This window comes from Nicotiana sylvestris, chromosome 11 (assembly GCF_000393655.2).
Source record: "Nicotiana sylvestris chromosome 11, ASM39365v2, whole genome shotgun sequence".
NCBI classification, from domain to species: Eukaryota; Viridiplantae; Streptophyta; class Magnoliopsida; order Solanales; family Solanaceae; genus Nicotiana; species Nicotiana sylvestris.
This window is the reverse complement of record NC_091067.1, coordinates 78656264-78728352: the sequence shown is the minus strand read 5'-3', so window position 1 is coordinate 78728352 and position 72089 is coordinate 78656264. Positions and strand designations below refer to the sequence as shown.

The 72089-nt window shown below is 40.2% G+C and overlaps 4 protein-coding genes, 1 long non-coding RNA gene and 1 other non-coding gene across 8 annotated transcripts; all 6 read left to right on the top strand.

Annotated features, from left to right (window-relative positions):
* The first annotated feature begins 10379 nt into the window (after positions 1-10379).
* Positions 10380-23331, top strand: LOC138882360 (uncharacterized). The gene is made up of 2 exons (XR_011403950.1): positions 10380-10888; positions 23008-23331. It is a non-coding gene; the product is annotated as an uncharacterized lncRNA (long non-coding RNA).
* Positions 23332-31105: 7774 nt separating this feature from the next.
* Positions 31106-33853, top strand: LOC138881208 (uncharacterized). Its single transcript, XM_070161417.1, has 5 exons — positions 31106-31273; positions 31490-31786; positions 31958-32989; positions 33179-33328; positions 33449-33853. The coding sequence occupies exons 1-5, from the start codon at positions 31106-31108 to the stop codon at positions 33851-33853; spliced, it is 2052 nt and encodes a 683-aa protein (XP_070017518.1).
* A 2087-nt stretch (positions 33854-35940) lies between these two features.
* LOC138881207 (uncharacterized) lies at positions 35941-36276 on the top strand. Its single transcript, XM_070161416.1, has one exon. The coding sequence runs from the start codon at positions 35941-35943 to the stop codon at positions 36274-36276; it is 336 nt and encodes a 111-aa protein (XP_070017517.1).
* A 21242-nt stretch (positions 36277-57518) lies between these two features.
* LOC138881206 (uncharacterized) lies at positions 57519-57887 on the top strand. The gene has a single exon (XM_070161415.1). It carries the CDS (start codon positions 57519-57521, stop codon positions 57885-57887), a length of 369 nt encoding a protein of 122 aa, XP_070017516.1.
* Positions 57888-58082: 195 nt separating this feature from the next.
* Positions 58083-64035, top strand: LOC104222972 (telomere repeat-binding factor 1-like). Of its 3 annotated transcripts, none has more exons than XM_009774318.2 (7): positions 58083-58157; positions 60170-60354; positions 60524-60741; positions 61115-61199; positions 61896-61979; positions 62153-62503; positions 63569-64035. In XM_009774318.2, exons 1-7 carry the CDS (start codon positions 58148-58150, stop codon positions 63605-63607), a joined length of 972 nt encoding a protein of 323 aa, XP_009772620.1. In that variant the 5' UTR covers positions 58083-58147; the 3' UTR covers positions 63608-64035. The 3 variants fall into 3 exon arrangements, with proteins under 3 accessions (XP_009772620.1, XP_009772622.1, XP_009772621.1); XM_009774320.2 differs by having other exon boundaries at positions 58117-58363; XM_009774319.2 differs by having other exon boundaries at positions 58117-58449.
* A 1131-nt stretch (positions 64036-65166) lies between these two features.
* Positions 65167-65238, top strand: TRNAP-UGG (transfer RNA proline (anticodon UGG)). Its single transcript has one exon. It is a non-coding gene; the product is annotated as a tRNA-Pro (tRNA).
* Positions 65239-72089: the final 6851 nt, after the last annotated feature.

The window sequence follows — 72089 nt, the reverse complement described above, 5'->3', positions numbered from 1 at the left end:
CTAACATATTTCCTAGATCTCATTACTTCACTTATTGCTTATATTCATTGTGTGCTATTTATTGTTCTTCATTTTTTACTTATAAGTGGTCATAAAGAGCCGTCATTGATTTATTTATAACTGTTAGTCTCCATCGACCACCCTCGATAGCTCCCAGCCGATCTTTAGACTCTACCCTAAGGCCCTCGAATAGGCAAGCTCGAGGCCCTGATTAACAACCATTCGGTTTAGTTATCACCTTGCTCTCAAGCTCTTATTTCGCTTCTAAGTCTTAGCTCCATGGTGGGCACCAAACTATTTACCGTGAAAATTGTAATAATAATTAAATTTGATTTTGTGAGGTTCTAAAAATACGTGATCTATAGTAGTGATTATTTTCTTGCTGGTTTTACTACGTAACGCAAGTTATCTTTCACACTTTTTCTTGACCAAGATCTTTGATTTCAGGTCAAAATGTCTGATTCGGTGAACAACAATCTTGAGAATCATAGAGAAAATGGTATGGATGTTCCAGGTGTTGGTGTACCACCACGAAACCCTGAGAACGGACTAGAGCCAATTCCCGTGGATGCGGTCTCACGCGACGCCCAAAACGTCGATATAAGCTCCCACACTAACACGAGCATGCACCAAGGAGACCAACAAGATGCTTAGAAAACCCCAACTAGGGAAGAATAGGAGGTTAGCTTTCACGTTATATTTGAAATGTTACAGGAACAACAGCTAGCGATTGCCCAGCTACAAAGGCACCAGAAAATGCCTAGCACAATAGCACCAGGCACGACCCCACCAGCCGAGCAGGTACTAGAGAGGTTGAGAAACAATGGGTCGGCAGTCGACCCTGCCATCGTGAATATGCTCGAGGACCTCACAAAGAGGATCGAGTCGGGCGAGATGAAGATAGAGGCCAACGACAAGAAGGCCGAGACCTACAACTCCAGGGTCGACCAAATTCTAGGCGCACCCCCGATCCTAAAAGGTGTAGACTCGAAGAAGTTCGTGCAATAGCCATTCCCATAGGAAGCGGCGCCAAAATCCATTCCAAAAAAGTTCAGAATGCCCAAGCTTCCGAAATACAACGGAACCTCGGACCCTAGTGAGCACGTTACTACTTACACTTGTGTAGTGAAGGGCAACGATCTAAAGGACGACAAGATCGAGTCTGTCTTGCTAAAGAAGTTCGGGGAAACACTCTTGAAAGGGTCCATGATGTGGTATCACAACCTAGCTCCTAACTATATAGACTCATTTGCCATGCTGGTAGATTCTTTCATAAAGGCACATGTCGGTGCCATCAAAATGGCAACAAGGAAATCCGATGCCTTCAAGATCAAGTAGAGGGAGAATAAGATGTTGCGAGAGTTCGTATCCCGATTTCAAATGGAACGAATGGAATGACCACTAGTATCCAATGACTGGGCAGTGCAGACCTTCACTCAAGGTTTGAATGAACGAACCTCGGTGGCTTCGAAGCAGCTGAAATAGAACCTAGTCGAGTATCCCGTCGTGACCTGGTCGGGCGTCCACAGCCAATACCAGTCAAAGATAAGGGTCAAAGATGACTAGCTAGGAGCCCCCTCGGACTCGATATATCCCAACATGCTTCCGGCAAAGGATTTAAAGCCAAACAAGGAAAGATACCAACCCTACACCGAAGATAGAAGAAATGCCCAGAGGCGTAACATACCCCGCAATGATCGAAAAATGGACCGACGCCAGAATCCTCGGGGACTCGTCAACAGAGCTGGATTTGATATGCACATGGGGCCAACGGAGGCACCTCGCTTGTCGGAGTACAACTTCAACGTCGATATATCGGTCATCGTGTTCTCCATCAGTAAAATCAGAGACGCTAGGTGGCCCAGGCCTGTGCAATCAGATCCTTCGCAAAGAAATCATAACTTAGTGTGTGAATTTCATAACACGCATGGCCACAGGACTGAGGATTACCACCAGATCCTGGAAGAAGTAGCCAGACTACTCAGTAAAGGTCACCTCCGAGAATTCCTCAGCGACCGGGCCAAAAATTAGTTCTGGGAGAGAGAGGCGGCCAAGAAGAACGAAACGAATGAGCCACAACATGTTATCCATATGATCTTGGGAGGCATCGATGCCCCACAGGAGCCCATGATGAGAAGAACAAAAATATCCATCACAAAAAAAATGACTCGGGTTTACATACTCGAGGATGCTCTCACATTAAGCGACGATGACATCGAGACCTTGTCTCAGCCTCACAACGACATAGTGGTAACCTCTTTCCTTGTAAATACATTTCAAATTAAATGTATACTTGTGGATCCAGACAGCTCGGCCAACATTATCAAGTCGAGGGTGGTAGAGCAGCTCAGACTGCTTGACCTAATCTTATCCGCCTCTTGAGTCTTCAATGGATTCAACATGTCGAGCGAAACAATTAAAAGGGAAATGACCCTCCCAGTCAACGTGGCTGGCACAACCTAAAATGCCAAATTCCATGTCATCGAGGGAGACATGAGGAACAACGCCTTGCTCGAAAGGCCATGGATACACTACATGAGAGCACTACCATCCACCCTCCATCAAATGATGAAATTCCCGACAAAGGATGGGATTAAGACTGTCTACGGGGAACAGCATGCGGCGAGAGTAATGTTCGCAGTGCACGATGTGGCCCAGACACCGGTACCTCCACCTTCAAAGGCGCCAAAGGATAAGCAAACAGTAATATAGCGATAAAAAGATACACTCTCGGCTATCCCCGACTAAACAAAGAAGGGGACCATACCATGTCCTCATTACAAGCGATTGAAACATATCATGACTCGAAACATCGCCGACACATTCTACACTAAGGTATGACTGTCTCCTTTCTCTTTCAATTACATTCTACACTGTCTTGAGTGCAGGTATCCGATGAAAATGGCCAAATCACTCTCCAACTCGAAGGCCTTAGGTTTCAAAAGCATGCATTGCACTCTTTTCCTTTGATTGGTTTTTATTCCAAAAAGGGTTTTACTGGCAAGGTTTTTAACGAGGCAACAACCATATGCTACCTAAGGAAGACTCAATAAGTATTCAAGGCTTCTTTTACAATCAACCTCGAATACTGGGGGGTATGCCCCCGGAAGGTCACCTACTCAGAGAAGCCTAGATGCGCTAAGTGGGGTCTCGATAGGAAAATAATGTATATAGCCAAACGGTCAATCGAACCATGTCCGCATAGAACAACCAAGCCCCTAACAGCAAAGGCATGTATACTTGTACCAAGTAATCAAAGAATACTTTACAAAAGCATTTTGCGTTTCAAGGAAGCCCAACATTTTTTGCAAAGAAATGGCTTGAGAGCCAAAAAGCATCCCAAATACTCGGGGACTTGCGTCAAAAACTCGAAAGAGTATGACCCCCAGGTCGGAGCTTCAAACTCGTAAGCCTAAATGAGGCAACAACGAGATCACAAAACAACTCTAGAGCCAAAAATGTCCCGAACACTTGGGGAGTGGCGTCGAAAACTCATGGCCACATGACCTCCGGGTCGGAAACTCCGAAATCGTAAGCCCTCGATGAGGCAATACTAAGTTTACAAGTAATGGCTCCTGAGCCAAGAAATCTCAGATGATTTGGGGACTATCGTCAATCTCCATCTCCATCAACTTATCAAAGCCCGAAGGCATATGACCACATGCGGGCAGCCTCGGTCTCGTAAGACCTATATAAGGCAACATCAATATATGTAAGACCTCAAACAGGGCATGAACCACACTTATACCAACTGACAATATCTGTAACACATCGATCAAGGCATGAACCATACTTGTACCAAGTATCCAAAACTGTAAGACCTCAAAGGCATGTAAAACTTGTAAGACCTTACTAAAGGCATAAACCTGATCTCAAAGTTAAGGCTATATATCGAACTTGTAAGACCCTTAAAAGGCATACCGTCGATATAAACGCCGAAACTACTTCACTCAGGACTAAAAGGCTCCGGCCAAACACAAATGACTACGGTCACAAGGTTTTACCAGCCAAACTAACATGACTCGGGGATGCCCGACCGTCGGTATAAAATCACATGCCTTCAATTACGTCGAATATACTTCGAAAAGAACCAGTTAAACAGGCTACCCTCGACATAGGAAAAAGTGCTTCAACTATGTCAGCACCTAAACACAGGCTTCGAGGTACTCAGCCACCGAACCAAACCTCTCGAGGTAATCGATAATTGCCATATAACAACTCATAATCGAGGTTGTTATCAAACCGTCGAAGAGTCAGGCAAACATTATTTGAAAAGTCCTTAATGAGGGAAAAATAAAGCCTATAAAAGGTCGCACCCACCCAATGCATAAGAGCCATTGTCGCCAACACATACAAAAGGTCGTACCGACCCAATGCGTAAGAGCCACTGTCACCAGCACATACAAAAGGACGTACCGACCCAACGCGTAAAAGCCTAAGGGCCAGCTCTAAATTCAAAAATTTGAGGGTCGAATGAGCTCGAGTCGAAATCCGATTCGAAGACTGAACCCAAAACAGTTAACTAAATATGCCTAAGAGCAAAAGCATAAGAGCCACTGTCGCCAGCACATACAAAAGGTCGTACCGACCCAATGTGTAAGAGCCACTGTCGCCAGCACATACAAAAGGTCGTACAGACCCAACGTGTAAGAGCCTAAGGGCCAGCTCTAAATTCAAAAACTTGAGGGTCAAATGAGCTCGAGTCGATACCCGACTCGGAGGCTGAACCCGAAATAGTTGACCAAACACGCCTAAGAAGCACGAGCATAAGAGCTCGAATGCCGGCTTGTGCTAAAAGGTTGTATGACCAACCGCGTAAGAGGCATAAAGAAAAGTTCGTATCCCGGAATTTATGTATATTTTGCTAGTCTCCCAAATTGCATATATTTTCCTAGTTATGTAAGTTACCATATTCTTCTTATCGGGACTACATATTCAGTTGAGTATATCCTTCTTCCGATCAAAAGTCCAGAGAGTTTACATATATATAGTATTAAAAGTATTTTCATTACCATCGAGCTATAATCGATGGGCAGGCCTCTATTGGGCAACCTCTGATCAGATGGTAAGTTATATACCGAGCCTATTGTGGTCGAGAACTTATGAGCGAGCCCAGTTGGTCGAGATACAGAGTCTAGTATGGTCGAGCGCCTATGAGCGGGCCTACTATGGCAGAGCAGTTATATATATATCGAGCCTACTATGGCCGAGCACTTATGAGCGATCCCAGTTGGTCGAGATATAGAGCCTAGCAAGTTCGAGCGCCTATGAGCGAGCCAACTACCGCACATCAGTTATATATATACCGAGCCTACTGTGGCTGAGCGCTTATGAGCGAGCCCAGTTGGTCGAGATATAGAGCCTAGTATGGTCGAGCGCCTATGAGCGAACCTACAACGGCAGAGCAATTATACATATATACCGAGCCTTATACGGCCGGACAACTATTTTACTTTCTATATTGAGAGAGTTGAGTCAGTATTAGCAGGTAAGCATATCTTCAAATTATCTTTGACTTCCATCTACTTGCAGTTATTATATTATAAGTTCAGTTTCAGCTTTCAGTATATCGCCTTACATACTCGGTACATTATTTTGTACTGACGTCCCTTTTATGGGGGCGCTGCATTCATTCCTACAGGAATAGATAATCAATTTGACGAGCCCTTATAGTAAACAAGGTTAGTATTCAGCGAAGAATCGGTAAGACTCCACCTCATTCGGAGTGCAACCGAGTCTATGAGTCATCGTGTCAGAGTTTTACTACATACTTATAGGTTAGACGGTACCCTGTCCTATTTGATGTCAAATAATCTTAGAGGCTTTATAGACAAAGGTTCATTTTGTATAGTATGTCAGAGGCCTTGACAACTCATATGTATTCATATTTTAAGAACGATAGTTTATTGATATAGTGTTGCCCACTTATAGTTATACATTACGAGTTGTGGCCATGATGGCCTATGATAGTTACAATAGGAATGAATGAGTTACAGAGTGGTTCGCTCGGTCTAGTTTGGCACCGAGTGCCAGCCACGCCTCCCAAAGTTGGGGGTTGAAATCCTAGCTTCTGCGGTAGCACAAAAATGGTGCGGTTGCGCCTTTCGGTGACTGCACGGCTAGGATAGTATTTTAGTTATAACTTTCTCTACAGATGTCCAAATTATGACTTCTTTAACTTTCTGGAATAGACACGAGGATGTACAATTTTTTGTTTTAAATCATCTCAAAATTCCTCGTATATCAAAAGATATAAGTTTCCGAAGTCGGACCAGCGAACCTGCTGAATTCCCTGGAGTGCGGTCGCAGGTAGAATTGTGCGGTCCGCACTCCTCCTCTAAGGTCTGCACTTTTCTGCTGTGGTCTACACTCTTGCGGTCTGAACCTCTCCTTTGCCTCAGCACCCAAAAAATGTGCGGTCCGTACCCCCAAAAGTGCCTGAACAATATCATAATGCCAAAATGCCCAGACTCGCTCAAAACTCATCCCGAAACACACTCGAGACCCACTGGACCTCAACCAAAGGAAAAATCAAGTCCTAAAATATCATATAAACTTAGTCGAGTCCTCAAATCACATAAAACAAAAATAAAAAGACGAACCGCACACCAATTCAAGCTTAATGAACCCGAAACCTCAAACTTCTATAACCGAAGTCGAAGCCTATCAAATCACATCCGATTGACCCCAAATTTTGCACACCAGTCATAAATGACATATTGGAGCTATTCCAATTTTTGGATTTAGATTTCGATCCCGATATCAAAAAGTCAACTCCCCGGTCAAATTTCCAAACTTAAATTTCAATTTTAGCCATTTTAAGCCTAATTAAACTACAGACTTCCAAATAATTTTCCGAACGCGCTCCTGAGTTTAAAATCACCATACGGAGCTATTAGAATCATCAAAATTCTATTCCGGGTTCATTTACATATAAGTCAACATCTCGTCAACCTTTAAGTTTAAGCTTTTAAACTTTGAATTTCATTCTTCCAAACTGACTACGAAATACCTGAAAACCAAAACCGACGGTTCTCATAAGTCATAATACATCATACGGAGCTACTCATGCCCGAAAACTACCGAGCGAAGTGCAATTTCTCAGAATGACCGATCGGGTCATTACAAATGGTTTCATGCACCTAAGACCAATAAGTCTGAAGTGAAAAATTGCACATCGGACGCACTTAAGGCCAAAAGGTCTGAAGTGCAACAGACGTTTTCCTACACTTAAGGCCAATAAGTTTGAAGTGAAAAATTACACTTCAGATGCGCTTAGAGTCAAAAGGTCTGAAGTGCAACAAACGTTTTACTATACTTAAGGCCAATAAGCTTGAAGTGAAAAATTACACTTCAGATGCACTTAGGACCAAAAGGTCTGAAGTGCAACCAATATTTTCATACACTTAAGGCAAAATAGGCCTAAAGTGCAAATTGCCCAAAAAAAAAATTTATTTTTCGAATTTTAACAATCCAACATATGATCTCAAATTTGAAACATAACCTCCAAATATCATCAGGAACAAACCCCAATCACCAATTTTTCAAAATAACAATAAACCTAAGGAACTTAATTTTCAATTAAGCAAAAGAAAAAGAAGAAACTATATACAATAGTAAAAAATAAAGTGCCACAACAGCTTACCACTGTAAAACATCATAAACTACCTTAAAATATGTTCGCAAACACCATATAAAATCAATGTTATCGGAAGAAGAAGAAGAAGAAGAAAGATGAGAAAAATGTCTGAAATTGTTTAAAAAGTGGGTACAAGTTAAAAAAATTTAAAAAATGGCTACAGGTAAAATGGGGGCTCCCAATAAGGCGCATGTGCTATTTTTTGGTTAAATTAGAGCCCTGTGCATTAAAAGTGATCACAGATTAATAATATTGGAGCCCATAAGTATGAGTTAAAAATGATATTTCGGTTTTAAAGATGTAGCAATATAATTTTTGAAAAATATGGTTGAAACTTGAAAGTCTGTATCCACACATGTAGTATTCCTGGGTTTTTTTTGTAACAAAAAGTCTTCATCATCATCAAGTTTGTTATAGTTTGATTTGAACCCCGCCTTAAGCATGTATTTAACCTGGTTCAACCATTGACTTTGATATCACTTCTTAGGATAAAAAATAACAAGGCGTCATGCGGAAGTTAACAAAGTAAATCTTGATAGACAATAAATCAGATAAGAAAGATAATATACTGAAGAAGCATATTATATTAATATGGTTTGGTCAAGTGACTTGCATAAATCTACTAATATTAAAAGAAAAAAACTTATTGAGAGAATAAATTCTCTCCTAAATGCTATGGATGTTTTCACGACCCAAAATTCATTAGAGGTCGTGATGGCGCCTAACACCACTGTCATAACCCAAATTCCACAATAGGTCGTGATGGTGCCCAACACCGTTGTCAGGCAAGCCAATCCTAATTAACTAGTGAGTTCTCAATGTGAGCACGTGATTTTTGCCCTATGAGAATTACTCCCAAAAAATTCAAAATAAAATAATTTTTCCGTTGTTTGCAATTTTGTGGATTTTTATAGTATTTTCTATTATTATTTGCATTTGTCTATTTGTTAAATTAATGAAAATACAAAAATATGTCGCATTTGCATCTAGGATTTAATTTTACAATTAGGATTAGCCAAGTAAATATTTGTTTTACAAAAATGAAAAAAAAAATCACAAAATAACGTACTTCGCATTTTAGTGTTTAATGTCAAAATTGTGTGATTTTCTTTTAATTTGGTATTTAGTTATTTGTGATAATAACTACTTAGAGTTAATTAATATTTATAGGATAATTTGGCCATGGTTAAATTTAGGCTTGTATTTTATTTTAATTAGAAAGAAAATTGAAAAGAAAAAGAAATTAAGAAGAGGAAAATCTGGTTTGGGCCAATTTGGTCAGAATCCCAGGCCCAAGACAAAAACCCACCCAAACCCAATCCAATCCGGCCCAAAACCCTCCCACGACCCGACTCAAACCCGTCCCCGACCCGGATCCCTCTTAAATTAACCTATAATACACTAAAGAGAGGGGCAGCCGCAATAGACCCATCACCCCACCCCTCAGATCATCTTCTTCGAACCACCCCATCCCCAAACGACTATCCAGCCATCTCCACTGATCTTCTGTAATGTTACACACCCTAAGACCCTCGTCTTCATCGACAGACCAAGCTTCTTCTTGAACCACACTAAACACAAACACACACACACGCATAGAGAGGATGACTGGAAAACGGAAAGTAAAGAGAAGGGAACGACAATAATTGGAGGAGAAACGAAAAAAAAATTCCCATAAGAAATGTTCCAGGCTGAGTCGATTTGCTATGTAATTGAGTCGGGTTGATTTATTTTCATCTCTATACTCGCCTGAAGAGATTCCAGGCAGAATCAATTAAAGTTTTTTTTTATTCAAGTTCTGTTTCGATAGAGATGGAATTTGCTTGCGCTCACCGTTGATTCGTGGCCACTAGTGTCTATTTCTCAGCTGTTGTTACTCTTAATTTCAAGGCCGGATTCATTTGTATTGGATACGAAATTAATCGAGGCTTCGCGCAATCAGGTTCAATATTTTTTTTATATCTGTTTGGTTATCGATTGGAAAAATGTGATAAGAGCTATGCTAATCCATCTATAAACATAGGCCTGCGATTAATTTCAGTTGAGTTTGGATTCGGAGTTAGCATTTGTTCTCAATTCGTGTTTGTAAATTGTATTTGATATGTCATTTTGTTGTTTGGAATCCTGTATTCACTGTTCTGATTTGCCTCGAGCATGTTCAGTTAACAAAAGCTAATTCGAATGTTCGTTTTCTATGTCTCGAATGCCTTTAGCTGTTTATGGTGTTGAAATATCTCTTGGGATTAAGTTTTCTCGAGTTGAAATGGACGATTTATCCGACTTTAGGATTTGTTTGAATAAGTCTGAACCAGCGATGCATTTCTCATGGCTTTCTGTTTGGTTCTATGATTTTCTAGTATGCGTGATTTCAAGCGCCAAGATATTTAGGCCACCTTCTGTTTGGTTTTCTGGCTGGTTTTCTGTTTGGTTCTCTGTTGGTTCTCATCGACGCCTAATCGTTCTGTTCTTTTCTTTGGGACATGCATAACAGTGTGTAGAGGAGTGTAGAGGGTTTGAACTAAGTTTGGGATATTTATTTGTCTGAAAGAATTCAAATCCCAACTGTGTTTGAAATTAATTAGGAAGCCTTTAAGATAGCCTAAAAATTGTTTAATGAAAAGGTGTATCTCACCTACTTAAGAAGTTGCTAGCACATGGTAGGATCAGTCTAGGGATTAATTTAATAAAAAGGGGATCAACAATATAAAGGACACCCTATTCAATACTTTTAAGAGTTGGAAAATAAGACAACTTGGGATGAACATTTCAAAAAGCTGAAATAATACAATTGTAAAGAAAAAGAGGAGCTGGAAAGGGAGAGAGGCTAGAAGTTTAAAAGGGAGAACACATAGACCTAAAGGGGGGGGGGGGGGGAAATCTGGAAAAAAAAACAAGTAACGGCGCAAAAGAAGGATCCGAACCCCATCTCCCTGAACCTAGCAACCAAAGATCCAAAAGAAATCAGCAGCTACCTGCGGAAAAAGAAAGGAAAACGAAAGTGAGAGACAAAAAATGAGCCAATAACCATTGGTTTCGATCTCACCTCCGTTCTTTTGTTGTTTATTTGCTGTTACGTGAAATTCGGATCTGACTGAGGTGTGGACTGTTGAAGCTCGAATTAGTGTTTGTTTGTTGCTCGTTTGTTGTTGTTCTGCTGCTTGAGCCTACTGGTTTTGGCTTCTTCTAGCACAAATCTGCCTGATTCAGCCTTTATTTGGCTATTTGAAGTTTGCTTTTCCAAGTTTCTAGGTACACTTCCTGAACTTGTACTATCTATTTAATGAAGGATTATTTTTTTTCAATGAATCTCAACTCGTTATTGCTCTGAATAATTGTTCCATGGATCTGGAAATTGATTTCTTACATGTTCAACAGCTGCTTATATTTTAATCTTCTATTTCGTATCCCATTTTCTGCTGTAGTTTTTGTATAAGCATTTTCCCCTTATGAATTTTATCACTATGGTATTACATTGTTTTAGTTTTATCAAAGTCTTGGATTCACAACTTGGATGGTTAGGCGTGTATTTGGAAGATAATAATGGATAAAAGGTTTCATCTTTTTACTGCAGTGTTAGAATTTTAGGTTGTAAGTTAATTTTTTTTTGGTTTAGCCTTGAATTTGGAATCGTTTTGGGTTTAACTTTGTTTTCTTTCCAATAGTGATTGAGCAAAAAATGTCTTCTGAAACCTTTAATTGGGTTAAATTCGTTATGAATGGTTTATGGTAAGAAAACGGAGAAAAGTAGATGGTAGTTGCAGTTCTTGGTTTTTAAGTATTTGTTGTTTCTTTGGAGTACCAAATAGCGTAATTTCAACTGTCGATAAAGTATTCGTTGTTTATGAATTTATCAATTATAAAGTTAGAGTCAAACTATTCTGTTGTGTCACTTAGCCAGCTTTCTTAATTTATTATAAAATATTTCATGTAAGACAACAGATTACAGTGTTAGTATACCGCAACAAACCCGGTTTAGTCCCGCAAGTGAGGTTTGGGGAGGGTCGAGTGTACGCAGACCTTACCCCTACCTTTAAAAAGGCAGATTGCATAGTAGAAAGAAATAATTTGTGAACTTTCGCAGTTTGTTTTAGGCGCATAATTTAAAATAATTTCCTTAAACTCGGGTGTGCATTTATGTGACCCAAATTCAAATCTCAGCAACGTTGGATAAAATGTGTCATGGACCGCGGGTGCATTTATGTGACGTAGTCCAAGATGTGTTTTAGATGACGTTGAAATCTTCCTCAAGATAATTAAAAGCAGTTTTTAAAGTTAAAATGCACATAGGTTTAAAAGTGTTTTAAAATCAGATAATTAGGTCAAAAATAACAGTTGAGCGACCGTGCTAGAACCACGGAACTCGGGAATGCCTAACACCTTTTCCCGAGTTAACAGAATTCCTTACCCGGATTTCTGTGTTCGCGGACTGTAAAACAGAGTCAATCTTTTCCTCGATTCGGGATTTGAACCGGTGACTTGGGACACCATAAATTATCCCAAGTGGCGACTCTAAATTTTTAATAATAAATGAATCCCGTTTAGATTGTCACTTTAAGTTGGAAAAAACTCCCTTATACCCTTTCCGGGGTGTAGAAAAAAAGGAGGTGTGACACTCAATTGTTTTATATAAACATTTTCAATATTCACTTAACTTATATTGTAGCATGTCGAAAATCAACAATTTCATAACAATAGAAATGCAACCCAAAAATGATAGCCTACCGCGTGTGCCAGGAACTAGTGTCACAAGTACTAGGGTAACTAGTAGAATATACAAAATACCACTATCCTACTGCCTGAAATAGAGTAGATAGTACATAATTAGCTACAAAAGAAGAGAACTCCGGTATGCTGCAGAATGGCTCAGAATGGGCAGTTCACCGTGGGATTTCGATCAGGAATCTGGAACGTGCGCCGGAGGGGTGACTAGATGCACCTGCCTCAGATCCTGTACAGTTAAGTACAGAAGCGTAGTATGAGTACATATCTAATATGTACCCAGCAAGTATCCAGTTTAACCTCTAAGAAGTAGTGACGAGGGGTCGACTTGACACTTACTAAGGTCAATATCAACAATAATATATATGACTTACACTAAGCATGATTAGTATTAATATAATAACTATATCACAATTTAGGAGGACACGATATATCAAATTCAGTCATGTCACATAATAATTTGCACTTCAAGCATTTAAACAGAGTAAATCATGGAGTTATTCCACATAAATATTATGCGCACATTATGCTGAGGTCGTACGACTTGGTCCAACATAATAATAATTGTGCACTGCCAGAGGGTCGAATGGCTCAAACCATAGATGCCTCTATTTCTACCGATGTGATCGGCCCGATCCACAAATATCAATTATTATAAAGGAGGCACATAAATGTACATTTATAGTCAAATAAATTCATGCAAGTTCTCTAGTAAGTGCATATGGTCATTTATATTTATTTTCATTCCCTAACATGTCTTAAGTGATCTCATTAGCAAGTACGAATATAAGCATTTGCAAGTATGGCATGATACGAGCCCTAAACTACCCGGACAATTAGCATAATAGTAGCTACGCACAGACTCTCGTCATCACATACGTACGTAGCCCCAACAGACAATGACATACATTTATTAGATTCACCTAGGGTTTATTTCCCTCTTACGAGGTTAGAGAGGAAACTCACCTTGCTCCAAAGCTTGCTTCGAAATATCAAGAATGTGCTCAAACTCTCAATTTGGAGCCGAACGATCCAAACTAATTAAACAGGGTAAGAACTAGTCAATACAAGCTCAAGAGTTCATATTCTAATTATTAAAGTAATTTCCCAACCCTAAATACAAGTTTCCTAAAATCCATCCCTGGGCCCACGTGCCCGGATTCCGGAAATCTTTGAGGAAAGTTGTTACTCATAACCTAAGGATAAAAAATATATGATTTTTACTTTATTCCATAACAAATTTCGTGGTAAAATCTTGTTATATCAAAACCTTAAGTTTTACTCTAATCCCATAATTTTTACAAATTTTTGTGTATTAATCTATCCATAAACTAAGTATTTGAACTCACATTAAGTAGAAGTAACTTACCTTACAAGTGCTAGGTTGAAATCCCTCTTTGGAAGCTCCCAAATTGCCCAAATAATGAATGAAATATGTCAAAAATGGCACATTCCCGTATTAAATGAAGGCACTGCCTTCAGAGACTTCCGCACCTGCGGTTAGGGGACCGCATCTGCGGTCTTGCTTCTGCGAGGGAACATCCGCATCTGCGGAGTTGGGCTGGGATGGCTGGGACCGCTTCTGCGGTCTAGGGGCCGCTCCTGCGATTCCGCTTCTGCGGAAGAGGAGCCGCATCTGCAGTTCCTGGGCTCCTCCCCTTGGTCGCACCTATGAAGACTCGACCGCTTTTGCGGTCTCGCACCCGCGGCTGACCAACCGCAAGTGCGGTTATGATAGATACCAGGAGCTTCAGCTCCTTCAAAAACTTTCCAACTTAACTCGAGCCTCGTCCGATTAATGCTCGGGGGCCCCGAGCCCCGCCCGAACATACCGACAAGTTTGAAATCATAAAACAGACCCGCTAGAACCCTCGGAATGCCCGAAACAACGCTAAATCTAAGAATCACACCCTAAAACTAATTGATCCAAACCTAAGAACTTCAAGTTCTTCAATTTACATCCAATGTGATAAAACACATTTATACTACTCGGATTGACACCAAATTTTACGTGCAAGTCTTAATTGACAATACGGAACTATTCCCAGTCTCGGAACTCCGTTTGGAGTTTGATAACATAAAAACCCGCTCCAAACCAAATATTTAAGAACTTCAAAATCCTTAAGGAATCAACTTTCACTAATAGGCGCCAAGACGCTCGAGGGTCATCCAAAACTCGATCCGGACATATGCCCAAGTCTGAAATCATCATACAAACCTGTTGGAACCTTCAAATCCAGATTCCGAGGTCGTTTACTCAAAACATTGACCAAAGTCAAACTTAGCCTTTTAAGCCAACCTTAAGCAACCGAGTGTTCCGATTTCAACCCAAACTCTTCCAAATACGGAACAAACCATTCCCGCAAGTCATAAATCAGTAAAGCAAGTACGGGAAGTCTTATCTAGGGGAACAGGGTTCTAAAAATCAAAACGACCAGTCGGGTCGTTAAATTCTCCACCTCTTAAACAAACGTTCATCCTCGAACGGGTTTAGATTCATAACTGAAGTGCCAAATAAGAATGGATATCTGCTCCGCATGTCCTCCTCGGTCTCCCAGGTCGCCTCCTTGACTGGTTGGCCCCTCCACTAGACCTTTACTGTAGAAATCCTCTTGGATCTCATCTAGCGATCCTGCCTATCAATAATGGAAATTGGCTCCTCCTTATAACCCAATCTCTCATCCAGCTGAATAATACTGAAGTCTAACACATAGAACAAGTCAGCGTGATACTTCCGCAGCATAGATATGTGAAAAACTGGATGAACTCCCGATAAGTTGGGAGGTAAAGAAAACTCATAAGCAACCTCCCCAAATCGCCTCAACACCTCAAATGGGCCAATAAACCTTGGGCTCAACTTGCCCTTCTTCCCGAATCTCATAATACCCTTCATCGGTGAGACTTTCAAGAGAACCTTCTCGCCGACCATGAATGATACATCGGACGCCTTCTGATCCGTGTAACTCTGGACTGAGCTATGTAGAGCCTTTCCTGAATCAACTTTACTTTTTCTAAGGAATCTTTCACCAAATCTGTACCATAAAACTTAGCCTCATCGGGCTCAAACCACCCGATAGGAGAACGACATCGCCGGCCGTATAAAGCCTCAAATGGAGCCATCTCGATGTTGGACTGATAATTGTTGTTGTAAGCAACTCGGCCAAAAGCAAGAACTGATCCCGCTGTCCTCCAAAGTCAATCACACATGCTCTAAGCATGTCCTCCAAAATCTGATCTGTCCGTTTCGACTCTCTGTCGGTCTGAGGATGGAATGTTGTGCTGAGCTCCAAAAAGGTCCCCAACTCACTCTAAACAACTCTCCAGAAATGTGACGTGAACTGAGGGCCTCAATCTAATATGATGGAAACGGGCACACCGTGCATTTGAACTATCTCCCGAACGTAGATCTGTGCCAACCTCTCTGAAGTATAAGTAGTCACCATTGGAATAAAGTGTGCCGACTTGGTCAACCTGTCGATAATGACCTAAACCACATCAAACTTCTGCAATGTCTGCAACAACCCGACTACGAAGTCTATGGTAATGTGCTACCACTTCCACTCAGGTATAGGCATCTCCTGCAGTAGGCCACCTGGCCTCTGGTGCTTATATTAACCTGTTGACAATTCAAACACTAAGCCACATACTCAACTATGTCTTTCTTCATCCGCTGCCACCAATAATGTTGTCTTCGGTCACGATACATCTTTGTAGCATCTGGATGGATGGAATACCGTGAACTGTGTGCCTCCTCTAGAATCCTCTTCTTCAAGCTATCAACATTAGGAATACATAGACGACCTTGGAGTCATAGAACACCATCCTCACCAATAGAAACCTGCCAACCATGTAGTCGCTGAGCACTGTCTCTTTGAGAACTGCCAAATGTGGATTATCAACTTGTCGAGCGTTGATCTGCCCCAAAAGTGAAGACTGAGCAACAACACACGCAAGGACTCGATAGGGCTCTAAAATGTATAACCTCACAAGTCTGTTAGCCAAGGACTAAATGTCCAAAGCTAGTGGCCTCTCCTCCGCTGAAATGAATGCCAATCTACCCATACTCTCTGCTTTCCTACTCAAGGCATTTGCGACCATATTTTCCTTGCCCAGATGATAAAGAATGGCGATGTCATATTCCTTTAGTAACTCAAGCCATCTACGCTACCTCAAATTAAGATTCCTCTACTTGAACAAATGTTGCAAGCTGCGATGATCAGTGTAAACCTCACAGGACACCCCATACAGATAATGCCTCCATATCTTAAGAGCATGAACAATCGCTGCTAACTCCAGGTCGTGTACCGGGTAGTTATTCTCATGAATCTTCAACTGACCTGAAGCATATGCAATAACTCGCCCATCCTACATCAACACACTTCCCAAGCCGACGCATGAAGCATCACAATATACCGTATATATCCCCGAACCAGAAGGCAACACAAGAACCGGTGCTATAGTCAAAGCTATCTTGAGCTTCTGAAAGCTCATCTCGCAATCATCAGACATACAGAAAGGAGCACCCTTCTAGGTCAATCTAGTCAGATGTGCTGCAATATATGAAAAACCCTACATGAATCGACGATAACAACCTGCTATCCCTAGGAAACTCCTGATCTCGGTCGCTAAAGTACGACGTGGCCAACTCTAAACGGCCTCAATCTTCTTGCGATCCACATTAATACCCTCTCCTGACACAATATGCCCCAAGAATGCCACTAACTCTAGCCAAAACTCACACTTGGAGAACTTAGCATATAGCTTCTGCTCTCGCAAAGTTTGAAGCGCTACTCTCAAATATTGCTTATGCTCTCCCAGGATACGTGAGTATATCAAGATGTCTTCAATGAAGATGCTATCAAAGGATCAATATAAGGTCTGAACACCCTATTCATCAAGTCCATAAACACAACTGGGGCATTAGTCAAGCCAAAAGACATCACCAGAAACTCATAATGACCATATCTAGTACGGAAAGCAGTCTTCGGAACATCTGAGTTCTGAATCTTCAACTGATGGTACCCTGATCTCATGTCGATCTTAGAGAACACCCTAGCACCCTACAACTGGTCGAACAAATCATCAATGCACAGTAACGTGTACTTGTTTTAATGGTACGCTTGTTCAACTGGCGGTAATCAATGCATATCCATATGGTCCCATCCTTCTTCTTTACAAACAACACTGGTGCACCCCAAGGTGACACACATGGTCTAACAAACCCTTTTGCTAACAACTCCTCAAGCTGCTCCTTCAACTCTTTCGGAGCCATACAGTACGGTGGAATAGATATAGGTTGGGTACCTAGAATAAAATCAATGCAGAAATCAATATCACAATCTGGTGGCATGCCAGGAAGTTCAGAAGGAAATACATCGACGAACTCCCGGACTACTGGTATTGAATCAATCGCTGGAGACTCTGTGGTGGTGTCCCGAACATAGGCTAGACAAGCCAAACAACCCTTCTCGACCATATGTCGAGCCTTCAGAAAAGAGATCACCCGACTAGATGTACTAACTGAGGAACCCTTCCACTCCAACCTTGGCAACTCTAGCATTGCTAAAATAATAGTTTGGGCATGGCAAGCCAGAACGATGTGGTATGGGGATAACCAATCCATGCCTAGGATGACCTCAATGTTGGTCATATAAAGTAACAAGAGATCTGCTCTAGTCTCGAAATCACAGAATGTGACCACACAGGATCGATAGATCTGATCCACAACCATAGAATCGCCCACAAGAGTGGATACATGAACGGGAGTACCCAGGGACTCACGAGGAATATCCAGGAAATGAGCAAACAGAGATGACACATATGAATAGGTAGACCCTGGATCAAATAGTACTGAAGCATCCCTACCGTATATGGAAATAATACTTGTGATAACGACATCTGAGGCTAATGCATCTAGTCTGGCCGAAAAGGAATAGAATCTGGCTAGAGCGCCGGCTGGCTGGCCTCCACCTAACTGAGTAGTAGTTGGCTGACCTATCCCTGTCTAGCCTCCACCTCTAGGATGGCCCCTACTAGTCTGTCCCTCACCTCTAGGCGGCTGGGCAACCGGTGCTATAATCATGGGCTGTTGACTCTGCTGTACTGACTTGCTCTGAAGCTTGGGGTTGTATCTCCACATATGACCAAGGTCTCCGCACTCAAAATAACCCCATGGTGCAGCAATCTGCTGCCCTGATGTCTGACCCTGATGGCATGTAGACCCACTGGAAGAAGCCTGAATAGCTGGTAGATGGTATGAACTCTCCGGCATAACGCTAAAATAGAACCTAGAAGAACCCTGGGGACCTGAATACCCACTGGAGGAACCCTGAATAGCTGGCGGGCTGTAAGAACACTCTAGAATGGCGCTGAAATAGGGGCATGCTGGAGCACCTCGAGGAGGTGGTGGTGGTGCTGAATATGGGGGCCTGCTAGGCTGGCCCCTCCCAAACTGACCCCTGCCCCTAGCCGAGGCACCTCTGAACTCTCCGTAGAATCTAGCCCTCTTGTCCTGCTACATCTTCTCCCTACCTCTCAAGCGGTAGCCCTCAATCCTCCGAGCAATATCTACCATTAGCTGATAAGGAATCCCCATCTCCACCTTTCAGGCCATGTAGGCCCTAATTCCAGAATGAAACCCTGCAACGAACCTCTGCACCCTCTCTGCGTCAGTAGGAAGTATCATCAGTGCATGGCGGGATAACTTAGAAAACCTTTCCTCATAGTCGGTCACTAACATCTAACCCTACTCAAGCTACTCAAACTGATACCGCAGCTCTTCCCTCTCAGAGGGTGGAATATACCTATCCAGGAATAACTGTGTGAACTGACCCCAAGTGATGGGGGGAGAACCTGCTAGCCTGCCAAGAACATAAGACTGCCACCATCTACAAGCCCTGCCCTCCAGCTGGAAAGTAGTGAAATCAACCCCATGCGACTCCAATATCCTCATGTTGTATAGTCTGTCCCTGCACCTATCAATGAAATACTGGGCCTCCTCATAACGCTCACCCCCGAAGATAAGAGGGTGTATCCTAGTCCATCTATCCAATAACTTTTGCGGATCGCCATCCGCAACATGTATGGGCTCGTGTACCACTGCAGCAACTAGCTGAGCCCCTTCCATGGGTAGTGCACCCGGAGTCTGATACACTGCAGCTATATGACAAGGAGCTTGAGTAGTAAGGGTCTGTGTTCCCCATCCCGCCTGGTATGTAGTTGGATCTGTTGGAAATAAACCAGCCTGAGTTATGGTGTCCATGAACTGCAACATACTGCCCATGACGTCCTGGAAACCCGGTGCTGTCATGAAGTCCGCCGGGGTAGGCTTAACTGCGGGCACCTCACCCTACTTCTTAATGATAGGATCCCCGCAGGATCCGCCGGTGATGCTACTGGAACAGCTCTAGGATGCCCTCATCCCCTACCTCGGGCTGGTGCCCTCCCCCGGCATCTGCCTTGGCCTCTAGCAATGGGGGGAACATCTCATCCCGGATTTGGAAAATTAGTCATGCGTGTCCTCACCATCTATGAGAGAATAGAAGAAGGAAATTAGTATACCATCCACTACATGATGGGAGATGAATAAAGAGTAGTTTCCTAACACCTTATAGCCTCTCGAAGATAAATACAGACGTCTCTTTACTGATCCGCAAGACTCTATTAGGTTTTCCCATGACTTGTAAGACCTACGTAAACCTAGTGCACTGATACCATGTTGTCACAACCCAAATTTCACTATAGGACGTGATGGCGCCCAACACCGTTGTCAGGCAAGACAATCCTAATTAACTAGTGAGTTCTCAATTGTTTTATTTAAACATTTTCAATATTCACTTAATTATATTTTAGTAGCTCGAAAATCAACAATTTCATAACAATAGAAATGCAACCCAAAAATGACAATCTACAGCGTGTGCCAGGAACTAGTGTCACAAGTACTAGGGCAACTAGTAGAATATACAAAATACCACTATCCAACTGTCTGAAATAGGATAGACAATACATAATTAGCTACAAAAGAAGAGAACTCCGATATGGTGCAGAACGGCTCAAAAGGGGCATCTTACCATGGGATCTCGATCAGGAATCAGGAACACGCGCCGGAGGGGTGACTGTAATGACCCGGCAAGTCGATTCATGAGTTATCGCTCCGTTTTTCCCATTTCTGCTTCTTATTGACTTGTTCAGTGGTATTTTTATGCTATCAGGTTGGTTGGCTCTAGTTCGGAGAGATTTTGGTAAGATTTGAGATACTTAGTTTCTTTTGTGTAAGCTTAAGTTGGAAAAGTCAACTGGATGTTTGGCTTATGTGATAAAGGGCTTGTATGTGGGTTCCAATGGTTTGGATATCTTCGGGAGATGATTTGGGACTTAGGAGTGTGATCGGAATGTGTTTTGGAGGTCCGGAGTAGATTTAGGCTTGAATTGGCGAGATTGAAATTTTGGCATTTTTCGGTTGGTAGGTGAGATTTTGATATAGGGGTTGGAATGGAATTCCGGAAGTTTCAGTAGGTCTGTTGTGTCATTTGGGATGTGTTTGCAAAATTTTAGGTCATTCGGACGTGGTTTGATAGACTTTTTGATCGAAAGCAGAATTTGGAAGATTTTGGAAATCTTAGGCTTGAATCCGATGCAAATTTGATGTTTTGATGTTGTTTTGAGCATGCCAAAGGTTAGAACAATTTTGAGTGATGTTATGGGATAGGTTGGCATGTTTGTTTGGGGTCCCAAGGGCCTCGGGTGAGTTTCGGGTGGTTAAACGGATTGTTTCAAGTTGGGAAAAATTGCAGATATCTGCTGTGAGTGTTGCAGACCGTTGGCCTTTGCGTTTGCGAGTAGGACCTCGCGTTCGCGAAGGGTTAGGATGAGAGACTGTAGATTTGGCCTTAGCGTTCATGATGGAGGTCCCACATTCGCGAAGGGTTGGAGTCAGGAAGCTACGCGTTCGCGAGAGGGAAGCCACGTTCGCAATGGGTTGCGAAGCTGAGTCTTCGCGTTCATGAGAGGGGAGCCGCATTCGCGAAGAAGGAAAAATAGTCAACTCAAATTTGTGCTTCGCGAACGCGAGGCATTGACCGCGTTCACGATGAAGGATTTTTAAGTGTTGGACGGAATGTTTAAAAGACACATTTCTGCGATTTTGGGTCTAAATTCCTCCATTTTTGGGAGATTTTGAAGCTTTTTGAAGGGAGGGAGTCAAGGGGGAACACTTGGAGGTAAGATTTATGGACTTAATACTCAATCCAAATGTGATTCATACCTAATTAATCATGGAATTTGTAGAATTTAAGCCTAAATATTGAAGAACTAGGGCTTGTAATTGGAGATCTAGAATTTGGGATTTGAGGGGCCGTTTGTCGTTGGATTTTGGTGCTTTTGATATGAATGAACTCGGGGAGTGATAATGAGTCTATTGATATAATTTTTATTGGATTCCGAGACGTGGGCACGGGGTTGAGTTTGGCCAATTTCGGGACTTGTATTGTAATTTGATTTCTTTCGAGTGGGCTTTGTCCCCTTAGCATATTTTGATAGTTTTGCACTAATTTTGGTTAGATTTGGAGCATCTGGAGGCTGATTCGAGAGGCAAGGGCATCGCGAGCTAGAGTTTGGACCGGTAAGAGGTGAATAATGATTGTAAATGTTGTCATGAGGGTATGAAACCCCGGATTTCACATCGTTGTGTTATATTGAGGTGACGCCCACGCTAGACGACGAGTGTGGAGTTGTACACTGTTGGGGATTGTGACTTAGTCCGTCCTGAATGACTGTTTTACTGCGTATTTGATTGAAAACTGTTTGCTATCATTATGTTTTGGGTTAAACGCCATATTTGGGCCTCCTACCAACTATTTTGGATCCTTAGGGGATTTTTACTACTATTCCTCACTATTTTGACTTTATACTTGTACTCAGTCATGCTATATTCTACTGTTTTTATAACTCAGCCATGTTTACTCTGTTTTGACATCTTAAATGATATTTTGAGCTGAGCATCATATTTTTACTTTGCCCGAGTGGCTTTCAGAGATTTACGACTGAGCAGGGTCTAGGGCCTGTGTTGTGAGGTTATTATGGGATCGAGCTGCGCACCACAACAGTATTGAGCTGATTCATGATTATGAGGCCGAGGGCCTGAGCTGTAGGCCACAAGGTGGCTTGATATGAGGCCGAGAGCCCATTGATTATGCCACGAGATGGCTTGATATTTCGCTTGGACCGTAAGGGGCCATCCCGGAGTTTGTACACTCCCAGTGAGTGCGGGTACCCAGTGTGAGATGTGATAGAGCTCGAGGGGCTAATGTTGTTCCATGTTATTGCCCGAGGGGCTGATACGAGTGATTGTGAGATAGCCCGAGGGACTGATTCTGTTGGTACTTTTCCCGAGGGGCTGGTTTTATGCATTTATACTTTTCTAACTGCTTTTCATTCACTCGTTTAACTACTAAAAAATGATTTAAAGAAGTTTATACTGAACTAAGGTATTTTTATAATATTTCACTATTTTATTGCTTTGTAAAGGTTTTACACTGCCTCTTTGTAGCATTTTGCTGTGTTTTACGTGTTTTCTTATCGCTCAGCCTTCATTTATTTTTATTACTCACTGAGTTGACGTACTCACATTACTCCCTGCACCATGTGTGCAGATTCAGGAGCTTCAGGCCCTACTAGTGAGGGTTGATTGATTTCAGCAGACTTTGTTGAGTTCACTAGGTAGCTGTTCGGTGTTCGCAACCCAGTGCTTCTCCTTCCTATCTTTATTTTTATTTGTACTGGATTTTGTAGTAGACTATGTAGACTTTTCCTACTCTTAGACTTATGTTAGATGTTCATAACTGGTGACACCCCGATGTCGGACTGTGTTTATTTTCCGCGAATTGTGCTATTTCACTGTTATTTTGGGATTCAATCATGTTAATGCCTTAAATTGAATTATTATAACTGTTTAACTTGATTGGGAGTTTGTGTCAGCTGGCCTTGTTTCACGATAGACGCCATCACAACTAGGTCTGAGTTTAGGGTCGTGACAAGTTGGTATCAGAGCCTTGGCTACATAGGTCTCATGAGTCATGAGCAGGTTTAGTAGAGTCTTGCAAATCGGTATGGAGACGTATGTATTTATCCTCGAGAAGAAACGGGGGTTGTACATCCTAATCAGATGATCAAGGGTGAAGGGCACCTCCCCGATCATGTTCACGTAATACCTGATCATGTAAACAACACGCCAAAATGAAAGATGAATTTGGCCAAGGGTCACTTGGCATTGTTGGCAGAAGTAGAGAATCACTGGGTCGATCGGGGGCAAAGATGGCCTCACCGGCCCTAGAGTAAACAGATAAGCGTACACATTAAGAAAACCTATTTTGTATGTGTCGCACCTCCTTTATCCGCGCCCGCGAGGGTGCGTGGGAGTTTTCTCCAATTGAAGGACAGTCGAAACGGGATTTGTTTGTTTGTTTCAGAGTCGCCACTTGGGAATTTTAAGGCGTCCCAAGTCACCAATTTTAATCCCTGAATCGAGGAGAATATGACTCTGTTTATTATTCTGCGAACCAGAAATCCGGATAAGGAATTCTGTTAACCCGGGAGAAGGTGTTAGGCATTCCCGAGTTCCGTGGTTCTAGCACGGTCGCTCAACTGTTATATTTGGCTTGATTATTTTGATTTGTTAAATACATTTTTATTGCATGATTTTATTGTTACCGCTTCTATTTAGATTTAAAGACCCTTCTTTGAATCGAATCACGCGTACGTATATTCGTGTTATAAATTATATTTTTAACGTGAAAATCGTGTCACGCGTACGTATACACAATATAATAATTATTATTTATTTTTTTTCGAAATTTTTTTATTATAAAAAAAAAGACTTAAGTTCGAAATTGTGCTAAAAATAAAATTAAGAACGTTCGTCGCTCTTGTATAATTAAATATTGAACCGCACATCTCGAGTTATATGAAATTAATATTGATATTCTCCGAAGAGCCCCCTTTTTATTAAATGTTCGTTCGAAGTTGCGCGAACGCATAATCCGAATTGCTTTTAGAAATATAATCAGGTTACGCGAACGCATCCCTAATCACGCAAAAGATTCTTAATAGTAGTATAGATTTTCCATAAATGTTTATTGCATCCATCTATTTTTAAATGTAAGAATCATGGAGAATTACCGATTGGGATGCCACCAAATTTCTTGACAAAGAATTCAAAATTTATTAGGCGTTGCTACAAGTCTTATTTTACGCGTATGAATTATATACCTCAAAACTATTCAAATTTTAAAGAATTAATGATATGAAAAAGAAACAAACAACATGTAACTAAAAATACTACCATTTTTATCGTGGATACAACATTAACATATCCAAAAATCGAATCGCATATAAAACTGGAAAAAGAATTAATTTGATAAACAAATTAATAGTTTCTGAAGAATTTTTATTGTTATATTTAATGCGAATTCTATTTCTACATATCCTTGACATAAAATGTTGCAATTCGTGCTTGTAAATCCCATATCCTTCTCATATACTTGTTTTTAGTCCAAAGTTATAATTGTTTGGTTAATTTGTTTACAAAGATTGAGTTTGAGATAAATAAACCAATTCTTATTCTCTGCCTATGCGACTATTTGCAAACACTTAACTCTATATTTTGTAAAAAAAATCATTGACATTATTTCATATATTAAAAGAAATGAGTTGATCGCGTTCCTAAAATAACTAAGCCATTAGTTATTAAGAAAGAGAACTAATCTACTAATTGATTTAATACTATATTAACCAACTAAAACAAAACTGAAATTTAAACTAATAAAATTTAAATGAGTAGAAGACATCCTTATAATTCCAAACTTCATTTACTTGCCATGTTGAAGCTCTTCACAATATGAGTTTAAAAGATATGTACCTGATATTGGAAGCAAAAGAAAATGAAGATGAAAATCAGCAACAGTAATAACAGTGCAACAGCAACAACTGCCCAGCAACAGTAACAAACCGGTAACAGACCGGTGGAGTAGTAATCCCAAAAACAAAAGCTTTAAGCTTTAAATGAAACAACAACCATTAATACTAATTTCAAACAAAGAAAGAAAGCAGTAGATTTTTTAGCTTTTATTTTTATTTTGAAAGCTTAAATATTTTTTCGGAATTTTTCTCTCTTCTATTCTCTGTCCGTTTTTTCTCTCTATCTGTGTGTGTATTTTTTCTCGTCTGTATGTGTTCTCTCTCTGTATTTTTGTTCTTTTGTTCAAGACTTCATATATATAATCCCATCCCATAAATCTTTTAATCAATTAAATCAATACTTTTTCTCTACCCAACCCATTATCTTTCCACTCATCCCCATTACATTAAATAAACATATCACACCACCCCATTTCATTTTGTCCCCCATGCTTCATTTAAAATAATGCAAGATTCCCCCTTTAATTTAAATCTTGTCCCCCCTTTATATTAAATAATCATATCACAACCCACCCCATTTCATTTTGTCCCTCATGCTTCAAATAAACAATTACAAAATGTACAATTCCTAAACTACCCCCTCCGACCTTACTGAAATTACCATTCTACCCCCGATGCAATGCAATTTACCAAATTACCCCTCTGCTCTAAACAATCAATTAATCATAACTCAACCAAAATATAGTCAAGATGACCAATTCTTCAACAATATTCAACAACAATTTACATGAACATGATGAACAATACAAACTCCAAATTAATGGAAATAAATCAACCATATCGGGAACCAATCCTGGTTAATTTAGATCATCAATGGATGAACAAAGATACAACAATACCAACAACAATATGCATGATTCAAATTAAATCAACAAATCACAAACAAACATAAACTCACATTAAATCACTGGATTTAAACATGAACTTCAAACCAAGACGAACATGAATTAAATCTATCTTTAAGCAACAAAACATGACAGATTCAATGATTCAAACAACATTACTAATTTCCGGAAAATACATAACAACATGAGACAAATTGAAGAGATAATTAATTAAATTCCAATTTGAATCTAACAAACATTAAACTAACAAATATTCACTTAAACAACAATACAAACATGAAATAAACATGAAAAATAACTAATTAATCTTTCATTTGGAATCTGAAAAATTAATTTAACAAACAACACATGAACATGAACTAAAAATTAATTCAAACGATAAACAAAACAAACCTTTGCCGATTTTAGATTCGAAAATATCAAAATGAAATGCGGACAAAATAAAATTCAAAAATCTACTAACCGGAGATGAACGACGAACAAACGACTAAACCAACAACGAATTTGACGAGCCTCGACCAAAGCTCGAACCAACGATGACGAACGCGATTACGAAGTAACTGAAGAAACAGGACAGTAGCAAAATCTGGACGATGAAGCAGTAGCAAACGGGATGACGAAGGAGGCAGAAGCAGCTAATGACGATGCTGCCATGGCCAGCGAATTCAACTACCAGAAACGCGAGCAGCAGTAGTTCGGAGACTGAAGCAGTTGTTCGTGTGTTTGGCTAGCGACGGAGTAAGCAGCGACGAGCCGCATCCATGGAATCCATGGTGTTTCAGAAACAAGGGCAGCAGCGAGAGACAAAAGCAGTAGCGCGAGCTTGGAGTAGCCATGGACGCTCGTCGCAGCTGGACATGGGCAGCAGCATGACACAGTGGCGTCGACTTGTTCGGCTTAAGGACATCGAAGGAGAAGGATGCAGCAACCTGAGCAGCTGGTCGACGATGAGCTTGGCCATGGAAGCGACTGGGTGTAACAGTGGAAGGAGGCGACGGAACAGTAGGGTCGACGGGCCAAGCGACTGGGTGTAACAATGGTGTTTGGCGGTGGTCGATGCGTGGGTGCCGGACTGGACGAAGGGAGCTGGTTTGGGCAGCCATGGATGGGGTGTTTTTTGGAGTTTGGAGGAGATGAAAGTAAGGAAGGGGGCGGATGTTTAGTTTAGGGTTTTTTGTTTTTGTTATTTTTGTTTTGTTTTGTAAAATGTAAGACAAAGGGGTTTGGGTCTTTTGGGTTATGGACTGGGTCGACCCAGTTCGAAATGGACTGGGTCGTAGGGAAGATTGGGCCGTTTTTTGGGCCTGTGGCTTGAAATTGAAGAAGAGGCCCAATTCCGACTTTCTTTATATTTTCGCTCTTTTTTCTTCTTTTATTTCTCTAAAACTAAATTATAAAAATACTTAAACTATTATTAAGAACTAAATTAAGTTATAAAGGCGCAAATTAACTCCCAATAACAATTAACGCACAATTAAGTATTAATTAAGCATAAAATTGTATATTTGGACATTAAATGCTAAAAATGCAAACGATGCCTATTTTTGTAATTTTTAATTTTTGTAAAACAATTTTAATTACTAACAATTGTAGAATTAAATCCTACATGCAAAATGCGACATATTTTTGTATTTTTTATTAATTTAGCGAATAAACACGCACAGACAAATACAAATAATTCTTCAAAATATCACAAAATTGCACACCAAAGAAAAATCATTTTATTTTTTGAATTTTTTGGGAGTAATTCTCATATAGGGCAAAAATCACGTGCTTACAGTATGTCGTAATATCCTCCTCCCAAGAAGGGATCCCCACAAGCACCTCATCCCCCCAGCAACAATCAGCTTTCACTCTTCCGATGTTTGTTATCAAGCTAATATACTGAGTCATGGGCTCACTGCGCCCCGGCTTCGAAGAAGGCCTCTCGACCTTGAAATCAAAAGCCATCGCGAAAGATCCTGGAATGCATTCTTCAGCACGAGGAGGCATTGTCGCTTCACCTTGAGGTAAAAGAGAAGAGGATGAGGCCATATTCTTCTGGGAAACAGAGGCGGAAGTTTTTGCCATTGCTGGAAAATTCCAGGAGAGAAAGGGGAGTCGCGTTCCTAGGAAAGAAAAGGGTAAAATAAGAAGGAACCTTTTCTGGGTTTCGGAAATGTAATGAATTGGTAAGAACAAGGAAGGGAGTATTTATAGAAGCCCCGCATGCGCATTGAAGGAGGCCAAGGGGCAGCTAACTGTCATGATCAATGTGGAGGCCTTCGAGGGTTGTATGTGCACCGTCTTTTGGCACCTTATGACTGCCGTCATCGCAAGAATAACGGAGGGGACAAAGGTTCAAGGTCATTTCTCATTACTTTCACTCTAAGAAATGCGGAGACTATCTGTGTACGGTGAAATCGGAGGGTCCAATTCCTCATTATCAAGGCACCTCAAAAGATCATCTCGAAGCCTCGAGGCTTCAAGGCTACGGTCAAATTTCCCCTTCGAGGTTCATCGATGCCCGACCTTTGAATAATGCCGACCACATATATGGTAGGAGTAGGGAGTTCCCAAGGTACACGGCTAGGACTGACAGAGCCTAGTGGACTACCCTAGCCCTGGGTCAGGGTGTCATCTAGATGTCCCATCCCTTTATCTTTATAATTAATGTATTTTGTACTATGTTGGGATTCCCCTCCTATATAAAGGGGATTTTTGTCATCTTGTAAAGGCATGTTGCTTCAGTTGCTCCCCAAGAAACATACAAGAAATTCTCTTTGCTCTCTAAGATGTTCTTCGATATTATTGTTCCCATTTATCGTTGCTTTCATTTATTATCTTCGTTATTGTTCTTAATTTATTGCTTATCATTGGCCATAAAGAGACTTTATTGATTTTGTCATAACTGTTAGCCATACTTCGACAATCCTCGACAGCTCCCAGCTGAGCTCCGGAATCGACCTCGAGGCCCTGAATCGACAAGCTTGAGGCCCCAATAATTAGCCTATCGGTTTGATTATCACCCTATCCTTAATTCTCATTTCGTTTCTAAGTCTCATATACATAGCATCAACTACTTAACAACTAGCATAAAAATAGATCACGTATTTTTAGAGTCCCATAATCAAATTTAATTTTTATTACCATTTTTACGGTAAACACACATAGCTTTCCATCATCTTAAGAGAATGACTTATATCCCAGACAGGTTTGCTCTAACCGAAAATGTTATAGGATGAGTCAACTTGACTGAGGATCAGGTTCAATGGATGTTCGAATGGTTCCCTACTGACGAGTTCATCATCAAATATAGGGATGTTCTACACTTGGTACTGATTGGGTTGAGGGGCATATACCCTTATGCTCCCATCAGAGTTATGAGAGGCAGGCAGAAAGCAGGTCATACCGCAAGTTGCTAAAATGAGTCACTGCAGGGTAGATTTTAAGGATAGCGACGTCCCATACAATGTGAAGCTCAGCACATGTGGCATTTGAAAATTGTCGTGGAAAAGGATACCATCGAGCCAGATCGATATCATGCTGGTCATGTGTACTTTTACCCATCATGGTTAGAGGATAACAAAGCAAGAATATTCGAGCCAAGGGTTGGTACAGGAAATAAAGTCATATTGCCGAGGCACAAGTGAAGTACAACAAATTGCGCAAAAGAGTTCACGAGTCCGAGGTCGAGCACATGGAGCGACACAAGACCGATATGGAACTAATTAATGAGCACATGGAGTGACACAAGACCGAATGGAACTAATTAATGAATGGAGGGAGATGGCTGTTAAATCAAGCGAAATGTTGGAATATCTGGAGTATAGTTTAATAGAATTGGAAGGAAAGATGAGGAAGAGAGTCACCGATTGCCAGAATACCGAAGGAAATGAAGGAGGACATCTAGCAAGATCATACCTATTGTTGAACCTGTGCGAACTCGAGAATCTGATCGACGAAGCCAAAAACATCCAGCCTGGAGAAGGTCCTTCTGGGACCAAGTAGATTTGGTTTATTTGCTTTTTCAAATGTAATAAGGCCAAGTGCCATCAGCGACTTATCTTATTTAGTGTCATTTTAGATTTATCTATTTTTACATTAATGAAATGAGGCAATTATTGGCACGGAAATTCTCCAATTCTATTTGTCACTAGGCCTACCTCAGGCACAATGAGGCTCCCAAATTAGGACATAGATTTACATTCCTGCAATATGTGTTTAAATACTGCAAACATTTTCAGAATCCTTACTAACTTGTTTATCTTTTGTTTTTCTTTATTTTTATTATTCACATCCCCTAAGGTTGGTTCGCACATACTAGCATCATCAGCATATCACATCAGATCTAGAGGTCCTCCACCTCCTCCTTCGTCGAGTAATCCGAAAAGCAGAGGAAAAGCTAAGATGGATGATTTGAGTGGTATCCGAAAAGAAAATGCTGAGAATATTGAAACTTCAATCGGAGTACTCTGGCCTAGAATGATTTGGTCCTACGATTGGAGCAGAAAATACTAGAGTTACAAGGGGAACTTGAGCATGTCCGCAACTTGGAAAATTTCTCCCTCACCCTAAACGTCCCAGACATTAACCAACAAAATGCTCAAAACCCAGCACCTCCTCAAAATAAGCCAAACCAACGTCCACAAAATCCTCCCCTACCCCATTAATATGCCACACCACCTTAAAATCCCAATCCTCTACCGGTACCAAATCCTCCACAACACCATCATCAACAACCCAATACCCACAAACCACTACCTATCACACTCCTCAGAACACACCACAACCTATTCCTGATCCTCAAAACTTGACCAATGACCACCACTACACCCAATTCCCTGGCACCCACCAAAATAACCCCATATACGTGGAAACCCTACCTCACTCCACTCAACCAATCTCCTATACACCAGAATCCGCTAAGAAGGACCTGCTCATCAAGAACATGGTCGAGGAACTCAAGAAGTTGACAAGTCGAGTTCAGGGTGTTGAAGGAGGTAAAGGGATAAAAGGTCTGAACTATGAGGATTTATGCATACAACCATATGTGGAACTGTCTGAGGGTTACAAACCTCCAAAGTTTAAAATGTTTGACGAAAAAGGTGATCCCAAGGTTCCTTTAAGAACTTATTGTGACAAGCTCGTGGGGGTCGGAAAGGATGAAAGGATTCGAATGAAGCTCTTCATGAGAAGTCTTACCGAAGATGCCCTATCCTGGTACATAAGCTAGAATCCTAAGAAATGGGCCAATTGGGTGAGCATGGCATCAGACTTTATGGACCGGTTCAGGTTCAATACAGAGAATGCACCAGATGTCTTCTATATCCAGAACCTAAAGAAGAAGCCAACTGAGACTTTTCGCGAGTATGGTACTCGGTGGAGGTCAGAAGCAGCCAAGGTCAAACCAGCATTAAACGAGGAATGGATAAACAAGTTCTTTGTCTGGGCACATGACCCACAATATTATGAAAGGTTGATGGTTATTGAGAATCATAAGTTCTCTGATATCATCAAATTCGGAGAAAGGATTGAAGAGGGAATTAAAAGCGGGATGATGACAAATTTTGAGGCACTGCAAGCCACGAACAAAGCATTGCAATCAAGTGGCATATCAAAGAAGAAAGAAGTAGCGGTAGTAATGGTGGCCCAAGGCCCAAAATTTCCACTCACATACCAAACACCCCCACCTACATACCAACCCTCACCTCCCAGATATTCTCAACCCACCACTGCCTATCACACTTATAACACCCAGCCAACCTACTATCATTCACCTCCAACTCATCCAAATTACCAGAAACCCCAACCTAATTTTGATCGCAAACCACTCAGAAAATACACCACCATTGCTGAACCGATCGACCAGATGTACGAAAGGTTGAAGGCTGCTGGTTATGTCACCCCTATTCCCGTTGTGGCAATGGAGAACTCATCTCAATGGGTCAACCCGAATAAAACCTATGCATATCATTCTAATATGAAAGGGCACACTATTGACGAGTGCCGGATATTGAAAGATAAGATCCAGACATTAATTGATAACAAGGTCATGCAGGCGAAGGAAGCTGCACCCAACGTCCGCAACAATCCTCTTCCATATCATAGGGGTGAAGGGATCAATGTGATAGAAACTGATGAGGAGTGGGATACAGATGGATCAATTAGACTTATCAAAGAGGGCGACGATCCTAAGAAGCCCATAGTCACGCTCAATCCTATTATGGTCCAGGTATATCCGCCAATTGAGGTTGAGGTAACCGCATTGGTTCTATTTGAGTTAGAAATAACATCACCCATAGCCACACCTATTCCATTTGAGGTAGAAGTGGACACACCCTTCACAGTGACAGTAGTAACCACGCTTCCTTTCAAGTCCAATGCCATACCTTGGGATTACGTCGCCGAAGCTAGGCGAAAGGGAAAAGCAAAGATGGAAGAATCTAGTGCCACACAGGGAATGACCAGAACTGGAAGGATCTATACACCTGAAAATTTGGGAGGATCAAGCAAGGAGGCTGCTACCAAACAACCTGTCATTGAAACTGGACCAGACAATCTTTGGAGGAAAGTACAGGCGAGGGAATACTCTGTCATCAATCATTTAAACAAGACCCCCGCCCAGATATCCATCTTGTCGCTATTGCAAAATTCGGAGGTACATAAAAATGCTCTGATAAAGGTGTTGAATGAAGTTTGTGTGCCCAACAACATCACCAGTGGAGAGATGGCCAACATGGTAGGGCAAGTACTGGAAAGTCACAAGATCACCTTCTATAAGGATGAACTACCGCCTGAAGGGTTAAGTCACAACAGGGCACTACATATCATGGTACAGTTCGAAGACAAATTCATTGCCAGGGTCCTAATAGATAGGGGTTCAAGCCTCAACATTTGTCCATTGACTACTCTGAAAAGATTGGGCAAAGATTTCCATGAGATACGGGCAGGAAGCATGAACGTGAAAGCGTTTGATGGGTCTCAAAGGTCCACGATTGGGGAGATTAACCTTTGCCTGCAGATGGGACCAACTTGGTTCGATGTTGAGTTCCAAGTACTAGACATATCAGCTATATACAATCTTCTATTGGGTCGACCTTGGATGCATGCTGCTGGGGCCGTGGCTTCCACGCTACACCAGGACGTGAAGTTTGAATGGAACCATCAGAAGGTAATCATTCACGGAGATGGAAGTAACCCTATTTACACCAGTCAAACTATCCCGGTCATCGAGAATAGAAGGTTGGGTGGAGAAACTTATCACCACATTGAACATGTCAACGCAATTTAGAAGGACAAGTGGTGGAGTAAAAAAATAGAAAGCATACTGGCATGGTCTGGGTATGAATCCGGCAAAGGGCTTGGGAAGAAACTCCAGGGCATTACCAAACCGATACAGTTAAAACATGGTACAACTTTCGGGCTGAGATATCCATACACTTGGCAAGAATATGATGATTGGTCGCCTCCATGGCATGGTCCTTATTACCCTCTTGAGCAGCCGGTACTACACCTAAGTCAGACTTTTCACCAGGCCGATACAATATGGGGATCTGCAGAGGAAGAAGCTTTGGTTGGGTTGAGAAACTTGTTCCTAGAAGACGAGAATATGGATTGCAATGTGATAATTGAGGAGGATGAGGAAGAAGGCCTCACCATTCAGATTGTGGAGAAGGGAGCCGTTCTCAAGAATTAGACTGCCACACCATCCCGGACCCGTCGAGTCCCTGGGTAGCTTGGCAATTAGCCTAATTTGTTTTATAGTCACGCTAGGCATTTAAAATATTTTCAGTAATTTTATTTTAAAGACGCATTTTGTTTCGAAATAATTGCTCGAGTCATCAAGCCGTACCTGTTTTGGATATTTTCAAATTTAATTAACGCACTACTATTTAGTATTCATTATTATCTTTCACATTTTTTTCTACAAAGTTATTATTACTTTTCCTGATGAACCAATGACTGTGACATGTAATGAGGCAACGCAACATATGGATAGTGACTCAGAAGAAGAAGATGAAATACGTGAGGAAATTGTCAGAGAAGTTGAGAACTTTGAGAACAAACCTAAGTCCTACCTGGACGAAACCGAAGCAATTAATTTGGGAGATGTCGAAACCGTCAAGGAGACTCGCATAAGCATTCACTTATCACCGTTAGAGATGGAAGAGTGCATTCGTTTCCTAAAGGAATATGAGGATATCTTTGCATGGTCATATGATGACATGACTGGTCTGAGCACATCCATAGTGGCTCATAAGTTGCCTACCAATCTAATGTGTCCGCCGGTGAAGCAAAAACTCAGAAAGTTCAAACAAGATATGAGCCTAAAAATCAAGGAAGAAGTCACTAAGCAAATCAAAGCCAAAGTCCTCAGGGTAGTTGAGTACCCAACCTGGTTAGCCAACACTGTACCGGTTCTGAAGAAAGATGGGAAAGTCAGGGTGTGTGTTGACTATCGGGATTTAAACAAAGCAAGTCCCAAGGACGATTTACCACTACTAAATATACACGTCTTGATCGACAATTGCGCCAAGCATGAACTCCAATCCTTTGTAGATTGCTTCGCGGGTTATCACCAAATCTGGTTGGACGAAGATGATGCAGAGAAAATAGCTTTTATTACACCGTGGGGAGTGTATTGCTACAAGATGATGTCATTCGGTCTAAAGAATGTTGGGGCTACTTACATAAGAGCTATGAAAACCATCTTTCATGATATGATACACCAGGAAATAGACGTGTATGTTAATGACGTCATCATCAAATCCAAGAGGGCCGCAGATCACATAGCAGACTTGAGAAAGTTCTTTGACAGGCTTAGGAGGTACAGTCTAAAATTGAACCCCGCAAAATGTATATTCGGGGTTCCCGCAGGAAAGCTGTTGGGATTCATCATCAGCCGCCGAGGAATCGAGTTGGACTCATCCAAAGTTAAGGCTATCCAAGAATCACCACCACCAAAGAGCAAAAAGGACGTGATGAGCTTTCTAGGACGCCTCAACTACATCATCCGCTTCATAGCACAGTCTACGGTAATAGGTGAACCCATATTCAAAATGTTGAGGAAAAATGCTGAAACCAGTTGGATCGAGGATTGTCAGAAGGTTTTTGACAAAATCAAGGAATACTTGTCTATACCACCAGTCCTAGTCCCGCCAGAACCTAGGAGACCTTTACTACTCTATCTGTCCTATTAGATGGAGCTTTCGGATGTGTTTTGGGACAACATGATGAGACAGGAATAAAGGAGAAAGTCATATACTACTTGAGTAATAAGTTCACACCTTATGAAGCACAATACTCTCTGCTCAAACGCACTTGCTGTGCTTTGACCTGGACAACTCAAAAATTGAGGCATTACTTCTCTGCCTATACCACATACCTTATATCCAGGATGGACCCTCTGAAGTATATCTTTCAGAAACCCATGCCAACCGGGAAGTTAGCCAAGTGGCAGATATTGTTAAGTAAGTTCGATATCATTTATGTAACTCAGAAGGCAGTCAAAGGACAAGCATTGGTAGACCATCTGCTGAAAATCCTGTAGGAGGAGAATACGAGCCATTGAAAATGTATTTTCCTGATGAAGAAGTATCATTCGTCGGAGAGGACATTACTGAAGCCTACGACGGTTGGAGAATGTTCTTTGATAGGGCTACAAACTTCAAAAGAGTGGGTATTGAAGCAGTTTTGGTGTCAGAAATAGTTCAACATTACCCGGTATCGACAAAGCTTAGGTTTTCGTGCACTAACAATATGGCATAATACGAGGCTTGCATCATGGGGCTCAATTTGTCCATCGATATGAATATACAAGAGCTGCTGGTAATTGGCGATTCAGATATTCTAGTACATCAAGTTCAAAGAGAATGGGCTACGAAGAACACCAAGATACTACCATACTTGTATCATGTGCAGGAATTAATGAAGCGATTCACAAAGATAGAATTCAAACATGTGTACAGAATTCAAAATGAGTTCACAGACGCACTGTACACCTTGTCATCAATGATACAACATCTAGATAAGAACTTCATCGATCCTATCCCGGCGAGGATCCATAATCAACCAGCTTATTGTGCTCATGTTGAAGAAGAAACAGATGGAAAATCGTAGTTCCACGACATCAAAGAATACTTGGCAAAAGGAGAATATCCAGAACAAGCAAACCATACTCAGAAACGCACACAGCAGAGGTTGTCCAATCACTTCTTCCAAAGCGGAGGGACCCTGTATAGAAGAACTCCTAATCTGGGATTGTTAAGCTGTGTTGACGTAAAGGAGGCTTCCAGATTACTTGAGGAGATTCATGCCGGAACTTGCAGACCACATATGAATGGTTTTGTTCAAGCCAAAAGATACTCAGAGCTGGATATTTTTGGATGACCATAGAAACGGATTGCATCAGGTACGTCCAGAAATGCCACTAATGCCAGATACATACAGACATGATAAAGGTACCACCGAATGAGCTCAATGCAACGAGTGCACCTTGTCCTTTTGTTGCTTGGGGAATGGATGTTATCGATCCAAACGAGCCCACCGTTCTAATGGGCACTCGTTCATTTTAGTGGCTATCGACTATTTTACAAAATGGGTAGAGGCTGCACCTTACAAAGCTGTAACCAAGAAAGTCATCGCAGATTTTGTCAAGGATCATATTATTTGCCGATTCGGGGTTTCTGAGTCCATTATCACTGATAATGCCGCCAACCTCAACAGTGACCTGATGAAAGCCATGTGTGAAACCTTCAAAATCAAGCACAAGAATTCTACAGCATACATGCCTCAAATGAATGGAGCTGTGGAAGCTGCCAATAAGAACATCAAGAAGATACTAAGGAAGATGGTAGAAAATCGCAAACAATGGCACGAGAAGTTACCATTTGCCCTATTTGGGTACCTCACTACAGTTCGCACATCAACTAGGGCGACTCCCTATTTTCTGGTTTATGGTACTGAAGCTATCATTCCAGCTGACGTAGAATTCTTTCTTTAAGGATCATACAAGAAGTCAAACTCAGTGATGCAGAATGGATAAGGAGCCACTATGAGCAACTAGACCTCATAGACGAAAAAAGAATGAACGCAGTATGTCACGGTTAGCTTTATGATAATAGAATGTCCAGAGCTTTCAACAAAAGGGTCAGACCAAGACAATTCGTACCGAGGTAGTTGGTGCTAAAGTGGATCTTCCCACATCAGGATGAAGCCAAAGGGAAATTTTCACCCCAACTGGCAAGGTCCTTACATGGTTCACCAGCTGCTAACAGGAGGGCACTAATACTTGCAGAAATGGCCGGAGAAGTTTGGCCAAAACCTATCAATTCAGATGCAGTCAAGAGATATTATGTTTAGATTGTTTACATTCATTCATCTGATGTAACTGAACCACATTTGACCTAATTCCCGTTTAAGAGGGGATACGTAGGCATCCCTATAGGTTCGGTCATATCTTAATAAAAAATTTATTTTCCCCAGAACCAGGAACTGGGCAGAATTTTGAGTAGGACCCTCAAAATTCTGAGCAAGTGTAGCCAACGCCATCATATGCCAGAAAGTCCAAAATCGGTTAAGTAACTGGAGCAGAATTTTAAGAAGGATTCTTAAAATTTCGGAGCAGATCCAGCAAACTTTGTTGCACGCGGAACGGCCTAAGGATCAAACTGGGTAGAATTTTGAGGAGGATCCTCAAAATTCTAGTGCAAGGAAGCCGCAATGTCTCTAAAGTGTTACAGCCATTAGTTCATATGATTTACTTGATATTATATACCACTATGTTTTCTAAAATAACTCTATTCCATCAATAAGTGCATATTTTCGAAAACTTTATTTCTATGGCCGCCAGGTGTTACCCAGGATAACTCAAACAGGGCCTCCGGAACAGAGCAAAGCAAAGCAAGCAGACAAGGGCACGAACCAACCCTCCTTATACAAAACTCACGATTTTTCTTTGGATGCAGGCACAGCGAATATGACAGGAGTATTCGCAAATATACACATATCAAAGTCAATATCCTCATAACAATCAGGCCATCCGATGCAAATATATCTCCAGCTAAGAAATATTCTACTCCTATCTGCTACTTTTTCACTGCATAAGGCTAAGCATTGCCTTCCCTTTGCATGAGACTAAGCCTTATCTCAAATCTTGCATGAGGTTAAGCCCTGCCTCCGTATTTGCATAAGGATAAACATTGCCTTCTCTTTACATGAGACTGAGCCCTGTCTCAAATCTTGTATGAGGCTAAGCCCTGCCTCCCTATTTGCATAAGGCTAAGCACTGCCTTCTCCTTGCATGAGACTAAGCTCTGTCTCGATCCTTGCATGAGGCTAAGCTCTGCCTCCATATTTGCATAAGGCTAAGCATTGCCTTATATTTGCATGAGACTAAGCTCTGTCTCGATCCTTGCATGAGGCTAAGCCTTGCCTCCATATTTGCATAAGGTCTAGCATTGCCTTCCCTTTGCATGAGACTAAGCTCTATCTCGATCCTTGCATGAGGCTAAGCCCTGCCTCCATATTTGCATAAGGCTTAGCACTGCCTTCTCTTTGCATGAGACTAAGCTCTGTCTCAAATCTTGCATGAGGCTAAGCCCTACCTCTATATTTGCATAAGGCTAATCATTGCCTTCTCTTTGCATGAGACTAAGCCCTATCTCAAATCTTGCATGGGGCTAAGCCTCGCCTCCCTATTTGCATAAGGCTAAGCACTGCCTTCTCATGGGACTAAGCATTGTCTCCCCTTGCATAAATGTTGCTCTATTCTAAACTTTGCATTATCTTCTCCTCTCGGGGATAAGCTCTGCCCCCAAACTCTGCGCACGGCTAAGCATTGCCTTGTTATTACCTTTGATATCATGTCTTTTCATTTCATGGGCTGATGTGTGTTGAAATTGAATTGCAGACAGCAGATTAAATGTTGCAGAAACAGTTGCAGAACAGAGCACCGCGGCCCGCACAAATAGGAGTACGGCCGCACTAGGGGCACCACAGACCACGCAAAGGCGACCGCGGTCCGCATTGGGACAAAGCCCTGAAAAACATCTCTCTGAATCCAACCACCGCGGCCCGCACAAAGTAGCAACGCGGCTGCGGTGGGCCAGCGCGGACCGCATAATGTGCAATACGGCCGCGCTAGGTGTAGGTTCAATTTCAATCACTTGGGCACTGCGGTCTGTGCAAAATGGCAATGCGGACAGCGTCAGGGCACCGCGAACCGCACAAAGGCGACCGCGGGCTGCGGAGAGTATTTTGCACAGGCACTAAGTTAGGGTTTCATTTTCTTGCACAATTGTTCACGTTAGTTCACCTACTTTGTCCCTACTCACTTGCCCAACCATTATGCATATCCAGCATACCAACCTAGCATTTAAAACTACCCTAAGCTAACAACTGAATAAAGAAGAAGAAACTAACAAGAAAAAAAAATTATAAGCTAATAGTAATTAAATAAAACAAAATTAATCAAGTAAATGCACAATGACTGAGTGAAACATTACCAGATGAGAAGATGAAATGTAATTAGTCAATATTAAGCAAGAATCACTATCACAAGAGGTTATGAACAGTACTTTTATGTCTCTGAGTGTTAAGAGTTCGAAAAGGGTAAATGGTGACCCGTGGGGTCTATTTATAGAAAACCAATGGGACCCAGCCTTACCTACCAGCGCGGCCGCACAAAATCGACTGCGGACCACGCTGGGTTTTATTCACTTGAAGCTTGAGTAGGCAACCTCCACGGACCACACAAAAACAGATCGCAGTCGCGGAGTCCCATCACGGACCGCACTAAATGGAATGTGGCTGCGGTGGCAAACTTCAGAGAGCACCACTTTTGACCATCACTAGTGCAGACCGCACAAAGTGCAATGCATCCGCACTGGCAATCTTTAGAGACTGTTCAACTTTTTTCCCCTGCAACATCTCACAATCAATTAGCTCAAAAATCAAACCTACACTACCAAGAAAACACAGAAAAACAACAAAAAGAAAAAGACATGGGTTGCCTCCCAAGCAGCGCCTGATTTAACGTCGCGACACGACGCATGTTACCAGCACATCACTTTAGATGGAGAAGTGCCACCACGTGGCTATCATCAAATTTCCCAAGATAATGCTTGACTCGATATCCATTGACTCTGAATACTTCACCATTATTGTTCCTTAGATCAAGAGCACCAAATAGGGTCACGAACACAACTTCAAAAGGCCCACTCTACTTTGACTTGAGCTTACCCGGAAGCAGACGTAATCGGGAATTAAACAAGAGAACCATATCTCCAACCTTGAATTCCTTGCCTCGAGCATATTTGTCGTGAATGTACTTCATTTTGTTCTTGTACAAGGACGAGCTGGAGTAGGCATGGAATCTAAACTCATCGAGCTCATTAAGTTGTTCAACTTGAAGATTTTCCGCAACATCCCATTCTAAGTTCAACTTTCTCAAAGCCCACATGGCCTTGTGCTCTAATTCCACCGGAAGATGGCAAGATTTCCCAAACACCAACCGATACGGAGACATACCAATCGGAGTTTTGTAAGCCGTCCGATAAGCCCAAAGAGCTTCATCCAACTTTTTTGACCAATCGGTCATATTAGCGTTGACAGTTTTAGACAAGATACTTTTAATTTCTCTGTTGGAGACTTCCACTTGGCCACTAGCTTGAGGATGATGGGGGGTCAAAACCTTATGATTGACACAGACACCGTACTTAGAAAGCAACGTGTCGAAAGCCTTGTTGCAAAAGTGAGACCCCCCATCACTAATGATAGCACGAGGAGTGTCAAACCTTGTGAAGATACTATTTTTCAAAAATGCCACAACACTCCGGGCTTCATTGTTGGGAAAAGTCACGGCTTCAACCCACTTTGAGACATAGTCCACCGCCACGAGAATGTAAGTGTTCCCACAATAGCTCACAAAAGGACCCATGAAATCGATGCCCCAAACATCAAAAATACCCACTTCGAGAATTGTATTGAGGGGCATCTCATCCCTTTTAGAAATTCCGCTGGCTCTTTGGCATTCATCACATCTCTTGACCACATCACCCGTATCTTTAAACAAGGTAGGCCAATAAAATCCGCAACTAAGCACTTTAGAAGCCGTTCTCGCCCCGCCATGATGGCCACCATAGGGAGAGGAATGGCAAGCCTCCAAAATACCCAATTGTTCCTCCTCCGGGACACATCGTCGAATCACACCATCGGTGCAAATTTTAAACAAATATGGCTCGTCCCAATAAAAATCCAAGCTATCCCGCTTGAGCTTCTTCCTTTGGTTGGAAGAGAGCTCACACGGGATGATTCCGGTAACAAGATAATTTGCGACATAGGCGAACCACGGCATTCCATTCATTGACACCGCAAGGAGTTGCTCGTCGAGAAATACATCGTTTATCTCAAGGCCATCACAAGGCCTCCCCTCCTCCTCCAAACGGGACAAGTGGTCTGCTACTTGATTCTCACTCCCTTTTCGGTCAACAATTTCCAAATCAAACTCTTGGAGAAGCAATACCCATCTCATCAATCTTGCCTTTGAGTCTTTCTTGGTCATCAAATACCTAAGAGCGGCATGGTCGGTATGCACTATCACTTTTGCCCCCATAATGTAAGGTCGGAACTTTTCCATAGCAAAAACAATAGCCAATAACTCCTTCTCGGTGACTGTGTAGTTCCTTTGAGCCTCATTCATTGCCTTGCTTGCGTAGTACACCGGATGGAATATTTTGTTTATCCTTTGGCCCAAAACAGCCCCAACCGCAACATCACTAGCATCGTACATGAGCTCAAAAGGCAAGCTCCAATTTGGTGCAGTAATGATGGGGGTAGAAGTCAACTTGAGCTTAAGAAACTTGAATGCTTGCATACAACTCTCATCGAACAAGAACTTTGCATCTTTCTCTAGCAACTTGCACAACGGATGTACCACTTTAGAAAAATCCTTTATGAACCTCCAGTAGAAACCCGCATGCCCAAGGAAACTCCTCACCCCTTTGATAGAAGTAGGGGGAGGGAGCCTCGAAATAACCTCAATCTTAGCCTTATCAACTTCAATTCGTCGCTTCGAGATCTTGTGACCCAACACTATACCTTCTTCTACCATAAAATGGCACTTTTCCCAATTGAGAACAAGGTTGGTGTCTTCACATCGGGCCAACACTCTATCCAAGTTTACCAAGCACTACTTAAAAGAATCCCCAACCATGCTGAAGTCATCCATGAAGACCTCCAAGATATCCTCCACCATGTCGGTGAAAATAGCCATCATGCAACGTTGGAAGGTCGCCGGAGCATTACACAATCCAAATGGCATTCTAGAGAAAGCGAATGTGCCATAAGGAAATGTAAAGGTGGTCTTCTCTTGGTCTTCCGGGGCAATTAGAATTTGATTGTACCCCGAGTAACCATCCAGAAAGCAATAGAAAGCCCGGCCCGCAAGACGATCAAGCATTTGGTCAAGGAATGGCAATGGAAAATGATCTTTTCTAGTCACCTTGTTCAACTTCTGGTAATCCATACAAACTCTCCACCCGGTGACCGTTCTAGTGGGAATGAGCTCATTGTTGTCATTGGTCACCACAGTCATACCACCCTTCTTCGGCACACATTGCACCGGAGAAGTCCATGAACTTTCAGAAATAGGATAAATCACCCCAGCATCTAGCCACTTGATAACCTCTTTCTTCACTACCTCTTGCATTGCCTCATTTAATCTTCTTTGATGCTCCAAGGAAGGCCTTGAATCCTCCTCCAAAATGATTTTATGCATGCAAAATGCCGGGCTTATACCCCGAATGTCGGCCAATGTCTATCCAATCGCCTTTTTCCACTTTTGAAGTATTGCCAAATTGGTGTCAACCTGCATGTTAGTTAAGCAAGACGAAAGAATAACAGGTAAAGTAGAATTTGAACCCAAGAATTCATACCTTAGGTGGGGAGGAAGTGGCTTCAACTCTAACACTGGTGGCACCTCAATCGATGGCTTTGTTGGTGGAGTTTTGTGGTTTTCAAGATCCAAAGATAGCTTCATAGGCTCATACGAATATGAACCCATACCATGCAATGCATTCATGCACTCCACTCTACTAGCATCATCATTGACATCCATATTAAGAAGCATGGCCTCAAGGGGATCTTCAACATGGATTATGGAACTTGTGTCATCCACTATAACAGCTGTGGCAATGTCCACAAATGAACACACATCCGTGCTATTGGGTTGTCTCATTGATTTGCAAACATGGAATACCACCTTCTCATCCCCCACTCGGAAAGTGAGCTCACCCGCTTCAACATCAACCAATGCCTTCCCCGTTGCAAGGAAAGGTCTGCCCAAGATAATAGGAACCTCATAGTCCACCTCACAATCCAAAATCACAAAATCGGCTGGCAATATGAATTTGTCTACCCGAATAAGCACATCATCAATAATACCCAAAGGTCGCTTTATTGATCGATCCGCCATTTTAAGTCTCATTGAATTCAGCCTAGGTTGCCCGATACCCAATGTTTTGAAGATAGAGTAAGGCATCAAATTGATACTAGCTCCCAAATCACAAAGAGCCTTTGCAAAATCCGCACTCCCAATGGTGTAAGGAATGGTGAAAGCACCGGGATCTTCAAGATTCGGGGCCATTGAGTGCACTATAGCTCTAACCTGGTGAGTCATCTTTATAGTTTCACAGTCCATAGAACGCTTCTTTGTAACCAAGTCTTTCATGAATTTTGCATAGCCCGACATTTGTTCAAGTGCCTCCACCAGAGGCACATTAATAGATAAGCTCTTCATCATGTCAAAGAACTTTTTAAACTGATTATCATTCTTCTGCTTCGCGAGCCTCTGAGGATAAGGTGGAGGTGGCCTTGGCAAAGGTGCCTTGGCTCTTGGCACAACCGGATCGGGCATGTCAATCACATGTTCCCTAGACGGGTTCATGGCATCTTAAGTTTCTACCTCGGCCTCATCAATATCAATCCTCACATCATTGTTCACATTCTCGTCAACCACATCTTCAACAACCAAAGGTACATCATCATCACACAACTCAACATCTTCATCCACAATTTGCTTCTGCTTTAAGGCATTCACATCACCGCTTCTCCCACTTCTTATTGTAACCGCCATCACATGATTGTTATTCCCACCCTTCGGGTTCACTACCATATCACTTGGTAGAGCACCCTTGGGACGAGTATTCAATGCTTGAGAGATTTGGCCTAACTGCACCTCCAAGTTCCGGATAGATGTATTATGAGAAGCCAATTGGGCATCAGAATCTTGGTTCTTTTTCATCATTTGCTCGAACATGCTTTCAATTCTTCCCCTATCACCTCCGAAAAAACTAGGACCTTGAGAAGGGAAAGGGGGTGGATTTCTCGGTTGTTGATACATTGGGGGCCTTTGAAAGCCTTGCCCCCAGTTGCCTTGGTTCCCGCTATTGTTCCACCCTCCTTGATTGTTGTTGTTGCTCCAATTATTGTTGTTCCCGTTCCAATTGCCTTGATTGCTACCTTGATTACCCCAATTGTTGTTTTGATTATTGTTGTTCCAATTGCCACCACCTTGTTGTTGGTTGTTGTTATTCCAATTACCTCCTCCTTGTTGTTGATTGCCCCAATTTCCTTGAGGTCGCCATTGTTGGTTGGAAGAGTTGCTTCTATTGCCTTGATAGTTGTTGAAATATTGAACCTCTTCACTTTGGTCATCATAACACTTATTTGAAAACCCACTACCATCATTGTCATATTGTTCACAATTCCCTTGAGATTGTTGCCCTTTTTGCCTTCTCTTAAGCATAGTGACACCTTCCATCGAGTTGACTTGGCGCAAATTTTGGATTTGTGGTAACTGCGCCTTCGCCAGTTGATTCATAGTTGTTGTAAGCTCGGCAATAGCTTGGCCATGATCGTGCAATTCCTTGTGCAAATGGATGACCGTGGGGTCACCTTGGGCACATTTTCTCGGCTTTGCCATGCCGAAGAGGTGTAGGCCATTTCATCAAGTACATCACATGCCTCTTGGTAAGAAAGTTTCATAAAGTTCCCTCCGTCCAATTGGTTCACAATGCATTGATTCATGGTGTTGATTCCCCGATAAAAGGTTTGTTGAATCATAGCCTCGGTCATGTCGTTATTAGGGCACTCTTTCACCATTGTCTATATCTTTATCATATCTCATGCAAAGGTTCAGTTGGCTCTTGCTTGAAGGCTAGAATTTCATCCCGAAGAGCCGCCATATGACTTGGAGAAAAGAACTTGGCAATAAATTTGTCCGCCAATTCATCTCATGTTGTAATAGAATGATTGGGAAGCCTTTCTAACCAATCCAATGCTTTACCCCGAAGAGAGAACGGGAAAAGCCTCAATCTCAATGCATCGTCGGACACATTTATCTACTTGCTACCCCAGCATGTATCCACGAACCCCTTCAAGTGCTTGTAGGAATTTTGATCAGAGGCGCCTGTGAAATACCATCTTTGCTCGAGCAAGGTCAACATAACATTTGTGATTTGAAAGTTCCTCGCCCGGATTCGGGGAGGAACAATAGCACTGGCATATCCTTGATTTGGTAAAACTCTGGGAGCCACTCTCGGCGGTTGCGGAGGAGGGCCTGGAATATTTTTGTTCTCATTTGCATTTATATTGGCATTTCGGCCTCTCCGTGGAACTTGAGGTAAGACCTCATCTTATTCTAGATCCTCTACCTCCTCCCCCACTATCACATTGCCGAGAGGGTCATTTGCATTAGGAGCCATTTGTACCTGATTGATTGACACAAACAGAAATAGTAAACAAGAAGGAAAGAGAAGCAAAACACAAAACTAAATAAACAGATATTCAACACCGTAAGCTCCCAGGCAACGGTGCCAAAAAGTGATCACTGCCAACTTGATGCTACACTAAGGTAGGAAGAGCTAGTCGCAATAGTTTTTACCCGATATGAGGGTCGGGATCGATTTCCTCAGGGAGCTAGTAGTGGAGTTGGATTGTCTGTCTAGCCTAGAGATGTGTTTGTACTCCTAATGTCACTTCAAACATTTTTAGGTTTTCGAATTATAACTATTTTTATAAAACTATTGATTAACACTAAATTATGCTACGAGAATATTGCTAAGTTGTATCTAATGGGAAGAAAGGCACTAGGGTCATGACACTACCTAGGTGGCTAATTGACGGATAGATGTTACTAAGGTTCGATTGACATAATTGAGGCTTATGCTATAACTGTTGCACAATTTTACCCACTCTCACAACTCTCAGTAGAGAAAGTGATTTTGCCCAATTGACTCTCTCAAGACCAAATGGGTAGGCAAATTAGACCAAACAACTAGGGTTCAAGTAGGGTAATTACTCTCTCGAGGTTTAACCCGTTAATTGGGACTATCATTTCTCATGAGTCCATCCCAATTCCTTGTTGGGTAAATTTTGGGGTCATAGACTCTCTTTCTCAAGAAGAGTTAAACCCACAAAGCTTGAATCAGTGTTTGCAACCACCAATGCTAAATTAAAACATAAAATCAACCCAAATAGCAAACACCCATAGTCAATCTAACATTAGATAGAAACACCCATCAATTACCCATACAAGGGTTGAGCCACAACCCTAGCTAATGGGTTTAGCTACTCATGCTTGAAGAAGAAAATAAAGAAATAGATGGAGAACAAGGCATATTAATTAAATGCTAATGTAAATACAGAGAATCTATTGTTAATTTGAAGCTAAGATGCCAAAAATGGCTACAAATGATGTTCCCACGAGCGCAGCTCAACTTTGATATATCAGATAACCTAAAAAATGGTAAAATGTTCTATTTATACTAGGCTGGAAAACTGGACAAAAATACCCCTGTGGGGTCAGTGCGGGCCGCATTAAATGGACCGTGGCCGTACTGGGCTCTTTGACTTTGACTTTTGCTTCTCTAAACTTGGACTCCGCGGACCACGTAGAATGGACCGCGGCCGCGGAAGGAGCTGGCGCGGTTCGCGCAATCACGATCGCGGACCGCATGGCATTGGCTTTGCAAACTTTCATCTCTCTGAATCTCATGATCGCGGACCGCACAAAAGAGTAGTGCAGCTGTGGAGCCTTCACCGTTGACCGCAAGATGTGTACCGCGGCCGCACTTCTTCTAGCCTGGTTTACCAACTCTCTGAACCACCTAGTGCGGCCGCATTCAATTTTGCGCAGTCCGCACTAGGCCTTCTTTCCTTAGATTTCTTGGTCTTTGATACTTGATCAGGTTTCACTCCTTTTTGAGCTAATCTTTGATATTTCGTCACTTTATCAATAAAACCTGCAATCAAGCACAACTTGTGAGCCTTTTAGGACTATTTTGTAACAATATATGATCAAAGCATAGGCAAGTAGGGGCATAAAACATGTTAAAATCCTAACTTATCAATGTATAACCAATTTTTCCAAAGGCACCACAGTTCGAAGGCATCATACTCATAGCCTGAAGACACCATATCATGGCCTGAGGATCTCTCAATACTGCACGTCATTATTCAAATGCATCATGGTTTAGAGGCACCATTTTCATGGCCCGAGAACATTATTTCATGGCTTGCGAATCTATTATCTCATGATTCATGGCCCGGGACGTCATGGTCTAAGGACGTCATCTTCACTGTCCAAAGACAATCTTTATGATCTAAAGGGAATTTGCATCATGTTTAAATTCTCGCAATAATCTATATACTTGCATGCATCGTATTTTAAGTTTTGCAGCAAATTCAGGAGGTAACCATTCTTCAAACAGGAGCAACCTTCGCTCCGGTTTCCGCTTGTACCACTTACACTCTGCCATTTAACCGATTCTCATCAATTACCCGCCTTTACTCTGTGATCGTTTAGATATGTGCCCTATGATACATCCGTTACACTTTAGACTCATATAACAATTCCATCGGCTTCATTTACCATTGGGTGTAGAACTACACATGACTTGATTCCTGTAAAACTAGGGATATGTAGGCAGCTCAGAGACCAGGGTGCGGCCTCTGTTTTTCAAAACACCCCATTCGATCAAAATCGGTTATTATTTCTTTACCCGACAACTCTTTCATCCTTCCCGGGTAAAGAGGGGCAACTGTTAATACCCAATTTTTCCCTCATATACTTTCAAAGTAGTGCATGAGCATCAACCAGTATTTTTCCATAAATTTTCTATAATTTTTAAAAGGATTTAATTAATTTTATTATCCAAATAATTACTAATTGCATCACCAACGGTTTTATGATAATTTTATTGCTTAATTTTATTATTTTATATTTATACTAAGTTTAAATTATTTCATGAATAGCCACATTGTTAGGGTTATAATTGCAATAACTTTGCAATAATGGCTCATGTGTGCATAATTACCTTATTGCTACAAGAAAATAACCTTTTGTATTTTTATAATGTTAAGTAATTATATTAAATCATTTTCATGCATAGAATCATTTTTATCATTTAATTAATTATTTTATCAATTAATTGGATATTTAACAAATAGCCTCTTTAATTTTGTTTAATTTTGGATCTTGACCCAAATTATCACCCCAAACCAATTAAACTAACCCAATACCCATAACCCAATTTTAACCTGCCCTAACCCCAGATTTAATCCTGACCGTTGATTTCAAGAGATTAGCGGTCCAGGACATTCTTTCCTTTTTAATATACCAAACCCCCAAACCCTACTTCATTTTACAAAATCCGCCGCCCTTTGAATCCCTCCTCCTCTCTTCTCTCTCAATCTCCCCTCTCTTCACTCTCAAACCCTAGCTTGAACCCCTTCGATCTATGGGGTTTCTCTTCAATCTTAGGCTCTATCCGTCCTCTTATCTCTATTGGTTATTCGACTTCTTGATTGTTTGATGGAATCTCAAGGGGATTCGAACAGACTTGGTTCAAATCCCTAAATCTTCTGATGAATCCATCTGTATTCACCATTTTTTTGTGAATATTATCACTTTTGTATTTTCGTGGCTTCAAATCTCCAGTCTAAAACTCGATTTTTATACCTTCGTCTATTTTTTATACAAACCTAACTATTTTTGGTCGAATAGGTTCAAATCTCTTTAGATCTGAAGTGTTTGGGGTTTATTTAACCATTTTCCCTTAAGGTTCTTTCATTTTAACGCTATTATCTATCGATTTCACTTTTTCCCTAAAAAACTAGGGTTTTATCTTTTAAGTTTCTTCAAATGTTTTAAAACATTTAAAGGTTCAACCATGGCCTTTCTTCTTTACTGCTCGACTAGTCTTTGCTTGATGTTTCATATATGTGCTTCTACATGCTTAAGGTTTTCCGCTATTCATCTTGCCCGTTTATTTTGGCTCTGTTAAATAAACGGAATAATTGGTTTACTTGCTTAATTAGGGTTTGATATTATATTTTTGCTTTTAAAATTGGTATCTTTCCGAGATTTTTATTTATTCTTTCCTATATGTGACTTATAATTGGTACTGCCTTCCTTAACTATGCTACTGGCCTGATTTCTAGGTTTGATTTGTTCTGACCAACCTATAAATGGTCCCTGATTTATTTCTTACCTTATTAAACCTCAATTTTGTCCGCTAATTGATTTTGTATGAGATTTTTTCTAATTTAAGGGGTCTTTCCGAATCCTATCATGTTAATTGATTGAGTTTAGCCTTAATTAATTGACTGAAGGATTTGCATACCTTATTTGTGAACTCTTAATTTCCTTTACCTTATTTGTTCTACTCTGCTGAATGTTATATAACCTCATCATTCTAATTTTTTAAGAAACACACGAACACACACGCTCTGACGCAGACACCTATACTTACAAGCACACATTGATACGCGCTTACACACTTACAAAAATTCTTTGATTTGTTGCACTGTCTAGCAGGCTGAAAGCCAAGGCTAGACCCTTGGATTTCATTCGTCTTCACCTTCCTGTTTGCTATCTCTTTAACTGGTATGCCTCCATTTCTGTTATCATGTTCTCCTCTATATGCTATGTAGTTAAACTTCAACATGATTCTGTTTGCCCTATGTCTTCATGTTTACTGCTCTCTTAACTAGTATGCCTCAATTTCTGTTGCCATGCTCTATTCTACATGATATGTAGTCAGTTCACAATAGACATTAACATGTCTCTATTTCATGTTTGTTTCTCTCTTAACTAACATGCCTTAATTCCTGTTAACCTCTCTTGTTATGTGTGCTAGTGTGGATAGTTTACCTTAACATGTTTCTGTTTGATCCATGATTTCTGTGTAATCCTTTCTAGACTGGCATGCTTTAATTTCCTACTATCCTGCTCTATGTGTTTGTTTGGTTGATTATCTTAACTTCAGCATGCTTCTTTTCAATATATGTCTACATGTTCCCACCTAGTGGTAATTAATAAATCAAATCAACTTCAGTTATTTGAAACCTTGTTGATTCAGTTGTATGCCTCTATTCATAACATGCTTAGATATTGCAATTATGTATGGTTAGTTCTGTTTGTGATTCAAGTACCCCTACTTCTTTGTGATTACTTTAGTTGACATAGTATTTATACCAATCTATTTGGATTCTGCTTATCTAGGTAGAATTCTACTTCTGTTTGCTCCTAAAGAAAAACTGTTTTCTAAAAACTATCCCCTACCCCTTACATGTACTACTTTTCAAATTTCCACTCTTAGCCACTTAGGTTCCTACCACCTCCAATGTGAGCACTACCTAGGGTCCCTGAGACTCTTTTGAACTTTGACACATTGGAGCTAGTTTCCCAATCTTTTGCAGATCCTGTGTTGAATGTATGGATCCAGTGTGAGCACTGCCCGGGGTCCTTGAGGCTCTTTGGGAACTTTGACACACTGGAAGCATGGCTTAAGGTGTTATGGATCCTGATACCTGTGTATATCAGACTTGCTTGCTTGAAGGCCTGGTTTTCAGGATTGATGTTGGGCATGCTAAGGCTCCCTATAGTATAATGATTCTTATTGTGTAATTTATTTATATTGGCCTGTAATAATCTCTGTAATAAACAGATATGGAGTTATTAGTAAAAGTTGGGGGGGTCTATTCTTATATCTTTTGTTGAAATTGGGTAGAAACCCTGCCTATAGGACTTAACTATACTGATTGCAGTATGTGGATACAATACTATGATCCTGCCTGTAGGATTTTTATGATCGTTTGATTCTGTGCTGCACATCTGCAGGTTAGAAAACCCTGCTTATAGGACTTTATGTTTAATTCTGGCATTAAAAATCCTGCTTATATGATCTACATGTATTTTCAACTCAACATGCACTAGTGACCATGTCCATAGGGTTCTGTCTATTTGATTAACAAATTTTCCTAGCGATGTGCTTAAGAATTCTGCCCACATATGATTAATAGAAATCATGCCTATAGGTTTACAATTGTAGATACCATACCTATAGGATTTCAAAATCAGTTTCTGCATTTAGAAATCATGCCCATAAGATTTTAAAATCAGTTTTCTGCAACTTAGATATCATGCCTATAGGGAATAAGTATAAAATCAGCCTTAACGCTTAGACATCATGCCTATAGAAAGTAAGTGTTCAAAATATATGTTTATGCACTTAGAAATCATGCCTATAGGAATCGGTTTCTGCATTTAGAAAGTATGCCTATAGGATTTAAGATAAAAATCTGCCTGTTAAAATCAGCAATTAGTTTACAGCTTAAATACCATGTCAATAAGGTTCTGCCCGATTATCACTTAGGCAAGCCTGTAGGTTAATTAAAATTCTGGGTCTAAACTGTGATTGCTTGTTTGAAATGTGCCCATATTCAGAGTATTAACCAAATCAATAGGCAAACTGATAGGTACTCGTCTACTCGTTTTAAGACTGATGTATATTTTGTTTTTGTGCTCATTTAGACATCCTGCCTGTAGGATCCTAAAGTTATTTAAAATTGTTTGTTTGAACATCATGCATTTGTTTGTCTATTTGTGGAGGTTAACATGAGCCCACTTAATTGCTTCTTGTGTGACAGTCCTACTTGGCTTTTGTTTGTCGCTTAGTTTTCTCCTTTTAAACAACATAGGTGAGTCTAGAACTGCCTTAAATAGAGGACCTAAACACCTTCAGGTCCAGAGATAAGGGACGGGTAGTGCACGCATAGGGTACGTACTGGATGTTATTAGAATGCTTAGGTAATAATAAAAAAGGGGAGGGTAATTGGGTAGTAAAAGAAAAGGATGACATATGCGCTAATGCTATGTGTAGCACCCCAATTTGGGGACAATTACCAAGTATTGCACAAAAGTGATCCTATAGGCTAAAAAACCTAGGACCCCTTTACTCCTTATTTTAAAAGCGATACATGTTTGTTTCAATTGCTTTATTTCCTTAAAGACTAATTCACCTAAATTGAGTTTGGCCGTGACCCACCATTGTGGACCTTGAGGGGTGCCTAACACCTTCCCCTCAAGGTAATTTCGAGCTCTTACCCAATCTCTGGTAATGTAACCTAGTTCACGAGTTATTTGCTCTAGGTGCCCTAACGCACCTTAATCCGTTAGGAGGCGACTCTTCAAAATTTCATACTCAATTCCCAAAAGGAAAGGAATTGTCCCAAAATATCGAAACCCGGACTCCGCGAGAAAAAAAGGGGTGCGACAATGCCAAGACTACTGAATAAGCTAGTACATTTAGAATTAACAAATTCTGTTCCATTGTGAGTTCTTATCATTGTTACCTTATTTTTGAATTTATTATGTGCTATTAATAGAAAGTCTTTGACTATTACTATCACATATGACTTTAGTTTCAACATATATATCTAGATCACTCTTGAATAATCATTAACTATTGTTAAGAAGTACTTATTACCATCATAGATAGCCATTCTAAATGGTCCCCAAACATCCATATATAGCAAATCAAAAACACTTTCTGCTCTAATGTTACTAGCAGGAAACGATAGTTTTACTTGTTTTGCCAAAGGGCATCACAGTTATTTACTACATTTTACATACTTCTTCACTAGTGCGCAGTGGTTGCCTCATGACTCTTGAAGAGAGATTTCTCATCCTCTTATGCCAAAGCTGCAATGTATTCTGGTCCAATTTAGCAAGCAGTGACTGTGTGGTCTTATTTTCTTGTCCTTTATTAGGATATGCAATACTCAGTAGGTAAAGTTCATCAACTTCTCTACCAATCCCCTTTACTCCTAGTGGAGAGGTCCTGGAACACACAAAAGCTAGGAAAAAGGCAACCATATATTTAAGTTCCCTTGTCAATTTAGAGGCTGACAACAGGTTGTACTTGAAATCATATATATATGTAGCACATTTTTGACTTCCTGATTTTCTCCTATTCTGCAAATTCCAATGTGTGATACTTCTATCTTGGTTCCATTAGGCAAATTTACTGTTTTGATATTGTTTTTCATTACTTCCATTGTATCTAATAATAGGATATAAATGGAGGTCATATGATTTGTTACTTTAGTGTCTATAATCCAACTGTGAGATCTAGTTGTATCACTTACCAAGCAAGCACTGCAACAGGACATACCTGCAATGTTGGTTGAGGTGTCTGACACTTCTTCCTTATTCAACATCTTCAAATTATGGTTGAATTGTTCCTGAGTGAACACTGGTGCTATACCAAAGTATGATGATGTGGTGGCTCTATCATTGGATGGGCTGCAATCATGCTTCCTTGGTGTTGTGGTTGAGCGTCTTCTACTGAGGCAAAATTAGCAGAGTTGAATCCTCCTTTCTTAGGCTTGAATTCTGTTGGATAGCCAACAATCTTGTAGCAGTTTTCTTGAATGTGCCCTTTCATCTTGCAAAAATTACAGTATAGATTATAGCTTCTTTTAGGTCTAAATGGGGCACCACCTCTAGTTGTCATTAAGGCAGTTGGATCACGTTCCCCAATCAGATCAAGATGATTTGTCATAGCTCTTTGACTCTCGCGTTCCATTAGCATTGAGTAAGCCTAGTTCACAGAGAGAACTGGTACTATCATCAATATCTGACTGCGGTTTGTTCATATGACTCGTTCAATCTCATGAGGAACTATAATAGTTTCAATCGCTCCAAAAATGCTATTGACTCATTTGATTTTGCACAGTCATAACTCTGTGCTGGTGCTAAGCTATCAAACTCTGCCCATAGTAATTGTAATTTTGAGAAATACAAAGAGATCGATGCAGTACCTTGATTGATAGTTGCAATTTATTTGTGAATCTGAAAAATGCTTGAACAATCAATTTTGTCAAATCGTTCCTCTAGATCATTCCAGACAACTGTTGCATTTGATGAGTAAAAGATTCCACTGAGCAGCTCTAGTGACACACAATTCATTATCCATGATAATACGACTGCGTTTCACCTCTCCCAAAGATCTACGAGATTTGTACTGTAATATTCCCTTTTACATGTGCCATCAATAAACCCTAGCTTGTTCCAAACTAGGATCGTAGTTCACATTGCTCGACTCCAAACAAAATAATTCTCCATTCCTCGCATTTGTAGAGAGATTAATACTGCTATAGAATTGTCATTTGCATTCAAAAATAGAGGATGATTGTGACTAAATTTTTCCGGCATTTCATTGTCGACCACTGCCATTGATGCTGTCTTCAGTGAGCTTCTGATGAAAAATTTGAAGATCGAAATGGAGAGACCACACTAATGGGCGTGTGGATCTGATACCATGATAAAACTCAAACACAAATGGAATTGAGGAGAGAAGTTTGACCTCAACAACTTCTTCTTTCATTCAGTAAAGAGAAGAATGAATTACATCTCTGTTCTATACACTACACTATATATATACACACACACATATCTAACCACTAACTAACATTTAACAGCTAATCCACGTGTTGGTAGTTACTAACTTCTAATACTATAGATATACCCACTAACGTAAGTAAATTACACTCAACTACCCTGGCCTTGTATCACTAGTCTCATTAGTATGTGTGTGTGTATAATATCGAAAGAGACTTTTTGTATTTTTGTTTGTACTTTTTGAATATAGTGAATTGGATATAGCCAATTGAATACAGTAAATTGAATATAGTATAAAAATAGCTACAAATAAATACAGTAAATTGGATACAACCAAATACCGATGTATATTTTTAATTTTTTTTTTGAATACAACCAAATTAAATATAGACAACTGAATACATTAGAATACACCAAAACTGTATTCATTGATACAATCTATCCTACACGCACGAATACAGAAAATACAGGCACCTATCAACGTAAGTTTTGCTATGGCTAGTAAATATGGAAGTTATAGTTACGCCAAGTAAATATGGAAGTTATAGTTACGCCAAGTAAATAGTCTCCAAACTATAGTGCTTTCTGAAAATTTCTTTTAAATTAATGAAAAATAATTCGATAAATATAAATTTTTTAGTTCCTTTCTCCTGGAAAAAATATTTTTTTTTAAATTTTTCTTCTGTTTCTACTTCTCCATCTCCCTAACATTCACCTTCTACGTACCTGCACCCATCTCCATCGCCGCTCCATTGCTGGTGAGTCACAGGTAAGTCCTCCCTTTCCCCCAAGGCCCTCCCCTCCTTTCTCTTCCCTTCTCTCTTTCTTCTCTCTTATTTCTCTCTCTTGCTTTTCTTTCTCTCTCCTTCTTTTTCTTTGTCCTTCCATTCTAGTGTGACCGGCGCTAGCAGATTTTCTGCGAATATCGGCGATGGCGATTCCCCCTTCGATTTCTTTTCCCCTCTTTTGTCTTTCTCTCTTCTCTTTTTCCCCCATGCCTTCCCCCCTCTCTATCTTTCTCCCTATCTCTCTTTCCCCATTCTTTCTTTCTCATCTCTTTCTTCTCCGCTAGTCCCCCCTCTTTTGCCTTCTTGTTTACCTTTACTGCACAATGTACAGTGGCAGTAGAGGCAGCGGGAACCCCATTTTTTCGTCTTCTCTTTTTCTTTGTCCAGGTTAATTAGAGTAGTGCTTAGGATTCGTGGCGGCGGCGATTTTAGCAGTTTCAGCTAGCGGCGATGGCGGTAACCAACATCGTCTAGTTCTTCAGCAATGCCTCGGCTCCTCGACTATATCCAAGTTCTTCTCCTCTAGAGTTGGTACCTCTGGGCATCCAGTCACTTTTTCTTATCTCCCCCCCCTTAGTAGTAATTATTAATTTCGGATTGCTTAGTTAAGTTATTTCCATTTCGTGGGGGTTCACTTGTACTTGTACATATTTTCCTATCTGTGTTTTTCTTATATGTAACTGTAATTAGTCATGTTTGGTGTTAGCTAAACTGTAGCCATTTTAGTTCACATTTGTTTAATCATACGAATAGCGTGTCTGTAGTTTCAACTTGTTTTCTTCTAGTTTGGTTCATTGCTTATTGTGTGCCAGTGATTCTTCCTTAGGCTGTTGTGGGTATAATGGTTGTAGTTTGGTATGGTAGAGTAAGGTCATGTCCTCGGAAGGGGCAGAGGGTAGGGCTAGGGGTGGGGCGGGGGACAGGGGGTGGGATGGGAGGCAAGGGAGCCTATAGGTTGAGAATTGGGTCTTGGAACATAGGAACATTGACGGTAAGTCTATAGAGTTGGCAAGGATCCTCCAGAAGAGGAAGGTAAATATAACGTGTGTCTAAGAGACTAGGTGGGTAGGATCGAGGGCGAGGGATGCAGATGGGTATAAGTAGTGGTACTCTGGAGTTTTGAAGGGTAAGAATAGAGTGAGTATTTTGCTAGATAGGGATCTTAGAGAGTCTGTGGTAGAGGTAAGGTGGGTGAATGATATATAAATGACTATTAAGTTATTGGTTGGTGAGTGTACCCTAAATGTCGTTAGCGCTTACGCGCCGCAAACAAGCTTGGATGAAGAGGTTAAAAGGCGCTTCTGGAGGGGTTGGATGAGATTATACGTAATACTCCTCCTGCCGAGAGGTTATTTATAGGAGGGGATTTCAATAGGCATATTGGGTCGTCTGCTGGTGGCTACAGTGAGGTGCATGGCGGCTTCGGTTTTGGGGATCGAAACGGAGGAGGCACCTCGTTGCTGGATTTTTCTAAGGCATTTGAGCTAGTGATTGCGAACTTGAGTTTTCCAAAGAGGGAGGAGCATTTGGTTACTTTCTAGAGCATGGTGGAGAAGACTCAGATTGATTACCTCCTCCTCAGGAGATCTGACAGAGGGCTGTGCAAGGATTACAAGGTTATCCCGGGTGAGATCCTCGCGACGCAGCATAGGCTCTTGGTGATGGACGTAGGCATTATGATAAGGAGGAAGAAAAGGTCTATTCGAGGATGTCCAAGGATCGGGTGGGGTGCCTTGACTAAGGATAAAGCTCAAGAGTTATAGGGGAGGTTATCGGCTATAGGATCCTGGAGGAGTTGTGGAGATGCGAGCATTATATGGTCGACGATGGCGGATTGTATAAGGAAGGCAACGAGGGAGGTGTTAGGGGTCTCGTCGGGCTACGCTGGTGGTCACAAAGGCGACTGGTGGTGGAATGAAGTAGTCCAAGGTAAATTGGAAGCGAAGAAGGTAGCATACCTGAAGTTAGTAGGGAGCACTGGTGATGAGGAGATGAGAGCGAACATTGAGAGGTATAAGGTAGCTAGGAAGGAGGCGAAAGTGGCGGTCACAGAGGTTAAGACTGCGGCTTATGCTCGTCCGTACGGGAGGCTGGGGAATAAAGGCAGGGAGAAGAAGTTATTCCGACTGGCCAAGGCGAGAGAGAGGAAGGCTCGGGATCTGGATCAATTGAGGTGCATTGATTTTTTGAAATAAATATTTGGCCATTGATTTCACTTAAAATTAAATTTCAGAATTTTTTAAAATTTAAAAAAACTGTAAAAATCTATTTTTCAAAATTTCAGTTCAAAACACAAAATTCAAAAACAACTCCAATTTGTATTAATGTTCAAACATAACTCTAATTGTCAAATAGGATTTTCATTTTAAAAAAATTCACTTTTTTTTCTTTTTTTTATTAATTTCATAATTCTATTGTCGCCAAGGGAACTCACGCCCAAATCTTCTCTACTTTCATGGTGAACGGTGAGTAACGACATCCCCCAGAGCTTTTCACCATCTCACCCCAATCCTCACCGGCAGAAAATATTCCTATTTCCTTAAAATCGGGTATTGGCATTACAATAGCTGGTAATATTTCAGTTGCACAAAACTATAACATCTACTACCACAGCTAATGCGTAAAATTGTACGCTACAACGAATACACATAAAGAGGAGCTTTTTTCCAAAGTAATTAAGGCTCTAACCACTCCGCCTGCAGACTGTTTTCTAGTGATTATTGATCTTCCTCTGCTCTTTTACACCCTCAATTTCCGGTACCTTTTTCGTCAATTGAATTTTAATCTCATTTATTGGACGAAATTAGGTTTTTGGATTTCTGATTTTGCATAGTTTGTTGATGTCTATTCAGTCCTTTACACTGTGCGAATTACTCGATTAATTATCTATCGTGAGCTGTAATTTTGTTGAAATTTATTTGGATTTGCTGTTGTGACTAGTAGTTCAGGTGGCGTTTGGATTTGGTTTAGGTTTAGCATTTCGAAGCAATTTTAGGGAAGAAATTTGTGTGTGCTCTTTTTTTTTTTTTTTTTTTTTGAAAGCACGAGAGAAATCTGCCATGGTTGTTTTTGGTTTCTGAAATTATTTAGTTTGCAAAATTAAAATTTGCACAATTTTCTTATGATCTCGACAAAAGTACTCAGAATCATTTTGGTCTGATTACATAAAACTCTCGTCACCTTTCAATTTCAACTGAATTTGCCTTGGTTTGATTTGTACGCAAAATATGTTTTCTAAAATCATATGTGATGCTTTTGATTTCTTGAATTGTGGGTGTGTTTGATTTGACTGAATTCATCTTCCATAGAAAATATTTTCTTGGAAAATGTTTTCTGGTGTTTGGTTTGTTGAGTGGAAATTTGGCTTTTTAATATATATAAATAAGTTGGAGAGTGTTCTGATGTAACTTTTGAGTATTAGATATTAATAATAATGTTTAAATGTTAGTTGAAGCAAGTAATACCAAGTTAAAGTTAAGGTAGTTGTAAGGAAAATGATTTTCGCTCACAAGTAAGGGAAGTCATTTTCCTCCTTTTGATGGAAAATGTTTTCCATGGAAAATGACTAACACTAGAAAATGACTTTTCCATGGAAACATTTTCTTGGAAGTCATTTTCCCTCATACCAAACACATTTCCTGTGTCTAGCATGTTGAAAGCTAAGGAAAATAGCGTAGCTCTTAATGTGAAGAATGTATGATCTTAAGCTTAAGTTATATCTTAAACGGCTGTTCTAGCATTACTTTGAGACCGAATGAGACGCTTTCTCTCTAGTTACTTAATTTCCTTTCCTTTTGGCTCTGAATGATTTTATCTATGAATGAATGTTTTGTTTTTTGTGCATTGTTGTTGTTTAAAGCCCTTTTTTTAGATTTGATAAATCCAAATATAAAGGAATCAGATTGAAGTACTCAGAGAAATGCAGTAATCAATACTGAAAAATAAATGTTCACAAATCATTTGGAATGTGTTTTAGAAGATAGATAATTGTTGTATGGATTTGTTTTTGCATTTTTTAAAGAAGTATTTGCGCGCGTCTTCCAAGATTTTGTTTCTGTGATACTGCACATAGTATCACGCATCTGCATTTCTTCCTGTGTCAGATAGTACTGATTATGCCTCGTGATGGTAGCTTCATCCATGAAGTTGGGAGATCTGTTATCTGTATAGTAGATGTGAACAAATATGCTATGCGATTTTTGTAACACCAATTCATGTAGTTTATGGTTGTTTTATGGTTTTCTTTTGTGTCTCAGCGACAAATGCACTTCTTATCGTAATATGATGTTTATAAGGTTAATATTAATTTATATATTTTATCTGCTGTTTCTTCGAATCATTTTTTATTGACTTAGTGTTTGTTATAAAAGTTTATGTAACTTTTCAGTTGTATAGTACCCATCATTGTCTGTATATGTTGTCCCAGTTATCTTCGTCGGGTGTTTGGTTTGACACACACTATTGGTTTTCTGATAAGGTTTGTTCTGGGAACTTCATTTCCTTGATGCTTTGATGGGTGCACCTAAGCTGAAGTGGACTCCTGAAGAAGAAGTTGCTCTTAGAGCTGGGGTCCTTAAATATGGGCCAGGCAAATGGCGTACAATTCTTAAGGATCCAGAATTTAGTGGAGTGTTGTATCTGCGTTCAAATGTAGATCTCAAGGTAGAATTTCGCTTTATTCTTTTCTTTTTTAATTAGTTTTATTCAGTGGAGAGGAAGTTTAGATGTTTCAAGAGTCAGATGATAGTTGTCCAGTATATTCAATTTTCTATAGCTACTTATTTGACCTGAAGTCTTTTTCACAATAATGTATCTTTGAGATGATGTGCAGGACAAGTGGAGAAATATGACTGTGATGGCAAACGGCTGGGGTTCTCGAGAGAAAGCAAAGTTGGCCCTCAAAAGGATGATTCAGGCCCCTATGCAGGGTGAGAGTTCTGCGGCTGTTACCTCGGAAGCTGAAAGTGATGCGGAAATTCCTGAAGCATGGCCAGCCACAACTTCTAGAGGCTCTCCACAGCATGGTGGTTCAAGAAGATCTATCCTAAGGTTATACCTGTTCGTGCATCTTAGTTGTTACAGCACGACCCTCATGTTGTAATCTTGTGGATTTTGTTGTGTTTATTGATATCATTAGATGTTGGTTTTTCCCCTATTGTCTTGCTTACAAGAATTTTGCTGTCTCAAAATGTGGTTACAGACATAAGTTTAGCTAGTTATTCGGCATTCTGAAGCTGTCCCCTAGACCTCGTACCTAAAAAGAATGGATGTTTATCAAAAGGTCATCAACTTTCTATCTACTTAGTCAGTATAACAATTATAAACTAGCATTAGTGGCATTTCATGTTATTCTTATGTTATTTATATGTTTACTTTGGAGGAATAATCTTCTCTAAGTCCTGCTCATTTGTTATTCTTATAGGTTGGATAATCTTATAATGGAGGCTATAAGCAACTTGAATGAGCCAGGTGGTTCCTACCAGGCGACCATTTCTACGTACATAGAGGTACTTGTCTTCTTATTTAGCTTCATATGGGAGAACCAAACATACAAAATTTGGAGAAGTATTTCATTAATTACCATTCACAGCTTTCTTATTGATTTTGAAGGACCTGTAGTGTATGTACTTTGATTTTGGAGTTTTGCTTCTTGTTTTGCGGATTTGTCATTCCTAACTATCTGGATGGTGTTTGGTGATTCTTGCATATTTTCTTTTAGGTATTCTTGGAGTCAGTATAACCAAACCTTAATGTGATTAAAGAGTCAACTGCATTTGAAGTGGACTTGCAGAATACCGCATAGATGGGTCCTAGAGTATGTCTACATTTTGATATATATGGAATGGTGCATTGGCCAACTGTAACATGAACCTGATAGTGCTATATTGTGCTAAATTAACATTATTTTATGTATTTTCTTAATTTCCTATATTATGAGATGGTCCCCATTCCCAAAAAGGGCTTTCCTAATCAGGTCTCCCATGATAATAGTTGGTTCGTCTACCCTGACCATAACACAGAACTTTCTGGTAAATTTGTTTCTTAACAATAAGGTGATGAAGGTCATGTAAGAAGTTTAAATAAGCCAAACAGGTTAATACTGCTGCAATTTCACTTCCTAGCAAAATCATGACTTATTGCTAGATATGTCAGTTTATTTTCTCAAATACTTACTCCCCCTCCCCCCAAATCCCATTTTGTAGGACCAGTACTGGGAAACTCCAAACATTAGAAGGCTACTCTCAGCAAAGCTGAAGTATTTAACTGCAACTGGAAAACTCATAAAGGTGATTTTCAGTTATGTCCTTCATGTTTTCTAGTTATTGCACATCTTGCCCTAAGCTTATACTGTGAAGTAAGCCAGTGAGAATTAGCACTTTGGTTCAAGTTTTTGAATAATTGGTTGTTACTGGTTCTCGTCATGGTTGATCATAATACTCGCAGTATAGTTCTTCTGCAGATGAAGCGGAAGTATAAAGTGGCACCTAAATTGACATTCGCCAACAAAAGAAGAAACCTCCCCCTTCCCCTCCTGGATAGCAGTCAGAGGATCTGTTCTAAGGTTGATCAGGATGACATAAACATGCTAACTAGATCTCAGATAGATTTAGATTTAGAGAAGATGAAGAATATGTCACCTCAAGAGGCAGCTGCTGCTGCTGCACAAGCAGTTGCAGAAGCAGACACAGCTACAGCCGAAGCTGCGGAGGCTGCCAGGAAGGCTGAGGCTGCCGCAGCTGAAGCCGAAGCTGCACAAGCATTTGCAGAAGCTGCAATGAAAACACTACAAGAGAGAAGCATCCCAAGGATGGTAAGACATTTTCCCCTCTCCTTTCTTTCTTTTCTTTTTCCTTTTCCTTTGAGCTTGGAGTCATTTTGGGTCAATGTTTAGAAATCATCGCTTGGAACAACGTTGGTACCATTTTGTATTATTTTCAGTTCACCTTCAACTTTATTTGAGATGAAATGTTGCAACCTTGAAAATAAATGTGGCTACTTCAGTTTGTTTTCTCAACAATGCCGATATAGACTTTAGCATAAGGAACAGAGATGGGAACTATCTTATCGCCAGGCATAATCTCCCCCTGACAGAAATAGTTTCTGTTTTAACCTCACTCACTTGGCCAATGTACTGTTGTCATTTACCATCTGTTTAAATTTAAATAGTCAATAAATTGCTTCACCTAGCTCTGAAAGATACAATCTGAATTACCAGTAATGTGGTGAAAATGAGAAGCTATAGGGATCACATACTTTAGCATTCTACTTATCTACTTATTATGGCACATGAGAGATTTTTGAACTCTCACTCTTTTTTTATAATGAGACCCTTTTTGTGCTTCTTTCCTTTCTTGAAGCGGAGGGGGTTTGATGTTGGGGAGAGATTTTAAAGGCAGGCATGGTGAGGTGTGAGGAAGCTTCTAAACCGTATCTTCCTTAGTGGGTAATCTTGAGTTAAGGCACAAGCAGTGATATGCATCTGTACACGAACGCACACACATTTAGTTGTTTGTTTTTTTAATCTCTTTAAATGTGTGTACTTGTCAATGCAAATATGATGTAGACGTCTTTTAAGTTGATTAGGAGGGTATGGTACCTACTTAGTGCTAACTCTGTCATAGTTGATTGAATTTCAGCTATGTAGTTTACTGTGTCTCAATGCAGCAATTTATTAATCCTCTCGTTTGTTGCATGAATGCCTGGTCACTACTTGTTTCTTATTCCCATTTTTAATTGTTACTCCACCTGAAAATGTGTAGATGATACGGACTTGATTGAACTTACAGAGGTTGTGCTAGATATACGCGTTAGAGCTTTGCTGGATTTTCTATTTTGATTTTTTTGTTTGCTCAGCTAACACACTTGTTATTGTTAGCTTGTAAATATGGTAAAGAAGTTCGTTGGAATGGAATAATCCCCAGCATGTTGTTAGCACTGATGTCTTTCTGATGGTAGCAACTTGTATCTCATTTTCACCCGGAGGAGGCTGACGAGCAGTTTCTGGTAGCTGGTGGAGTTCTCTGCAGACTGCGTGTTACGGGTAGGAACCCATTAATAATGTGGTAAGGGTGATCATGTTGTTCTTGATGTTCTTGTTTTTGTTGGGTTGAGCTTTTGTTACTAAATACTTGCCCGTTGAAAAGAGTATAGAGGACTTTGATTGACAAAGTTAGGTTGACATTTTGAGAGTTGTATAGTTTGTCTCCTGTGTTTGCCTCTTAATCTCACGGTATACCTACAAAATTTGTAATTGTACATAACAATATCATTGGAAGTTATCTCGAATTGTAGAGCTCAGTGATATTTCCTCATTATACCAAGACAAGATGGTATGCTCGCTAACCGGAAGCTTTTATGGATGGTCAGTTGACTGTTTCCTCATCCTTATTTTGCTTTGTTGTTTTGTAGTTTCCTATTGCATAATCCTTACTTCCAGCTTAGAAAAAGCATTGAAGCCCTTATACTTCTATATGGCAAATGACAATAAGCAAAGATGATCCACTTGGACTTTACTTTCTACCGAAGCACATTTTATTACATGGCTTTATTCTACTTACATCCTTTACATGGTTAACAATTCTGTATTGCATCGCCAAATCTTTGAGTTTGTGCTGGGATTTTTCTCAAAATTGGGGGACAGCACCAGATAAATGGAAGTGCAATAGATTAAGCAAATTTGAAGCAACCTTTACTATTACATATCAAAGAGAAATCCATAAGAAGCCTTACAAGTTATAACCAAAATGGAAAAGGATTAATAAGATATTCCATGACAACAAAATCAAGTACTACTAAAGTGAAGCTGAAGCGTTGATTGGCAAAATATAAAAGAGGGACCATGATGAGGGAATTCCTCAGCCAGTTCTCTTCTTCCCTAATAGTATTTCATTCAACAAGCAAGCAGTGCGATCATATTTTCAAAGGTCAGACTTCGAGCTAGCCATAAACGTCAGTTAAGTCGTGTTTCGAGAGATCTTGAACGTTAATATAGAAGAACATGGAAAATTTATAAATTTAATTTAGATCCTAAAAATAAGTGTATTTTGAACATTATTTTAAAGGAACAAGAATAATTTCAAAACTTTGATTCCCAAAAGTCTCTGCATTTTTCGAATGCTAAGATTTTGTCTCGGCACATGAAAATGATATATCGTGGCCCCTTGTGCATAAGTGAAGACATGAATAGAACAAAGGAAATTGTGCTTTGTGCCACAATATTGTTAGACTGAACTAGGAGAAAGCAAAGCAATCCAACATAAATCTAGAGTCGGACTGCTTTAACCCACATTTCGTCGTGGTTCCTTCATCAGTCGTAAGTCATCATCTTCTTTACATTTTATTATTGGACGTTCTCCTCTCGTTTTCTCCTTTTGCTTCTTCAGTTGGTTATTTGATGACATATTTTGCACTTTCAACGAACGTCAGAATGAACTTTACTAAATTCTCAAAATCTTCGTCATTCAGCACAAAAGAGGGCATTTAGTCTAGTGGTATGATTCTCGCTTTGGGTGCGAGAGGTCCCGAGTTCAATTCCCGGAATGCCCCCACTATTATTTTGCCACTGTTTTACTTGCTTTGGTTAAGATAAAAACCGAAGCAATTAGCAGCCAATGAACGAGAATAGCTCAACAAACGCTATCCATTGTTTGAATTGGTAACTGAAAATTAGGAAAGTTCAGAATTTTCATCTTTTCTCCCCTTTTCAAATTTCGTGATACGATACTCGAATTTTATTTGGTAAAAGTGTTATGTGGAGGAAGAGGCAAACCTGAAAATAAAACAATAAGAGGGTTACAAAAGTTCTCCAAATTGGCTACACAACAAGTGCCAAACACGGAGCAACAATAGCAACAACTAATCAATTGAAGAAAGAGGAGAATCCACAAAAACGAAGCTGTTGTTCGAGGCTCGAAATCAGATGCTACAAGCCTCCAAATCCGATCTTCACCGTTCAAATCCAAGATCAAGATGTTATAAACACTCAGTCAAAATTTTAGCCCGATCCAACGGTTAACGAATCGTTAAACGTGATTTGAAGTTAGCTAGTCGGAATAAAAATCTGCAGCAAAACAAATATTTTTCTTCTCTCTTCTCTTTTGATGAAAGCTCTCTAAAAAATCACTCTTATGTGCTTAAGTCTTTCAAAGACTTGTATCAATAAGCATAGAAGAATTTTTCAAGGTTGTCCTATTTATAGATCATGAGTGGTGCTTTCTCTTAAAGCCAAAACCCACTCAAAATAGGAATAAACCGAATCCAATTCCGAATAGGATTGGAAACCAAAAGAGAATAGGATTAGGTCATTGGGTCTTTGGCTAGACAACATGGGCATGTGCCCAACAAACTCCCCCTCCAGCCAAGGGGCCAAATGTGTCTTCAAGTAGAGGAACTATTGACATGCTTCATGCCTACCAATTTTCTACAAAATTCATGTTTATCTGCAACCACCGCCTTTGTCAGCATATCCGAAGGATTTTCATCAGTGTGTATCTTCTCAACCTCAAATAATTTCTCTTCCATGACCATTCTTATCCAATGATACTTTCTATTTATATGTTTGGTCTTATAATGAAAAATGGAGTGCTTGGTGAGATAGATAGCACTCTGATTATCACAAATAAAATGTACATTGGCTGCTTAAAGCCAAGATCATCAATAAACTCCTTCATCCATAATAGTTCTTTGGCATCTTCTGTGACATCAATATATTCGGCTTCTGTGGTGGATAGAGCTATGCACTTCTGTAGTCTAGATTGCCAAGAAACAGCCCCCCCTGCAAAGGTGATCAAATAACCGGAAGTGGATCTTGAATTATCAAGATTGCCTCATAAATCAGAGTCTGTGTAACAAACAAGTTCAGGCTTGCCATTGCCAAAGCACAACTTCAAATCTGCAGTACCTTTCAAATACCTTAAATATCCATTTTATTGCATCCCAATGTTCTTTTCCGATTAGAAAGGAATCTACTAACAGTACCAACGACATGTGCAATATCTGGTCTAGTGCAAACCATAGTATACATTAAGCTACCAATGACAGAAGAGTAAGGAATACGAGACATCTCATTTTTCTCTTCATCGGTAGATGGACTCTGACTAATACTCAATTTGAAGTGTTTAGCAAGAGGAGTACTAACCATTTTTGCATCTGTCATATTGAACCTCTTGGGTACCTTCTCAATGTATTGCTTTTGGGACAGAAATAACCCATTTCTATCTCTGTGTCGTTGGATTTGAATGCCCAAGATTTTCTTTACTGGCCCCAAGTCCTTCATCGCAAACGATTTGCTCAACTGCTTCTTAAGGACTACAATTCTGGATTTATTCTTGCCAATAATAAGCATGTCATTCATATAAAACAATAAAATAATAAAATCATCATCAGAGAACTTCTGGAAGAATACACAGTGGTCTGAAGAAGTTTTCTTGTACCCTTGTTCTTCTATGACAGATTCAAACTTCAAATACCATTGTCTTGGAGCTTGTTTCAATCCATACAAGCATTTTTTCAATTTGCATACATAATTTTCTTTTCCCTTAGTTACAAAACCCTTAGGTTACTCCATATAAATCTCCTCATCTAAATCACCATGAAGGAAAGAAGTCTTGACATCCATCTGCTAAACCTCTAAATCTAGACTTGCAGCTAAGCCTAGAACCACACGAATAGAAGACATCTTCACAACAGGGGAGAAAATTTCATCAAAGTCAACTCCCTTATTTTGGCCAAAACCTTTAACAACTAATCTCGCCTTGTATCTTGGCGCAGAGGTATGGTTACCTTGCTTTATTCAGAATATACATTTGTTAGATAAAGCTCTCTTACCTTTCAGCAATTTCACTAACTCATATGTGCCATACTCATAGAGTGACTTCATCTCATCTTCCATCACTTCGATCCACTAATCTTTGTGAGTATCTTGCATGGATTCATCATAATTCTCAGGTTCTCCCATGTCAGTCAAAAGTACATACTCTTTAGGAGGATAGCGCATGGATTTTTGCTTCTCCCTTGTAGATCTTCTAAGAGAGGTTTCAGGAGCATTCGAAGTAGTTACCTGTGCAGGAATTGGTTGTTGATCAACCATAACTTCATCAACTGGAGCATCTATTACATCTACACCATGATGATCATTTTGATCTTGATCACTATCTCCATCATTGTCTTGGGTTCCTTCATGTGTAATAGGTGCCTTAGCAATTGAAACTGGATCAATATCAACTAAGCTCTCATTACTCTGAGAATCTATCTTCTCAGCTTTGTCAATATCTTCAATAGTTTGGTCTTCAAAGAATATTGCATCACGACTTCTAATAATTTTATTGTCAACTGGATCATAAAAATGATACCCAGACTCATCTTGACCATAACCGATAAAGATGCACTGCTTAGTTTTGACATCCAGTTTCGATCTCTCATCTTTAGGAACATGCACACAAGTTTTACACCCAAAAACTCTCAGGTGATCATAAGAAACATCTTTGGCAAACCAAACACTGTCTGGGACATCACCATCCAAAGCGACTGCAGGAGACAAATTGATAACATAGGCAACAGTGTTAAGTGCTTCCACCCAAAATGTATTTGGAAGTTTATCCTCTGAAAGTAAGCATCTAACTCTCTCAACTAGAGTTCTATTCATCCTCTCTGCCAAACCATTCAATTGAGGTGTCTTGGGCGGAGTTTTCTGATGACGAATTACTTTTTCCTTACAATAGTTATCAAAGGGACCACAATATTCACCGCCATTATCAGTGTGAATACATTTTAATTTCTTCCTCGTCTGTCTCTCAGCTAAGATTTGAAATTCCTTAAACATGCTAAATGCTTGATCTTTAAATTTCAAAGGATACACCCAGAGCTTACGAGAATGATCATCAATTAAGGTCACAAAGTAAAGTGCACCACCTTTTGAATTTACTTTAAAAGGACCACACAAATCAGAGTGTACTAGCTCCAATAAATCAGGCTTTCTTGAGGGAGGATGACTATGAAAGGAAACCCTTTTCTGTTTGCCAGCTAAACAATGGATACACCTTTTCAGCTTTGCTTGTTTCACTCCAGAAAGCAAACTTTTCTTAGCCCAACACGTAATCCCCCTCTTGCTCATATGACTCAGTCTTCGGTGCCACAATTCTGATAAAGTATCACTTTCCACTAGATTTATGGCGTCATTAAGAATAGAGCCTTGTGTCACATATAATTGACCAGACTTGACTCCTCGAGCCACTACTAACGAGCCCTTGGTAAGCTTCCATTGGCCATTAAAGAGAGAATTATGGTAACCTTCATCGTCTAATCTTCCTACGGAGATCAAATTGAAAGGAAAGTATGGAGCATGCTTGACATCTTGAAGAACTAATATTGAACCATTATTAGTTTTCAAACAAACTATGCCAACACCAAACACCTTAACTTCACTGGCATTGCCCATCTTTAACACTCTAGAATCAACATGAGTATAAGATGAGAAAAAATCTTTTCTTAATGTAACATGTGAGGTAGCTCCAGAATCTACTATCCAGCTCGTCTCATGGGATACCTAATTGATGACGTTTTCATCATAAGTAAAAAGAACAATAACAACAACATTATTCTCGTTATTTTCAGCTTTCTTTCCTTCTCTAGTGTCTTGATTCAACTTGCGGCAAAACCTTTTGATGTGTCCTTTCTTGCCACAGTGGTTGCATGTAATATTATAGTATTTGGACCTTGACTTACTTCTACTTTTACCTCTATTCCTTGAGCCTCTTGTTCTATCTCTCCCCCGGTCTTCTGTAACCAAGATATCTACCTGTGAGGACGAACCCTGAGATTTTCTCCTTAATTCCTCATTCAACACACCACTCTTGGCATATTCCATGGTCACCTTATCTCCAGGAGCTGAATTTGTTAAAGAAACACGAAGAGTTTCCCAAGAGTCTGGCAGAGTATTAAGAAGCCAAAGTCCTTGTATCTCATCATCAAAATTAACTCCCATTCCAGATAGCTGATCAAGGATGCCCTGAAAATCATTTATGTGATCAAGGATAGGGATGCCTTCCTTGTATTTAAAGGTCATCAATTGCTTTAGCAGAAATAATTTGTTGTTCCCGATTTTTGAAGCTAAAGAGTCTCTAGCTTTTCCCACAATGATCTTGTATGTATTTCGTTCACAATATGGCTGCGAATATTAGCTTCAACCCATTATTGTATATATCCACATACTTGTTGGTTCTCGAAATCCCAATCTTCATCGGATATACTTTCGGGTTTATGAGCTGAAAAAACGGGTAGATACATCTTCTTCACGAACAACAAGTCTTTCATCTTGCTTCTCCAAACATTATAATTTCTCCCATTTAAACATACCATCTTGCTCATATTCGCCTCCATTCCGTAACAACCCGGATAAATAACAAGGCTTTGATACCACCGTTATGTCGAGGAAGAGGCAAACTCGAAAATAAAGAAGATAAAGAACACCAAATTTTAACGTTGAAAACCCTTCAAATCGAAGGTAAAAATCACGGGTTCACAAAGATCCAAAAAACTCCACTATAACAATAATAGGGTTACAAAAGTTCTCCAAATTAGCTACACAACAAGTTTCAAATACGGAGCAACAATAGCAACAAGAGCAACAACTAATCAATTGAAGAAAGAGGAGAATCCACAAAAAATGAAGTTGCTATTCGAGGCTCGAAATCAGTTGCTACGAGCCTCCAAATCTGATCACCATCATTTAAATCTAAGACCAAGATGTTACAAACACTCAGTCAAAATTTTAGCCCAATCCAATGGTTAACGAATCGGTAAACGTGATTTAAAGTTGGCTGGTCGAAATAAAAATCTGCAGCAAAATAAATATTTTTCTTCTCTCTTCTCTCTTGATGAAAGCTCTCTCAAAAACCACTTTTACGTGCTTAAATCTTTCAAAGACTTGTATCAATGGGCATAGAATAATTCTCCAAGGTTATCTTATTTATAGATCATGAGTGGTGCTTTCTCTTAAAGCTAAAACCCACTCAAAATAGGAATAAATCGAATCCAATTCCGAATAAGATTGGAAACCAAAAGAGAATAGGATTAGGCCATTGGGCCTTTGGCTGGACAACATGGGCATGTGTCCAACAAAAAGTTCAAACACCGGTGTTTTTTTGGGATGAATTTCAACATTTTTTATCAACTTCAATATTTGTTTTATTAGGGGTTTAACTCCAGCATTTTTTGCGTGAACTCCAGCAAACTTTTATCAACTTCAGCATTTTTCATGATTTCAATATTTTTTGCGTGAACTGCAGCAATGTTTCATGAATTTGAATTATGTTCAATTCATAATCCAGTATTTTTTGTGCTAAACTCCAGCATTATTTCAACAGAATATCCAAATAATCGAATGAAAAAGGGAGAAACCTGTATTGTTGGGATGAATGAGTAGTGGAAGGCGTAGCTATGCAAGCACGTGCTATAAAGATCATCAGAATTTGTTATTGGTTTGTGGTGGGGTGGGGGTGCTCTTCCTTCTTTGAGTAGGACGTGGGAGCCATGATATATCTTAACACGAGGAGGAAAAAAGCATAGCAAGGTAAAGGTAACTACGCAAGAATCTAGTTTTTTGGTTGTTAGTTTAGAGATAATTTTTGTCGAACTTATTATATTTATATGATGATTAAATTTCAATTAGTTTTAAAACATTCGCTATTTTTTAAAATTGGTCATCCCTCTCTATTTTAAATAATTTTTTTAGGTGAGTAGATCCTCTTACATAACAATTTGATCTCAATACATTTACATAGAATCAATTATATATTCGTTACCCTCTAATAATAATAATAATAATAATAATAATAATAATAATAATAATAATAATAAGAAGAATATTCCTTTTCACTAAACCACAAAAGAAGAGGTACTAGTTGTTAAATGATATCTACTGTGTGGTTCTCGAACAAATGTCAAAACAGAAGCAACCCTATCACCAATGGTCATTTGGTCTAGTGGTATGATTCTCGCTTCGGGTGCGAGAGGTCCCGAGTTCGATTCTTGGAATGCCCCATCTCTGTCCTTGAATATTTTTTGCAACCACTGCACTTATGTTCATATTGGCTAAAAAAACTACTGGAAAATCAGTTAAAACCATTTTGCCTAAGCTAGAATAAGGATACCAACTACTCCAGAAAAATGAATAGCAAAAGTTATCATTTCACCCTACTCCAGAGTCAAGACCGAAAACAATACAGCTTGGCTGAGGTCTTTCCCTTCCTTGCCCATTTTAAAAGGAGACAAAAAAGAGGTTTTAATTATTTAATATTATATATGTTTCACTTTATGTGACGTAGTTCGAAGTATAATGGTCAAATCGAATAATATTCGGTTTAAATTTTGACATTTTTATGTATTTAGAAATTACATAA

Bases quoted from the DNA above. Each gene is read 5' to 3' on its own strand.
- LOC138881208 (XM_070161417.1), top strand. From the start codon at position 31,106: ATGGTCGAGGAACTCAAGAAGTTGACAAGTCGAGTTCAGGGTGTTGAA. The intron at 31,787-31,957 runs GTAGCGGTAGTA...CCAAATTACCAG, and splicing joins GCATATCAAAGAAGAAAGAA to AAACCCCAACCTAATTTTGA. The intron at 32,990-33,178 runs GTACAGTTCGAA...CTTTGCCTGCAG, and splicing joins ACAGGGCACTACATATCATG to ATGGGACCAACTTGGTTCGA.
- LOC138881207 (XM_070161416.1), top strand. From the start codon at position 35,941: ATGGGGCTCAATTTGTCCATCGATATGAATATACAAGAGCTGCTGGTA.
- LOC138881206 (XM_070161415.1), top strand. From the start codon at position 57,519: ATGGCGGATTGTATAAGGAAGGCAACGAGGGAGGTGTTAGGGGTCTCG.
- LOC104222972 (XM_009774318.2), top strand. The intron at 61,980-62,152 runs GTGATTTTCAGT...GTTCTTCTGCAG, and splicing joins CAACTGGAAAACTCATAAAG to ATGAAGCGGAAGTATAAAGT. The intron at 62,504-63,568 runs GTAAGACATTTT...TGTTATTGTTAG, and splicing joins AGAGAAGCATCCCAAGGATG to CTTGTAAATATGGTAAAGAA.